This window comes from Bidens hawaiensis, unplaced genomic scaffold (genome assembly GCF_021521415.1).
Source record: "Bidens hawaiensis isolate Kalapana, Puna unplaced genomic scaffold, B.hawaiensis_p1.1 tig00000779_1, whole genome shotgun sequence".
NCBI classification, from domain to species: Eukaryota; Viridiplantae; Streptophyta; class Magnoliopsida; order Asterales; family Asteraceae; genus Bidens; species Bidens hawaiensis.
In genome coordinates, this window is record NW_027491044.1 from 26,695 (window position 1) to 98,783 (window position 72,089).

Sequence of the window (72,089 nt, forward strand, 5' to 3'; positions counted from 1 at the left end):
ATTAACAACCATGCATGCTTTGAAAGAATAAAAGGAGGAGAGAGAAGAGGGAGGAATTTCCCACCCAAATTTCAAATCCACCTTTTATTACTTACATTTTATTTACTTATGATACTTATGTTATAAAACATATCATAAGTAACATGCAATATGTTTATTTAACCAATTTAAATAATATCTCTCAAAACATAAATTATCCATATAATTTATTTAACATACAAATGCAAATATTTAGAAAACCATTTTCCAAATATTATAAGTGTTGATAATCATTACTTAGATCATATCTAATAATAATTATCGTGGTGTTTGTCTAACTTGTTATTGGGTATGACCCGACTTGGATCAATATGTACTAGCCACATCAACTCTAATATGTGTCTTGGGCAGATGGATTCCAACAATCTCCCACTTGCACAAGATGCATAGAAGATTGATGCAAATAGCAAATACCGCTTAACAACGGTTTACTATCCCTAATACGCATGACGAAGTGCCATTCAATAACATCATCCCCTTCAAGTCCGATACTTGAAAAATGATTTAGGTGAAACTATTATTTATCCTTTTGCCACAAATGTCATGTTAAATCCAGAGACACAAAGTGATCATTCTCTGTTGATTTAACTTATCAGGCCTTAGACATTTAACTCTCAACGAATAAGAGGGACAAATCCCCTATTGACTACATACGTCTCTCACAATCACCTCGTACTACACTTGAGCTTAGCCTTATGTACTGACATGTTTCAGAGCAGCGAAGAACTAAGTCAAAGTATAATAGTCGATGAATATCAAGACCCAATATGTATCTCAGGTCAGAGGATACTATGATGTTCGCCTTTACTCAAATTTACTTATGATCACAAATCATAAGGATTCCATGCAGTAAAATTGAGAGCGGGTCAATCCAATATTTATCCCATAAATATCTATGAACCTTGACAGCAAACCCTTTTGCTATATTCATACCTTATGAATATCTACCAATCCAAGTTCATAATAGTCTTACCTTCATATTGTTCCCACAAGTATGATCGACTACGGACATTTAGAATAATCTAATCATTCACTGATTTAAACATGCTAAAATGGAACATAACTCAAAATCATAATTATAAACCATAATCATATGAATGAGCCAAAATAACATTGTTTCGATATCCAAATACAAAATAGATCAAATCCAATCACTAGAATATCGAAGTCCTAAGGCGCAAGTATGACCCTCATGCTTCGGCCTTTCAAGGAGCTTCGTGAGTGGATCCGCAATGTTTTGATCAGTGTGAACCTTGCGAATACATATCTTTCCCTTTTCAACTTCATCCCTTATGTAGTTGAATCTCCGCTCAATGTGCCTAGTCTTTTGATGTGCACAGGGTTCCTTGATTTGAGCAATCGCACCCTCGTTGTCACAAAAGATTTCTAGAGGGTCCTGAATGGTACGGACTACCCCTAAATCGGCAATGAACTTCCTAATCCACGTAGCTTCTTGAGCTACCAAGGAGGCAGCGATGTATTCTGATTCTGTGGTGGACAAGGCTACCACGTCTTGTTTTGCGCTCTTCCAAGAGACAGCACCACCATTTAGAACGAAGACATATCCCGATTGTGATCGAGAATCATCTCGATCAGTTTGGAAACTCGCATCAGTGTAACCCTTTACAACGAGTTCCTCCTCACCAGAGCCATATATTAGAAACATATCCTTAGTCCTTTTAAGGTATTTCAGTATGCTCTTAACCGCCATCCAATGGCTAGTTCCCGGATTTTGTTGGTACCTACTTGTCATGCTCAAAGCGCATGACACATCCGGTCTGGTGCAAATCATGGCATACATGATGGATCCTATAGCAGACGCATATGGGATTCCATTCATTTTGTCTTGCTCATCCTTTGAGCTTGGACATTGAGAAGCACTCAAAATTGTTCCTCTTTGAATAGGTACCAAACCTTTCTTAGAGTTTTCCATCTTGAACCTTTTCAAGATCTTGTCAATGTATGCACTTTGATTCAAACCTATCAACCGCCTTGATCTATCCCTATAGATCCTTATTCCCAGAATACAGGCGGCCTCACCAAGATCCTTGATGGAAAAACAGCTTCCAAGCCAGGCTTTTACACCTTCCAAGGTTGGAATGTCATTTCCAAATAGTAATATGTCATCGACATATAATACCAGAAAGGTAATGATGCTCCCACTAGCTTTCTTATACACACACGCTTCATCAGCGTTTTTTGATGAATCCAAATGTCTTAACTTCATCATCAAAACGGTGATTCCAACTTCTAGATGCTTGTTTCAATCCATAGATTGATTTCTTCAACTTGCATACTTTGTTAGGATGATGTGGATCGACAAAACCTTCAGGCTGAACCATATAGACATCTTCATTAAGATGCCCATTTAGAAAAGCAGTTTTGACATCCATTTGCCATATCTCAAAGTCATAATATGCGGCTATATCCTTATAGACTTTAACATCGCCACGGGCGAGAAAGTTTCATCATAATTAACCCCTTGAGTTTGAGTGAAACCCTTTGCTACAAGTCTAGCTTTATAAGTATCCAAGTTTCCATGCATATCAGTTTTCTTCTTGAAAACCCACTTACTTCCAACCAGTTTGGAATTTAGAGGTGGAGCAACCAGGTCCCATACTTGGTTGTCATGCATGGATTGCATCTCAACGTTCATGGCTTCCAGCCATTTATCACAATCAGATTGTGACATTGCATCTCGGTATGTGGTTGGTTCATCGGAATCCACCACATAGCATCCATCCATGAAAAATCCATATCTTTCAGGTGGGGTGCTAATTCTACCAGATTTGCGAACATTTTGTGTGTTTTGATCAACGATTTGATCATCATCAACAACCTCTTGTTGATTACTAGTATCAACCAAACGTGTATCGGCTTGTGGTTCTCGATCCTCCTCGAGTTCCATAGTTCTATTAGTTCCTTCCATAAGGAACCTTCTTTCCAAGAACTTAGCCTTGTGAGCTATAAACACTTTATGCTCATTTGGATTGTAGAAGTAATATCCCATTGAATCTTCAGGATATCCTACAAAGATACACTTAGTGGAACGCCTTTCAAGTTTATAAGGGGTGTAGATCTTAACATAAGCCTCACATCCCCATACCTTTAAATATGATAATGATGGAACCTTTCCATGCCATATTTCAAAAGGTGTCCTTTCCACTTTCTTGGTTGGTGCCATATTTAAAATACGGGCAGCAGAGATTAGTGCGAAACCCTAAAATGATAGAGGTGATGTGCTTCTAGCCATCATGGATCGAACCATATCCAATAGAGTTCGATTTCTCCTTTCAGACACACCATAATGTTGTGGTGTTCCGTGTGGAGTAAGTTGTGAGACAATCCCACAACTCCTTAGATGATCTAGAAACGCATCATTGAGGTATTCACCTCCTCTATCGGATCGAAGTACTTTGATTGTTTTGTTGAGTTGATTTTGTACTTCATTTTGGAAGACTTTGAACATTTCAAAGGCTCCATTTTTGTGTCTTAACAAGAACACATACCCATAGCGACTATAATCGTCGGTAAAGGTAATTAAGTATCTTTCACCATTCCTTGTCATTGTCCTAAAAGGACCACATACATCCAAATGTATGATATCTAATAAGTCTTTCGCCCTTTCATTAGTTCCACTAAAGGGCTCCTTGGTCATCTTTCCCAATAAACAAGATTCACATTCATCAAATGAATCATCACTTGATTTCAAAAGACCATTCTTTTGAAGTGTATGAATGCGATCCTTGTTTATGTGACCAAGGCGACAATGCCAAAGAAAAGTTTTACTCAAATCCAATTTGAGTCTTTTGGTGCTTGCTTGGTACAACGAGTTATCAATGGATATATTATCATGAACCAATTCATAAATGCCATTAAACGACATTGCTTTAAAATAAAGACATCATTCATGAAAACATAAAACCCATTGTCTACAAACTTGAAATCATAACCACATTGTTTTAAAAGAGAAACGGAGATAATGTTCCTAGTCAAACTAGGAGCATACATAATGTTTTTCAAAATAACTTCCAAACCATTTGGAAGCTTCAAAACGTAATCTCCTCGGGCTTGGACGTCAACCTTTGCTCCATTGCCCATGAAGAGACTTATATCTCCTTTCTTGAAATCATTTCTTCTTTTGAACCCCTACAATGAATTGCATATATGAGTTCAACATCCGGTATCCAATACCCATGTGTTAGAAGAAATAATATTAAGATCAATATGGATCATGAAAGTTGTACCTGAGGTTTACCCCGCATCTCTATTAGCTTTCAACTCTTTGAGATAGGTTGGACAATTTCAGATCCAATGACCCATCTCCCCACAACCAAAGCACGGATCCTCAGCGCTAACCTTTAGCTTCTTTCGTTTGGGTTCCGCCTTTGCCTTTCCCTTGAATCCCTTATTGACTTGCCCCTTACCTTTGCCTTTGGTTCTGGGTGATGCCTCTTCTTCAAGCCACCCTCATTGATCGTAAGAACGGGTAAAACCTTTTTACCCATGCCGGCTTCGGCTGTCTTAAGCATTGCGTGAAGCTCACCAATGCTTTTGTCCCATCCGTTCATGTTGTAGTTCATGACGAATGTCTCAAACCTTTTAGTTAGGCCGTTCAAGATCAAATCCGTGGCTAACTCTTTTGAGACGGGACAGTTAAGCCGTTCAAGCCAATCAATGTGGATTTTCATCTTAAGCACATAAGATGATCCGGATTGGGTTTCTTCCATATGACATGCATGAAGTGCTCGAACCGTTTCGAAGCGCTCCACCCTAGCTTGAGTAATGAACATTTCCTTAAGTTGGGTGATCATGTCATACACCCCATGATTCTCGAAATCCTTTTGGATCTCGGGAATCATTGTTCCCAACATGAGGCAAGAAACTTGCACCGAATCTTCGATGTATTTCAGCCAATCCGCATAGGCATCCAAGTTATTGACTTCGGGTTCATCAGGAATAGGATCGTCTAATATATAGGACTTATTTTCTTGCTTGAGAACAATTCTCAAGTTTCGATACCAGTCCATAAAGTTGTTAAAGTTTAGACGATCCTTATCCAAAATGGATCTAAGTGATAGATTATGCACATGAGGGATAATAGCGTTCTGTGGATTGTTTGCGGCCATCTATAAAAGAATTTAACAAAATTCAATTTGGTATTTTCGATATCAATAAATTTTAATCTTTAATACCCTTTAATGTCTCCAAGACAATTAATGATTAAAATCTAGAACCCAAAGTTTCATCCAAATAGTAGTTAGGTGACCTCTATCCCACTATTCGAATTAACAAGGTAGTCAACGTTTGACGATTGCAACCCTTTGCAACTTCTAGTTTTATGGGATCGATTAAACATCATATGTTTAGTTGGCACGTTTAATCCCATCAACACCTTTGAACGCCATGTGCCGGTGACCCTATTCACATGGTTTCAAATCAAGTCGTCCTACTTACACACACGTGTGAGTTTATACATACAAGTGGTTAGGTGACCCTCATCCCACAAGTATTGTAAAACCACCTCAAGATCATAAGTTTTCTTGAATGTGGTTAGGTGACCCTTAATCCCACATCAAGTCTACAAGTGACTTAAGTTTCGTATAAAAGGATGGTGTTTAACTTGTTTAAAAGGGATTATAGTTTTTCAAAATTCTAGATTGGAAAACTATATATAATGTACCTTCCATTTGCATGCATTCAAATGTATGGTACCTTTGAAAACCAATTTTCAAATTCCTTTAAATAAAAACCATTTTATTATGAAATATTAATAGTTAATAAAACCAATTTTATCACTTAATAATTTCAAAGGAATCACTTTTATGCTAGTTGTCGATTTTAATTGTTAACATCCAAACATGATAAAACAATAAAATTAAAACAACCATACAAGCATAAAATATTATCACATATCCATAACCATAACCACCTAAAGAGACAACACTTGTCGACCGAAACAAGTGTGTCAAAAGGTCTCTCCTAAGGGACGAGAATGACAAAAGGCATGTGTCGGTGAACTCCCACTTGATCCCGCATCCATATGCTTCAAGTGTCCACCTTGTGTTTTGACTCTTCCACTTTATTTGGGCTTCCTCTTGGGCTCCAACTTCAGCTCCTAGCTTCCATGGGCCTCCAAGTTTGGGCTTTGGCCATTGGGCTAAAATCCCATCTTGGACCATGAAGTCCATTAAGGCCCAAAACCAAAACAGTAACTTTGTTGCTTCTTCTTTTACAAAAAATATATCCTAATACATTTTTCTCTAGTAAAAGAAATACAACTAATCTACTTATTATTACAAACCAAAATGAAATGAATAAATAGATTAAAAACCCAAATAATGAATATTACAACCATATTGAATAAACCGAATAAATCACAACAACAAACACACATCCAAAGGTCATGGCTAGGTTATGAACATCCAAATGCACATCCAAATATGCAAGGTCTTAGAAGACCAAAATGGTTCCCCTCTTACCCATAAAACTTTCGGCCAAGATAAACAAAACCGAAAGTTTCGGGTTTTGTCCAAACAAAATAATTACTCATCCATATGACTTAATTCTTCAAGATTATCACATGCATGTAAAGTATAATCTTGAGGAACCAAGGGGTAACCATAAGCTAAAAAACTTTCGGCCATATGGTGAACCACACCATAAAACCCGAAAATTTTTAGATCTATGAAGCATGTATCCGTATAAGCGGCTCTTGATGCCATTGTTGGGTTTTAGCAAGATTATCAAAGTCCAAAATAACCATTTATTAAGGAAAACACAGCGGAAATAAAGTATTTAAATCTTGTTAACCATTACACATAAACCCGTTTATGTAAAACCCAATGCCCGGATCCATATACGAATATGCATGCTATCAAAACACAACCATAGAGTGTTAACATATATACCTTCAAGTCTACGGATTCGAAGGAGATGAATGAGGTTGAACGGCTAGAATCCAAAGGAGGAATCCTCAAACTTGTATACCCGACAAGCTCCAACAAACACCTAGGTTGCTAGGATCCAAAATACTTGCAAGAACACCCTTGTTGTTGTTCTTCTTCTTCTTCTTCTTCTTTTTCTCGGTTCCGAACGGAGAGAAAAGAGAGAGAGCAATGTGTGTGTGAGAGAGTATGGTTGTTTTTCTCCAAGAAAAGTGATCTACCAATTAACAACCATGCATGCTTTGAAAGAATAAAAGGAGGAGAGAGAAGAGGGAGGAATTTTCCCACCTAAATTTCAAATCCACCTTTTATTACTTACATTTTATTTACTTATGATACTTATGTTATAAAACATATCATAAGTAACATGCAATATGTTTATTTAACCAATTTAAATAACATCTCTCAAAACATAAATTATCCATATAATTTATTTAACACACAAATACAAATATTTAGAAATCCATTTTCCAAATATTATAAGTGTTGATAATCATTACTTAGATCATATCTAATAATAATTATCGTGGTGTTTGTCTAACTTGTTATTGGGTATGACCCGACTTGGATCAATATGTACTAGCCACATCAACTCTAATATGTGTCTTGGGCAGATCGATTCCAACAAATAACCGCTACATAGATCCTCGCCATGGCAATTAATGCTCATTATTGTCTATTATTATCACGTTATCCTTCTTGTAATTATAAATAGAAGTTATCAAGATCGCATAAGACACGAACACACACCCATACACATTTACTTGAACTCATAGTAGCGATCAAACACTTCCAACACTTGTAATAACCCTTTTCATTTAATATAATTGTGGTAAGGGATAGTTTTTCCCTCCCGATGTTTTTTGCCGGAGTTCCTTTCAGGATAACGAGCTTTTTCCTCGCTAAATCGTTGTGTCAAGTGCAATTTTACTTATTGTTTTGATTACATTCTCAAGCATCCTACCTCACATACAAAGTTTGGTTACACTTGATTATCCTTGTGTATTTTTTTTACCAACGCAGTAAGTATGATACTTGTTATAAAGAGGCAGATGATTATTTCCACGTTATGATGCCACATAGGACATTTATCGACAATATGGCACGCCCACTCAGCATAAGATTAAATTAAAGGAGTTAACTATCCATTAATAGCAGACTATAAAAAACAAGTGGCATTTACAGATATCCCCTTCTTAAATTCTCTTATTACATATTTATCCAACTCTTAAAACTCAATTACATATTTCCCCTTTCTAAATTACACATATTACATATTTCCTCATTTTATTAAAATTACTCTCTTAATTTACTATCTTACCCTTATTATAAATTCTGATTAATGATTATTTCCTTTTTATTTTTTGAAATCAAATACATAGCCACACATACCGAAAATCATAAACACAATTACACAATCAAACCCACTTGCAGACCGACCCCTCTTGCCGGAACACCTCAACACCAAACCCTAAATTGGAAACGCCTAGCCGAAAGAGAACACCGGGTAACATACACCAAAGGGTGATTCAAAGCCACAGCACCGGCGGCGGTTTGTTTCAGTTGGGTCTCCACCTCCGGCAGAAAAGAGCGGCGGTTGATGGTCGGGAACCAGTGGTGGTGTACAGGAAACGAGAAGTGGCTGCACTACACAGGGGCGGCGATGATGACTTATGGTGGTGTTTGATTTGAAAGTGAGTAACAATGGTGGAATAGGAAAGAATAGAAAGATGATCTATTGTATATGTATATTTAGTATCAGAATTGTAAAATTTATAAGATGGATGGAACAGATATGAATTTGAAAATGGTTTCATGGTAGCAATAGATGAACTTGAAATAGATCTGTTTAGAAAGGTAGGAGAATTTTATAAAAGGGTAAAAAGATAATTTTATCAGAAAAGGGGAATTATAAAAGGGTAAAGAGATAATTTTATCAGAAAAGGGAAGAGATGGGTAAATATGTAATAAGCGTTCTTAGTAGGTGGATATATGTAAAAATTCCAAAAAACAAATAGGATTTAAGTTTGAACAGTCAAAAACCAAGTGATTGGTTGGAACTGTTATTTAGCAAAATTCACCATGTAGCATGCGCAAAAGATTGTCAAAGGACCTTAGTGAGGAAAAAGTTATTTTCTATTGGTTTTCTATGGCATTTAAAGTATGCTATAACACAATATTTGTTAAATTTTTCGAAATAATATAATTAGGTTTGGTCTTATACTCCAGCTTTCCTTGTTACCTAAGGTCGAGTTCAAATCATTAGAGCTTCACAATAATTGGGCTGGTACACTAATAAGTAGCCATTTCTACTTTTAAATTATAATAAAAATACAAAAAAAATGATCATAGTAAAATCACGGCAATAGGAAGACTATTAGCAGATTCTGGGAAGGGAGTGATGTACGCAAACTTTACCTCTATCCAAATGACAAAGATGTTATTTCCATAGAGACACCAACTCCAAATTAACTTATAAGAAAACTAAAGACAACAGAAAGAATAAATAACCATTTTGTTCCACAATCTCATGCGATTTCAATGTCATCTAACCCAAACAGAAGTTTAAACATCATACCACGTAGGTCAAACTCAAGTCAACAGTCATTAATGAAGTCATTTGAGCTTAGATTTCTTGGAGCTTTTAAGAGGTTTTGCTATGGGACGAGGAGGCGATTTTTTGACGGCTTTTTGGAAATTGTACTTGACGGAAGAGAAGGCACAAAGGACTGCTACGAGCATGGTTGGGTACACGTAAACTGATCGTGTGGGGTCCGTATTTACCGGCTTTCCAAGAAGCCCTTCCTTCACCAGTCCCCATACAACTAGAAGAGTCCCGAACATGCTCATTCTTTGTGGCTTTAGTAAGCCGAAAAATGCCCCTGCTACTGTGAAGTAACTTCCTGCAAGAACCTGCAATTTTTTAATAGAATTAATGAATTAGTTTTACTTATGAATGAGCCGATACAGGTTACATTTGATCTCCAGCAAGTCAAATAAAATATAATAGCTTAAAAGAAAGCGGGCCAAAGTTGCTCAAAGTGTAACTATTTTTAATGCATAATACCTCATCCGTGCCATGTTGTTCAAATTATAAGACTGTTATTGAGGTTATAAAACTTTAGTTATCTCATCCGACACATTGATTATTTACATAAAATAAAAAATTTTGGACAAAAAACAAGTTAATTTGATATAATATTTCTAACATAATCCACACAACTAAATTTTGAATTTAGAAAATCAGGCCCCAAACACGAACACAAAGACGCGATATTAAATAAGCATGTGGCCACGTGTGACTCTTTTATTATGATAAACCGAAACTAAAATACCAAACAGTTACTATAACCCTAACCATCTATTTATACTAAACCAAGATCTTGGAAAACAAGAAACACTATACCAATTAATAAAAAATAAACCAAGTAAAACCCAATATGTTAATCCTAAAATAAAACTTCTAAAAGAAAACTCTAGAAAGAAATAAACAAGCCCAAAACAAATTACTGAGCTAACTTAACCAATTTAATAAAAGACTAAACAGCCCTTCATTTAATCTACATACCCAAGACACCAAAAGACTGTTATGCCCTTGATCCGATTATCACTCAAAACACTTGCCCCTTCTAAAAGATTTAAGCCCAACAACTAACAATTTATATAACATGAAGGGCCCACTTTGACATGTATTTAAAAATTACTAGTTTATCCAACCGGTTGGATCCACCCAGGGTGCCACCTTTTGCTAGAAATGAAAACGACTGCTCATGAGCTCCTCAAGATCGGCTAGTGAAAAGCTTGAAATGAGCCGAGCGGAAACAAGCTCGAGCTAAATTGAAGCCTTTTAATGAACGAGCTTGAGCAACTTTACATACCAAGCTTGACTAGGCTCCGTGAGTCTAAATTAGCTTATTATTTGTATAAACATTAATGTTTTTTTTATTGTGCATAATTACATATTATCATATATAAAATATAATAAATATAACAAAAAGAAAAGTTAAAATGCAAAGGGAGACAAAAATGAGAAGTGATAGAAGGATTTGTGGCCACACAAAAACATCCCTCAAAAAAATTCAAAAAATAAAAAAATCATAACTCAAAATAAAAAAAAAGACGAAAAAATTAAAAAATCTAAAATGTTTCCCCGTCATTACCGTTCCAGAAAAAAACGACGAAAAGACATAATGACGAAAATAAACAAAAAACACAATGATAACGAAAAAAAAGACACAATAGATCGCAAAATATAACACAATATTGAGTAACATAACACAATATAAAGAAAAAAAGACACAATGTCATAGAAAAGTCACAATTAATGCGAAAATAAATAAAAAGACACAATCATCTTTTTTCCTCAACATTGTATTTTATTCTGGAGAACGAGGAAGACGGTAGAAACATTTTTGTGTTTTTACTTTTTTCGTTTATTTATTAAATTTTGAGTTACAATTTTTTTAATTAATTGTTTTTTATTTTTTAAGAATTTTTTTTTGTGGCTACAAATTCTTCTCATTTTTGTCCCCCTTTGTAGAATAACCTGACCCTATAACTAAATAATATATATTTTGTTATATATAGGATAAGGATCACTTCATAACTTAAATAATAATTTAAAAATATTAAGAACTCTTTAACAACAAACATTTTATTTATAGCATTTTATTTATTTACTATATACATATACATTCAATATTATTTTACAGTAGTTTTATCAATTATGTATAAAACTCTAAATATAAAAAATAATTACATGTACAAAATAGTGAAAATTTAATAGATAATAAACGAGCCAAGCTCAAGCTTAAAATTATTAATGAGCTGAGTTCGAGCTTAGGTGACATCAAAGTAACTCATTTGCACCCCTACCTTTGGCTTGGAAAAGAACATAAACTAAGAACCTAAAGGCTGCAAAAACACACCTCCAAACGTTGCAGATCGGGCATTGCGGTGGCTCCTTTTATATCAGTGAGGTTGTACTTGTCTAGTATATTATTCCAGCTTGGAACACTCATATTGTAGATTAAATCATTGAAAACCGCGCCCGGGTAAAGAAGGGCCTTAATTGCAGCTATAGGAAAGATATCGCTTGCAACCAACTGGCTGGATGTAACTTGGATAGGCGATGTACACATACCAGATCTACAAGGTATCCTGAATTAATTTACAAAAGAATAATCAGTATAATGGAAAAAATAAAATAAATAAAAAGGTGACCTTTTAATGCTTGATTGCTTTATGTGAGGAGATTAAGCAGAAACTATTGATACATGTATGAGAATTCTAATTTTGGTAATATGTTAGTTAGATTGTAATCACTTATTTGAATTACAGTTATCAATATTCAATTGATACAGTTAGTCAAAAAGATGGGAAAGAGCCTCATGATATTAAGAAATACTAAATTGATCAATGGAAACAAGTTAATACAAGTCAACCAACCCGTGTATACATCAACTAATTGCTTCCAAGAGATGCACGATATAGTGTTAAGTAGAGGGGTAAGATCTAAAATGATAGCCGAGAATGTGAATAGATGAAATATTTTAGTGGCGTTAGACAAAAAAAATCAAGAAAATAAGTGAGTGAGTCAAGACTAAAGATAAAAGGGAGGGGACTTATAAGTTGTTCAATAGAAATAACAAGAATAATATTGGAGTGTTGAACGTCCTCAGAAGATTTACGCATAGGGCCATGTTAATGTGATTCTTTTTTCCTATTTTGTGGGGCCAGACTATATATTCGGGAGGAGTACGAGTAGCACTCAAAACACATGTCCCAAGTATACATTCCTCTTTTCTTATTTGAGGAATTTAAATGGCCATGCAAAAGTTAAAGTCGAGCCCCCGTGATTCTCCTTGAAGCACCTTACTCTTGATTGGTATGTGAAGGAGTTTTTATACATGATAAAAGTAGACAAACCTTTAGGTTTTGATCTAGTTCTTATTGAAACGGCCCTGAGGCTTCCTGTGTATAAATTGTAGTCACTATGCAGATTGCTTTAGTGTGTACAATTTCCCTTACCAGTTTTCGTCGACATATTGGAGAGTACCATTTTTTTATCATGTGTTTTTAGATTTCATGTTATTAGTTTGGTTTTTCATTTTTGAATAAATTTTTTGTTTCAATTTTTCTCTTTTCTTTCTGGTATGCTTATTTTTCTGGTTTGTTTCTTTATTCCTTTTTTTTTCTTGAGCTCCTTTTCATTGTGCTTAATCATATAACACATGGTGCCTTGCTTATGTGAAGCTCGAGCCTAGTGCCTCGCTCTTAAGTATCAAGCCCCTGTTTTGTCTTAGTTTCCAACCATCTTCAAAAGAGCATAAAAAACTTCATGATGAAATTACAATAATTGTTAAGAAATAAGACTATATGTTTTTAGCAACGCTGCTAAACATAGAAACTTCATTATAAACAACTTTAGTAATATGCTATTAAATGTGAATAAGTGACACTATGGTTGGCAAAAATACAGATCCTTTGTAACTATGCAGATGAAAATGCTTAGGAACGGAAGCGTTGAGGAGCATGATAAGATTAAACTGGATGAAATATAAGGAAACATGACGGTTTTGTGTGATTCTATGTGTGAAAATCCTTGCAATCACCTAATGGTTTTGGTTTGATTTCACGGTATCACATACATATAGTCCCTTTGAAAGCTGAAACCGCGAATATCAACTTCATGACTATCAAAATCACGTTTATTTAATTTAGGGCGGGTAAGAACATAACAGAAGTGTAGTACCAAGTTGTGGAAAATATCTAATCCTAGTTGAATGCTGATGAATCATTCATTCATGTATATAAATAATAAGCGTTAAACCTAGAAACAGCAGGTTGATCTAAGTCTCCAATGGATTATTATTTATAATAAGCGGAAGAGAAGAAAAGAAAAGAAAGATTTGATAAGAATAAAGTAAAAAATGAAATAATTGTTGAAATGGAATAAACATACATAGAGAGAGAGAGAGTGATGATAAGAAATGGAATACCTGAAAAAGGGAATTTGAAGGATGATGAGAAGGAAGAAGAGACGAGATGCGTGAATCGGAAGATCCGCCAACGCCAACTTCACCATTCTATGAGAGACAACAACAAGATCGCAATCGACTAGTTCCAGATATACATATACCTGTGGAATTTATTTAAAAATGTAAACGTAAGAAACAATACCAATCTACATAAACAATGACATATAATAACAAAGAAAAGAACCTAAAAATTACAACAAAATAATAACAGCATATACCAACAAATACTTATAACAGCAAAAGAAAACATCTAATAATAACAACAAAATATAAATAAGCAAATACTTATAACGTTTCATAATCGAAAATTAGCAAATACCTATAAAAATAAACATAATCATAACAACAAATTGGTTCTCACCGTTTTCATGTTAAGAATAAAATGTATTTGATCATGCTTCATGAATATAATACTTCACATTTCAAGCATTAAGCCTTTAACATAGCAATCAAGTACTTCGGTCTTGTCATCATGGTTAAAAAGTGTATTTGGCCGTATTTCACTAAAAAACTTTTGGACATACTATTTACTGGATTGAGTTGGGTGATTTGACCGATTTTATCCGCTTAGGACTGATTTTGGCAGATGCCGAATTGGGCGTTTTGGATTGATTTTATCCGACTAGGTTTGATTTTCACCGACTAGCGTCTAGGCCGATTTTTACGACATTTAGGGGGTGTAGCAAAATTAGTAGAAAGTTTAGGGGGGGGGGGGGTGGTTAGAGTGTACGTTTTGGAAAATTATAGATTAGATGTCGTCGAAACTAAAACCTTTGTATTTGCAGAAATACAAATAGTTTTCATGGCGTCTCTCCGGTGGTTTTGTATGCCATTTCAACCTAGGACTACTTCCAACTACCACCACCGTATCCTCCACCTTACACCGCCGTTCTCTCTAAACCTCCTCCGCACTCGTTCTTCTGTCATTACCTGTGCTCGCCGTCGCAATAATAATAACAAAAACAACAGCAAGGTATTATTATTATTCTTCTCAATTGAACATTCATTCTAGTTATTAATTATTATTAACAACACCTCGAATTCAAATGTACGGAACGGAAAACTCACGCTCTAGGTTAAAATAAAATAATCTCATTATTATTAATCCTGCTAGCAGTGTTGTACAACTCTCTAGCCGGGAACGATTAATAGGGATTAATCTGATGGATTTTTCATATGTAATTTTTCAAAATTCTGCAAAATGTTATGTATAATTTTTCACACTTATTAATCCATCCGATTGGATTACTAAGCATGATTTTTCAAATACTTCAAAGATGTTGATCAAAACTTGACTGATTTTAAACTATTTGGGCCAATTGATGCTTTGACCGATGACCGAATTTTAGGACCAGTTACGTGAAATGGCATGAGTTCATCACTGATTTCTGATTAATCGATGCCTGATATAGATTTTTATGACATTGCCTGCTAGACTACGGTAACTTCAAATTTGTTTTCTTAATCATTTTGCTGGTTTAAAGTGGTCTACTTCTTTTTTTAATTTGCACACTAGAATATTTATTGCTGATTTCAATTGTGTTTCTGCAGAAAGGTTTGGGTAGAAATAGTGTTGGAAAGGATGAAGATATTGAAGAGGATGCATTTGAAGCACTATTTAAACAGTTAGAGGAAGATCTTAAAAATGACGGTTTATCATTTGATGATGACGATGATGAGATAACCGAGGAAGATCTTATAAAACTTGAGCGCGAGTTGGAGGAAGCACTTGCTGCTGATGATGAGCTTTCGGGATTGTTCGATGATACCGAGGAAGATAAAGCTGAGGTGGCGGTTAAAGGAAACAATGTGATGAATAGAAAAGGAACAACAGTTAATGAAGTAATTGAGAAAGAATTTGAAATCAATAATTTAGAACAAGAAGAAGAGAAGAACAAAGATGAAGAAGAAAGTGAAGATGAAGATGAAGAAGAAGAAGAAGAAGATGATGATGATGATGATGATGATGATGATGATGAGGGACCATTGGAACTCAAAAGGTGGCAGCTTCGGAGGCTCGCTTATGCACTTAAAGACGGACGTCGTAAGACTAATGTAAGCGTATTCATATGCAAGTTTTTTTTCTTTATATTTATTGTTCGATCGATCACTTTGTTACTGAAATTGAGTCACCTAATAGGTATATTGTTAGCTATGTATTGGTTGGTTTATTACATTCAAGTATGCCTTTCTTGTTCAGTTGTCAATAGCGGCTATAGCGGTCGCTATAGCGCGCTATGTAAAGAAGCGGTAGTTTCCCGCTATATGCTATTTAGCGATTAAAAAGCGTGTAAATAGCGATAATTTTTATTTTTTTTTTCAATTTTGAGTTTGGGTTCTGACCTGGGGATTAGATGTGTAGAAACGAGCATGAAATTATCAAGATTAATTTATTTCAGTTCTTTGGATCTTCTAGAATCTGATTATCTATTAACATGCGGCAATGCTGCATCTATCTCAGGGGAGATTTGCATCTAACTGAGTAGTAATTTTGTTTTTAATTTGATACTAACTGCCATCCCTACCAAAGGGGGTATTTTCTTTGTAATTTAATTATGCACCCTAAATAATTGGAAATTCCAATAAAAAATTCGTAGTTCAATTTTGAGAAAATAAAAAGGGTTGGCTTTTTTTATTAGTTCTTATTTTTATTTTTTGATTGTTTGTGCTTTTCATTAATTCTAATCTTATTTCTCATAATATTTATTTTTGGTATTAAGTAGATGAGGTTAAATGATAATACTTTTATACTTTTGCTACTTTGTTATTAGCATAATGCTGAATCCTAGAAAATTACGCTATTAGAATAATGTTGTTTTATACATTACAATCTGATGCTAATATGTTGTATGATGTGAATGCGAAAAGGCAAATTTGTTCTAAACATTTATACACTATAATCTTCTGTTGAATACTTGAATATTAGGTCATTAGCATAATACTAAATTGCTGATAAGTATATGTATTTTGTTAGGCATGTTTTGGTGTTTCTTTTATCGCTAAACACGAAACAGCGGTCGTTATTTACCGCTATTCGCTACGTAGCATATAGGTAGCTTGTCGCTATTTATCGCTATTCGCTATTGACAACTATGCTTGTTCTGGTATATTGTTTGAGTCAGGACTTAGGAGTTAGGACTGTAAACAAAATCGAATGATCAGTGAACTTGAACTGTCTGGTGCGAACTTTGTTTATGTTCGTTTATAACTTTATATAATAAACAAACGCACATGAACAAAACTTTTGTTCATTTAGTTAAACGAATGAACACGAACGCATGTCATGTTCGTTCATTTATGTCCGTGAACGTTCACTTACGTTTGTTTGTATACGCTCATTTATGTTCTATAGTTTAAGTTTGTTTATGTATTCATTTAAATTGTTAGGCTTATTATAATTTAGTCTAGTTTTATCAAATTAAAATATCGCTCATTACAATTTGGTCTAGTTTTATTAGTTTTTAGACCTAGCAGATTGATATTCGTTTGTTTACATTTTGTGAATTGTTCGTTTATACAATTAACAACCAAACTTAAACAAGAAAACCCTGTCCGTGTTCAATTGTCTGTTTGATTAAAGTTAACCAAACAAACATGAACTTGCACCGGGTAGTTGGAGGAATTGACTTCACAACTCTTTCCATGCATATCAACGTTATATCTAATTTAAGACATAAGATCATTTACATTTGTGCGATACTAAGTACAGCACGTTAATCATGAAGCATCAGACATAATTAAACTGCAATGTTTTATTATCTTGTTTTTTGGATTGATGGTTTAATTATTTGTAATTTGTTGATCACTTTATTTACTCATTAGTTATCAATTATCATAACTCTAATGACACACTTATTAATCTTGTTAATGCAGATCAAGAATCTGGCTGCAGACTTATGCCTTGATAGAGCTATTGTTCTTGATTTACTCCGTGACCCGCCTCCGGATCTTCTTATGCTGAGTGCTTCATTACCTGATAAACCCGAATCAAGGATATTGGAGCCTGTAATCAAACCCGAGGATGCTGTTTTGTTGGCTAGTGAAAGAAAAACTATTAATGTCAAGCCCACTACAAAAGTACCAGTTCATCAAATGCAAAGTAGCTGGTCTGCTCAGAAGAGATTGAAGAAAGTGCATGTCGAAACACTTGAGAGAGTTTATAGATGGTCGAAACGTCCCACTGTGAGTGAAATTTCTCAACCGTTATTATTTTATGAGAAAATTGCATTAATGGTCCCTGTAGTCTAACCAATTTCCAAGTTTTCTCCTCAAATTACAATATAGAATGTCTTGATTACATTGTACATCTGGCCTAAATTTTGGTTTTAGAAAATGCAAGGCATGTCGAGAAGATAGGGTTCCGAGTCGAAGCGCAATGCTTTTCTTAAGCAGGATATATATATATATATATATAGATGAGGGTTCAAATAAAAAAAATTGTTTTGTGAGAATTATTTTACGCGCAAAAACTTTTTACAATAATTCTTAACATACAAAAACGTACGCGAATTATTGTACGTTCAACTCTCTCTCTATATATATGTATATGTATATATGTGTGTGGGGGGGTAAGGTTAATGTAAAAAACAATAGTTTTGTTAGAAGCATAAGAATAGATGTACACCATTGGATCCTATATAAAAGTTGTGTAGTTTCCTATTTACATGTTATAGTGTCCTATTTAGATCAATCAATCATACCTAGTTAAGTCCCACCAACAGTCAAGCTATAAGTAGGGTCTGGGGAGGGTGGGATGTAGGCACACCGTACCTCTATCTAACGGGATAAAGAGGTGGCTTCCAGAGAGACCCTCAGCTCTGTAATACATATGTATAAATAGTGTCCTATTTAGATGGTGTACTTTATTTTAAAGGTTTCTTACACTTCTCACAAAACAATTGCTCTTTATTTAAACCCTTTTCTCTCTGTGTGTGTGCACGCGTATATATATATAGGATTGATTTCTTTTAAGAATCACTTTGAGTTTTAAGAACTCGAAAGAACTCAACGTAACAAATTTTTTTTTCGCATTTTTTTTACACGTGTAATACGTAAGTGTAAGTGATGTACAAAAAATTACGGTATTTTTTTACACACCGAATCGACTTTTTACACATGTGTAACTAACGTTTAAACTTGTGTAATTATCAAAAATACTTATTCTCTCTCCTGCTTCATTTTTTAATTGAATTTAATCTCAGCCACATATTTCATATCATTTAATTAAATATTGTTGGGTTCGTAGGCCTTGTTGGCCCGGTTTATTATATGAAGTCAAAAGAGGAGACGGGTGTGGGCGGTCGGGCTCAAGCCCGGCCCGGTTTAGATTTCTTGCATAATAATTTACTAACCCTAGTTCAGTCTCTATATAAACAACATTATGTACTTGTAATATTGGTCACTCAATAAAGATATACCTAGTTGACACCCGTGGACGTAGGTCAGTTTAGACCGAACCACGTTAAATCCTCGTGTTCGTTTACTGCTTTCGTGTGTGTGTTCAGTTTCGTGTGTGCGTTTAATCCTAACAAGTGGTATCAGAGCTTAGGTTCAGATCACGCGAAGAACACGTTGAACCAGCCGAGTCGCCGCCAAACCATCCAGCCGCCGCCACCCTACTGCGCTAGGGTTCCGCCGCCGCCTACGGTTTTCCGATCGCCGTTAGGGTTTCCGCCGTCGTTTCGCCGCTACTAAACCCAGCCCGCGCGATCTGCGTTTTTTTGTTGGTTCCGTTTGAAAGCTGTAAGCATCGTATTGTTCGATTCCAGGTTGTCTCTTTTGTTTCCGCTAGTGGCGTTTGAACAGAGAAGAAAAGAAGGGTTTGTATTATTATTTTTCTCTTGAGATTCATGCCAGACTAGAAAAAGACAAGGAAAAACAATATTATTTTGTTGACAAGGGAGTTCAATGGCCACCAACTTTATCCAGATTGTTTAATTTTTTGAGAGGGTCTAGCTTGTTTATTTTGTTGGGCCCGAGATCCATTTAAGCAAGGGTCGAGATTCTATTTTGCAAAGTACGAGTCAAGAATAGTTGAATCAAGATCCTATTTTTCGTTGAAGAACAGTTTTAAGTCAGAAGAAGCGTTAAAGAAACGGAGAACCAGTGCCAACCGCGTTTGTCAGGTTTTATCGTTTCAGTTTAAAGTTTCAGTTTCTGATTTTCAGTTCGATATTCCGCTGCGTATAAATAGGTTGATTTTTTAACAGAGTTCAGTAGAATAATCGTTAAGTTCAGGCTCGTGTTGCTGTGTCTGTCTCTGTTTTATCCAGTTTTTCGTTTTAGTCATTGCCATGGCAGAAGACGGAAAGGTTTCGATACAGAAGTTCGGTTGGTGGAAGATGCAGATTGAGGCACTACTTTGTCAGAAAGACTTGGATGTAGTGCTTGAGGATGAAAAACCAGAAAAGATGTCAGAAGCAGATTGGAATAAGTTAGACAAGAAAGCTAGGGCTTGTATTCCTTTGTCGTTGTCGGAAGATGTGGCGTTTAACATCATGAAAGAAACCACAGCACGTGGTATGATGGAGGCGCTATCCAACATGTATGAGAAGCCTTCGGCAGCGAATAAGGTCTATCTTATCCGAGAGCTAGTGACAACAAGAATGAAAGAGGGTGGGTCAGTTACAACTCATATCAATAATCTTAATTCGATCTTGTCCCGCTTAGTGTCAGTTGACATTAAGTTTGATGATGAAGTTCAAGGCCTCTTGTTATTATCCTCTTTGCCCGACAGTTGGTCGCAAACAGTGACTGCAGTTTGTAGTTCGTCTACAAATATTACTTTCGATGGGATTCGAGATCTGATTCTAGGAGAAGATTCAAGACGCAAAAGTTCAGGTGAATCATCAGGCAATATGCTAGTCACAGAATGTAGAGGTAGGGGAAAACAGCGAGGCAGTGGGAGCAGGAAGAGGAGTCAGTCTAAGACTCGTAAGGATATTGAATGTTGGGGTTGTAAAGAGAAAGGACACTTCAGGAATCAGTGTCCGAATGGTAAGAAAGAGGTGAACGTTACAGAAGACGACACAGATGACGGGGTCAGTAGTGGTGAGGCTTTGGTTTGTAGTGTTGAGAGTAGCGTTGATGCTTGGGTGATGGATTCTGGTGCATCGTTTCATGCCACTCACTGTAGTGAAACGATAAAGAATCTTAAATTTGGGGATTTTGGAAAGGTTCGACTAGCGAATGATGATATTTTAGAGGTTACGGGTATGGGAGACGTTGATTTGATAACTTCAGCCGGTACTTCTTGGACTTTGAAAGACGTGAGGGTTATTCCAAGTTTGAAGAAACGTTTGATTTCAGTTGGGCAGTTGGATGACCAAGGGCACGATGTTAAGTTCGGGAATGGGCAGTGGAAAGTAGTCAAAGGGAATCTTGTGGTTGCTCGTGGCAAGAAAATGGGTTCGTTGTATATGGTCGATATGTCACCGAAAGGAGTGGATCCAGTTTTGGTGAAAGACAAAATCCGGTTCACAGAATCTCGTGGGCAGAAGAAGGTTCTTTTTGCAAGTAACAAACCCAGAGCCAAAGTGAAGATTCAGGATGAACGAGCTAGGAAGGTTAAATCAGTTGGGGGACATCGTGACAGTGGGAGCACAAGTCGTGTTTCAGTTACAGTTCCAGGTCGACAGTGGATTAAGAAAACCAGTATTCCAGCTGTAAAAGTCTCTCCAATGAATTACTTGCTGAATATGGAGAGTGTTTGTTCTCAGGTTATCTCGGGATCCGGTAGTTCGTTACAGTGGGAGCCGGTAGGGACAGAGAACGGGTCAGGGGCAGTTTCAGCCATGACTGACGTGTTGGAGCTCCGGGGAGCTTCAACGGGCCTTCAGGTTAATTGATGAGAAGGCGGTGGCAACTAGAAGAAGTTTAATGTTCAGATTACAGAAGTACAATCAGAAGTGCGGACGAGAGTACTCAAGGCCTCCGAGTGGGAGATTGTTGGGTTCGTAGGCCTTGTTGGCCCGGTTTATTATATGAAGTCAAAAGAGGAGACGGGTGTGGGCGGTCGGGCCCAAGCTCGGCCCGGTTTAGATTTCTTGCATAATAATTTACTAACCCTAGTTCAGTCTCTATATAAACAACATTATGTACTTGTAATATTGGTCACTCAATAAAGATATACCTAGTTGCCACCCGTGGACGTAGGTCAGTTTAGACCGAACCACGTTAAATCCTCGTGTTCGTTTACTGCTTTCGTGTGTGTGTTCAGTTTCGTGTGTGCGTTTAACCCTAACAAATATGTGGTTCAAAATTGAGTTCTTAAAGTTCTTAAAACTCACCATGGTTCTCAAAATAACCCTCCCCTATATATATATATATATATATATATATATATATATATATATACATATATAGTCTTAAGTTCAGGCCTGAAGTCATGTTAGTGCGCGAAATGCGAGAAGTCATTTCAACCAATCAAAAGTTTTCTTTTGCTTTTTTCTTTTAATTAAATATAGCGGTATAATGGTAAAGATGTTTTATTATTATTTTCGGCAACTATTGAATTTTTGGAAGTTTCATTTTGTTATTAGTTTTATTATATCATTTATTTGTTAAATAATATTAAAAACATTAAAATTCGTTTTATCCAATCCCATATATGTTATCAGACCTTTAATTTAATTTTTTTTAATATAAAAAATAACCATGATTATTGTTTATCTTCTCATCCTGACATTCAAATTTAGATCAATGATAGAAATCATCATACACTATGTATTCAAATAACCAGTCCCCTTAAAAAAACAATCAATCATATAAATTATGTGAACAACGCAATTATTGCGATGTTGATTCAGTGAACACTCTAATTAAAGCCTACATTTTTTTATAACAACAATATTTGCAGTATATCATTCACAATACTTTTGAGAGTCAACAATTATCAAACTTTCACACGATTACAATATCACCAATACAACTGTAATTAAAACACAACTAAATCCAAAACATAGTTATTGAAAAGACAATTTCATTCCAACCAAAAACTAAACCACGAGTTATCATATCAAAGCACCTTCATGCTACTCGACTCAATAACCATGGTCTCCACATGTTTAAAATCAAAACATATCAAATAATAATCATCAATTAATTTGACCCGGAAGAATATCATATCTTAGGGCCTTAGGTTCAATCTTATTTTATCATCTGTCCTCACGCAACTAATATTGTATCCAACAATACCATCCGTTAATTTACGTGCAACTCTCTCAAACCCCACACCTTTTTTTGGTTGTATAAAAGAAATTAGCAACGTCAAAAAAACTGTAACGATTCCAGCAAATTCAGGTATACCCTAGCCGGAATATACTATTTACATGTTATTTAATACTGAATATATGAATTATAATGTGTTTATACGAGTATATAAGATTCACAGTACGAATTATACTCGAATATACAGCTAGTCGTATTGAAATTACGATTAATCGATGAACGGTTATTGAAACCCGAACGAATCGGGGATTACATTATAGACGAAATATATAATGTTTAGTGATGTGTACGAAGTATTAAAGCTTCGGGATAAGTGAATTATAGCACAGAAAAATGATTTCGATTTATTAGTACGTCGGTACGATAAACGAAACCTTTAACATCAAACCAAGCAAGAGACGATCGATCAAGCCGAAAAAGATACACAATTACCGACAATATGATGTGTTAAGTCAATAAATGTCATGGTTTAAGTTTTTAAAGTTTTTAAATCGGTTTTATATAAATTTAAATTTTAAGCCGAAAAAACGACTGTTTTGGCCTCGTTTTGAGCGGGATTAAACGTTTAACCGAAAAACGAACTGAACTAGATTATCCACAACATTATCCGGATTACACAATCCGAATGTGTGGCCAAGGTTTGAGATGTGGGCCCCACCCCACACCATACTAGGACCGATCGGTCCATAGTCACACACACACACACACTTCATTTTCTTTTTTCTAACATCCTAACTCCACAATTCTCTCAACACTCCTCAACATTCATCCAACCTCCTTTGATTTATACCAAGAAACCGAGGTAAAGATCGGATTATAGTCGTGTTCATCGTCTTTTCTCGAGTCATTTACAAGAAAATGAGGTTTCAAGTGAAAAATGGGTGAAAACCCGAGATGAAACCGATTCTTGCATGATCAAGTGATGTATACAAGTTATACAAGGGATCTTGGTCCAAGAAAGGAGTTAAAAGAGTCAAAAACGAATTTTTACGGTTAAAATCCTTGTTTTGATGTTTTAACCGAAACTATGAAAGAAATGGCTTGATTGTGGGTATAACTTGCTTGGTTTGGTGTTGTTGTGCTTGTAGGTGTTGTATCTAGTTGTTAGCAAAGGCTAGAAAGCAAGATCTTTGCGATCTAAAGCTAGAAACACAAGGTAGTTCGGTTTTTCGTATGATTTGTAAGATTTGGACAGATTGTGGTAGACTTAGAGTTGAGTCATGAAATTTCACAGAGATGATCTACACATGAAAATATGAGATATGTGAAATTTTGGTAATTTTTGGATAAAGGATGAATATTTGGTGAATTTAATGCTCGGTTTTGGCTAAAAATGGTGAAAAATAGCTAAACATCATGAAAAATTCTGGAAAAATTCAGATAAGCTTTTTATAACATATAAAAGTCACACACAAAATTTCAGGTCCATTGGAGAAGTCTAAGTAGGCTTTTCGGTAAAACGAGTTCTAGGGTTTTCTAGCTCGGTTTTGGTGAAAATGGCATGAAAAATGAGTTTTTGGTTCTGTAAAAATTACTGGGAACTATGTGGATGGCAGGAGTCATCCCAGAAAAATTTGGGATTTTTCTAAGGTCGTTTGGTATTTTCGACATATTTGGTGTTTAAATGATGTTTAAAAATAGATAAATAAATGTTAAATATAAAAATTAATTCTGGAAATATTTTTATAAAATTCCTTACTGTCAAAAACTGATTTGTGCAAAATTTCAAGATCCGAGACTAAGCGGATATTTATTTGTGCTAAATGGAACTTAAAAACAAACTTTTAAAGCTTAAAACGCGTAAACCGGCAAAGTTCGCCTAAGCGAGCTGACTGGTGTATAAAAACCTTAAAAATGGACTATTTTCATGAAACTAAGTTAGTTAAGTAAAAATAAATCATCCGAAAATAATTCGGATGATTTGGGTAATTTTACCCGATTTACTCGTTTCCGGTATATTAAAGACGGAAACGGGCCCCGCGGCCAAACGGGGTGTCTAAACCGAGCTCTAATTTCACCACTTTAATTAAAATATTAATAACAACTATTTTCGGGTCGTATGTGGCCAAACTCATTTTTGAAAACATAAAGACGAATAACCGTGCTAGGCACGCAAAACGAGAAAACAAACTAATGGTAGTTTTGACTAAAGAACTCTAAGTGATATCACAATCTAAGTCTTGAGAAGTGTTTCGGGGTTAACATTGTCCCCGGATCGTGTACGGTACTGGGTTAACAGTGTCCCCAGACGTACCGGTTAACACGAATTTAAGTTATATTAATAGAAATTGTGTAGTAACGACTTAGGGATCGTATTACAGATCCGGACAGGTAGCCGTGCACAGTATTACATCTTTGCTCACAAAAAGGTGAGTTTTCACGAGCCCCTTTTTACTGAACTGTTTTAAATATTTTCCCGGGGCGGAAAGCATGTTTTTATCAAAGTGTTTAAGTACATGCTGATCGCATGGAAATGAATGTGTTTATATAATGTTTATTGTACGGGAATCGTACGGTAATGTATTAAGATGGTAATTGTCTGAGTTGCTAATATTGTAAGGCCCGAAGCAGTGTTCTGGGTTAACAGTGTCCCCAGAGGTTATTAAATATGTTTCTGGGTTAACAGTGTCCCCAGAGGTTATTATATGTAATTCTGGGTTAACAGTGTCCCCAGAGGTTATTAAATGGTGTTCTGGGTTAACAGTGTCCCCAGAGGTTATTAAACGTGTTTCTGGGTTAACAGTGTCCCCAGGGGTTATTTGATATATTTCGGGGTTAACAGAGTTTTCACTTGTGAGCTCAGCATAATTACATCGCTTATTTATGATTATCTTAATGATTTGATATGGTTTATTTAAATTAGTGAAACTCACCAACTATTTGTAGTTGACCCGTTTTGTTTACATGCTTTCTAGGTACACCCAAATTGGAATGAGTGATACGTGCTTGATGATGTGTGCTATTTTGTGGAAAATTAAGGATCTATATTTTGCGGAAGATTAAGGATCTATATTTTGCATTAAATATGTTAATGTACTATCGGTAAAACTTATGTGATAACGCCTAGATGGTAACGAAACTCGGAACAATGTAATTCGTTTAAATTAATGTAGTGGTGTTTTCTTTATAAGCAATGCTGTTGATATCAGACGTGTCGGTTGCATCCCGTGTACGTTTCCGCTGCGGTTACGGGGTGTTACAGAACTTGGTATCAGAGCCATTGGTTATAAAGATTTAGGATGTCTTTAAAAGATACCTAAAATATGACCAGTAGCTCAAGTATTATAGGATCTGAATATCAACTAATAATATATAGTGACGGGATCTGGATGAACTTGAATGGACAAGTGAGTTATTATGGTCCGGAACATAATAACAGACTTGTCCGCACGAGGGAATTCAGGGGAAGTCACTGGGTACATTAATAGGTAAAAATGGCAACATATGTGTAAAGTATATAATATTATTTATACGTGCTAATGTGTATGTATATATATATGTACATATCTTGTGGGTACATGTATTGAGAAATGGGACCCGGATAAGGAACCGGGGGATGAAATAATAAAAGTACCGAGGATGTTGAAATTTCTAGAGCATCGGTTGATAATGAGTCTGACTTATCGGGTCATAATTATGATAGTACCAAGTTAGATCTCCCGTTTGACATTAACCAGAAATATCTAGTAACCGTCACTCCCAACCAAAATTGATGAATCCCTTACCCTACCAACACCGGTACCGTATATCCTAATAACCCCAGATGTTCACCCGAACCGTCAACCCTCACGTACGGACGGATCCGTACCTGAACCCATTCTTATTCCATTAAGGTAAATAAATACATAAAATAATAGTAATAATAAATTTGATAATAAATCAGCAAATAAAAATAATATATAGAAATATATATGTATTTCTCACTCTTAAACATATGAGTCATACCACCTCCAGATCGAGAATTACCGATTTCAACGAACCTAGAACGCCTGAGGACATTGACTGAGCAAGTGATAGAGATTTCCCATAATAGTAATTAATAATATTTGAAGGCAACCCATGTTGCGCGATTACCTTGAACCTTGCAACTCCCTATGTTATCCTTATATCCGTTAGATGCCTACGCCCATGTATGCTCGAATAGAATGATTACCCATACACAAAGAGGTGTTGGAATCATGATAGCATAATTGGTTATTCGTTCGTAGGTGGTATACCGCGTATACCGGAAATACGAATAGACACGGATATTATAACTCCGTGGTACGTAATCGTTTGGTGCTCACGGTGAGCATGTATCGGTTATGCTGACATGCAGAATGATATTGAAATCAAATATATTAAACATTAACCTTGTTGAGAAAGATCTATATGTCCGTTGGTGACAAGGATTATGAAACATATTTGAACGTTAACCGACTTCAGGTTAAGTCCATGTGAGATCATATTTGTGGGACATATATATACTAGATACTGGTATGTGTAATATGTATGATAATATTTGGTGTGTATTTATACCTGTTGTTATGATTGAGCTGGTAACGAGTTAAACGGTGAGATTAATATTGATTACTGCGTACGGGATGAGTACGGCAGAATGACATAAAAAGAGTAACTCCAATGATGGAGATTGATATGATTCAGTTGATTGCTCAAAGATAGCAGATGATGATACCGAATGTCGTATAACAGATCACTGCTAGTGTTGATACAAATGTGATCGCAAGATTGTAGATCGAGCAATCACATGAATATGAATATTTCAATTCTTGGTGGTATTACTAAAAGTGATAATGTTCCACCGAATACTATTATGACTACAAGTATTAGTTATAAACTAAACATGAATAGTAGTCGTAATGAATTAGATCCGGTATGAAGGATATGTCTGTTGATTGTGTTAAGGAAATTATTAATAGGGTACTGATGGTAAAGGGAGGAGTAGATTAACGAGTAGATAGAAAAGATCGAAATGGTTAAGGATATTGGTAAGAGACTAGAACACTGTGTAGTGAAATATGCTACAGATATGTTGGTAGATTATGTTGTATCGTGATGGAACACGATGGACCAAAATTATTGTTAGAAAATTATTGCTCAGAGGACATGGTCGGAATTTAAAATTCTTGTGCTAGAGCACTAATGGTAGTTTTGACTAAAGAACTCTAAGTGATATCACAATCTAAGTCCTGAGAAGTGTTTCGGGGTTAACATTGTCCCCGGATCGTGTACGGTACTGGGTTAACAGTGTCCCCAGATGTACCGGTTAACACGAATTTAAGTTATATTAATAGAAATTGTGTAGTAACGACTTAGGGATCGTATTACAGATCCGGACAGGTAGCCGTGCACAGTATTACATCTTTGCTCACAAAAAGGTGAGTTTTCACGAGCTCCTTTTTACTGAACTGTTTTAAATATTTTCCCGGGGCGGAAAGCATGTTTTTATCAAAGTGTTTAAGTACATGCTGATCGCATGGAAATGAATGTGTTTATATAATGTTTATTGTACGGGAATCGTACGGTAATGTTTTAAGACGGTAATTGTCTGAGTTGCTAATATTGTAAGGCCCGAAGCAGTGTTCTGGGTTAACAGTGTCCCCAGAGGTTATTAAATATGTTTCTGGGTTAACAGTGTCCCCAAAGGTTATTATATGTAATTCTGGGTTAACAGTGTCCCCAGAGGTTATTAAATGGTGTTCTGGGTTAACAGTGTCCCCAGAGGTTATTAAACGTGTTTCTGGGTTAACAGTATCCCCAGGGGTTATTTGATATATTTCGGGGTTAACAGAGTTTTCACTTGTGAGCTCAGCATAATTACATCGCTTATTTATGATTATCTTAATGATTTGATATGGTTTATTTAAATTAGTGAAACTCACCAACTATTCGTAGTTGACCCGTTTTCTTTACATGCTTTCTAGGTACACCCAAATTGGAATGAGTGATACGTGCTTGATGATGTGTGCTATTTTGTGGAAGATTAAGGATCTATATTTTGCATTAAATATGTTAATGTACTATCGGTAAAACTTATGTGATAACGCCTAGATGGTAACGAAACTCGGAACAATGTAATTCGTTTAAATTAATGTAGTGGTGTTTTCTTTATAAGCAATGCTGTTGATATCAGACGTGTCTGTTGCATCCCGTGTACGTTTCCGCTGCGGTTACGGGGTGTTACAAAAACGATACATATAACATACACAACCTACACCGCAGAACCTCATCATCATCATCATACTCAGTATATCCACCAATAGCAAAGCTATGGTAAGGTCTGAGGAGGGTAAGATGTAGACAACCTTACTTCTACCCCTACCCCATAGGGATAGAGAGGCTGCTTCCGGTGAGACCCCCGGCTCGATAGTAGTTTTGCATCAAGCCTTGGACATAAGACACATAACACACAGTCATCGGGACACTGGCTGATTGGTGTATGTACCCTTATCTTTCGGGTATCAACGCCACCACATGATGCCTGATTAACCTTCCGCCACTTTTAACGTTATTTTCACGAGATTAGTAAAATAACGTCAAAATTAGTGCAATTTACTTTTACCCACCAAGGGTTCACACATATATACATCATATGCGCGCACCGCAAGCTGGGCGTCTACACCACAGAACGTACAAAAACATAATCATTCTAGACAACCTACACCGCAAAACCTACAATACATGCACATCCTAAACAACCTACACTGCATAACTTACGATAGCATACACATCCTAAACAGCCTACACTACACACAACATACATCTTTTTCTAGCATCCTACACCGCATACATGCATTACCTATTCTTTTGACATCCTACAATGCACATAACATACATTACTATCTTCTTTTGGCATCATCCATTGCACGTAACATTCATTACCGTATTCTTTTGGCACCCTACACTGCATATAACATACATTACCATCCTCTTTTGGCATCCTACACTGCAGATAACATACATTACCATATTCTTTTGATATCCTAATACAATAACATACACATCCTATAAAACATACACATCCAGCATACATTACACAAAACATAACCATACATATCATACAATGTCATTTCATGTCATACAATGTCATTTCATGTCATACAATAACAGTACACAAACACACAGATCCTACAATGGCAAACATTATTTGTACACAATCATACTGTACATAATAATAAAAAAAAAAGTCATTTATACCTTATAATAAAAATTCAGAAAAATTCTAATCAACTGACAAACTTCTCTTTCTTTGAGCTCGCTAATTTTACCAGTAGGCTATACGCCTATACCCTACACACAACAAACACATTGCCAAAAAAAAAAGAAAAAAAATCCTACATTCACTATAATTACATAACCTACACATCAATTGGATCCTTCCCCACTTCAAAATTATAATGTCAGTAGTAACATAAAACTTTAATTTTGGTTACCTGTATGCACATTACACGCTAGGGGTGTGCATGGGTCGGCTTGGGACGGTTTTGAGCCAAACCCAAAACCATAACCGATATGGCGGTTAATGGATATCCATAATCATAACTGATCCATTATGGCGGTTCGGTTTTGAAGGTTATAACGAGTCGGTTTTGGTCGGTTAACCGTAACCAAAACAATGTATCTACGGCTAAAATTTGTTACCAAATATTACCAGAAAATGACATTACATATTCCAACAAAGTATATAATCCATAATACTAATACCATATATTTAAAAAAAACGGCAACATAAAATCCAACAATGAAATTCCAAGTTAACTCAATAACAAACGTTGAACAACCATCAAAATGGTGTATTCCGATCATATTTTCAGTGGAAGTTAGCCTCAAACATATTGTTGGTTAAATAAATGGGTCGGTTCGGTTATGGCGGGTTTTGAATTATCTTTAACCAAAACCGGATGTAGATATTGAGACCTAAATTAAACTATTGAAATTAGATGAATCGATAGAAAACATATAACTAACCTTCACAGCTGTCACCAACTATACACGGACTCTGAACACAAATTAGGGGTTGATCAAGAAACGAGCCTTTTATAGAAAAATAGATTAATCAACAAACTCAATGGTGATTTTACGAATCCACGTTCAATATATGAATGGTTGTGTTGGTTATGTTCTTTTTGAGAGTTTTTGGTAACCTATTGGAAGGGATCATCGTTGATAATAACAATGTTTCTTTATTTAACATACTAAGCAAATTACAAGAATGCCCTTTTTGATTAAAAGTAACTAAAAATAGTTACCAATATTTACAAAATGCCATAACCAATGTAGGTCATTGATAAATCTTAATCTAGGGTTATTAATCACTTCTCGCACTAAAATGATTTCTCTTCTAAACCATCCTATATATAGGATGAGTATCATTACATAACTGAAAAATTATTTAAGAACTTGAAGGAACCACATTGAAAACTAGCGTTTTTTATAAAAAGTATTTGTATGTTAATGTTATTTGAGTGTAGTTTTATCATTTTTATATCTATATTTACGATTAATTTTAAAAATTAGTTTTTATACACACACACACACATATATATATATATAGAATTATTATCATTTAAGAATTGGTATTTTTTGTGAGAACTTGAAGAACTCATCTGAACCATTTATGATATGATCAATGGCTTAAAACTGTAATGATAAATCTATAATATATATAAACGAAAACATAAAAATCCTATGTGTCGCGATGTGGTCGCTCCCCTTTTTTTAGAGTCACTAGATTTCCTTGATTTTTAAATGGAGGTTTCTCATGCATTTGACCCGAATTTATGGGTATGGGTCTAATCAAACCCAGAGATTTTTCAAACGGATTATAACATCTCATTAAATTATAAACTAATTTCACCAAATATTTGATATAAAAATCCTATAAAGTAGGGATATACTAAAAATTAATATCTGATTTATTTAAAAAAAGATATATATTATTTATAATTAAAAAACCAATTTTATAGTAAAAAAATAAACGGGTCTTGGGTCTCATCAAACCCGTATACTTTTTAAACCGGATTATAACTTCTCATTTATTTATGAAACAATTTATCATCAAACAATAAGTATATTATTAACATTCATACAGTAAAAAAATAAAAATTCAAAAAATAAATAAATATTAGAAACAAATAATATAAAACAACCTCCTTAAATAAACGAAACATTTTAAAGCTCAAGCCACCATATTGTTTTATTTGTAAATGAAGATTTCTCATGCATTTGACCCAAATTCACGGTATGGGTCTCACCATACCCAGATAACCTTAAACGGGTTATAACATCTCACCATTTTAAAAATAAATCTCACCAAATATTTGATATGTAAATCCCATAAAATAGGATATACTAAATATTAATATCCAACTTTTTAAGAAAAATATATTATTTATAATAAGAAATAATTTTATAGTAAAAAAATAAGCGGATCATAAGTCTCACCAAACCCATAGCTTTTATACAAGTTATAACATGTCATTTATTTGTGAAACTATTTCATCATCAAACTCTAAGTATATTATTAACTTTTTTAATAAATAAAATTAAAATGTAAAAAAATATGAATATTAGACACGAAAAAGAAACACAACCCCCGTAATACGGCGAATAAAAACTAGTATGTAAATAAATTGAAGATTGAGGAGATTAAACTAAAATGATTTGGGTAGTATTGTAATTATAAACTAGCCATTTTCATAACCTCCCCTATAATCTCTCACCATCTCTCTCGTAAATCAACTCTATTATGTATTCGGAATTTCTTCTTCTCCACTAAAATACATATGACGAACAATCTATGGAAGCAATCTCTTTTTATTGAAGCAAAACAAAGGTCAAAAGCTAAAAACGGATGTGTTTCATTGAACAAAAATCTATTCATTTTTATATAGTTTAAAAAGTGCACATGTGTAACAATCTTTTTCTTTTACATACACGTGTTTTAAACATATATTTTTGTTTACTATATGTACAAATAGTAGATTTACACATATGTAAAACATTTCATAACATATAGTCATATACAACTACTTTGGAAATTGGAATATCAGTATGAAGCTTCGTACAATTGAATGACCAGTTAGTAAACAAGACGGATAGTATATGGGTATTTAATAAACTTAATATACAATAAAATTAAAATAGATAATTAGTATGAATATTATATATATGTAAGAAACGTGCACCTTTTAAAGATCTGATAATAAACTTTAAGACTTATATTTACGTAATTAATATTTAAAGGATCCTAACTCTATTACTCAAAATCATTTCGTTAGCATATATGTAAATACGTGAAATTTTAAAGTGAATGAAAATATGTAATTGATGTTATCATTATACCTTTTCTATTTAGTTTTTAATTTTTAAGATTGAAAAATAATGATTGGTCTAGATTGGTTCCTAGAGTTATTATAAAAAATAGAGTTTTGTATAGATACCAACCCTGTATATGTATATACTAGTTTTTATCCCCCGTAATACGGGTCGTTTTATATTTTATTTGTGTTTAGTATTTATCTATTTTTTGAATTTTTATTTTTTTTATTGTATGAAAGTTAATAATATACTTATGGTTTGATATTAAATTGTTTCACAAATAAATGAGATGTTATAACCCGGTTTAAAAGCTATATGAGTTTGATGGGACCCAAGACCCGTTTATTTTTTTTACTATTAAATTGATTTTTTAACTATAAATAATGTATATCTTTTTTAAATAAATCATATATTAATTTTTAGTATATCCCTACTTTTTAGGATTTTTATATCAAATATTTGGTAAGATTAGTTTTAATTTAATGAGATGTTATAACTCGTTTAAGAAATATCTGGGTTTGATAAGACCCATATCCGTGAATTCGGGTCAAATGAATGAGAAGACTCAATTTAAAAATCAAGCAAATCATAAAAATCCTACGCGTCACGATGTGGTCGCTCCCCCTTTTTTGGAGTCACCAGATTTGCTTGATTTTTAAATAGAGCCTTCTCATGCATTTGACCCGAATTCACGAGTATGGGTCTTATCAAACCCAGATATTTCTTAAACGGGTTATAAATCTCATTAAATTAAAAACTAATCTCACCAAATATTTGATACAAAAATTCTAAAAAGTAGGAATATACAAAAAATTGATAGCTGGTTTATTTAAAAAAGATATATGTTATTTATAATTTAAAAACCAATTTTATAGTAAAAAAATAAACGGGTGTTGGGTCTCATCAAACTCATATAGCTTTTAAACCGGGTTATAACATCTCATTTATTTGTGAAACAATTTATCATTAAATCATATATATATTATTAACTTTCATACAAAAAAAGATAAAAATAAATAAATATTAGAAACAAATAATATAAAACAACCCCCGTAAATAAACAAAACATTTAAAGCTCTATGGTTGTTTCTTACATTTACTCAAGCCACCATATTGTTTTATTTGTAAATGAAGATTTCTCATGCATTTTACCTGGATTCACGAAATGGGTCTCACCATACCCAGATAACCTTAAACGGGTTATAACATCTCACTATTTTAAAAATAAATCTCACCAGGTATTTGATATGCAAATCCTATAAAATAGGGATATACTAAATATTAATATATATATGAAAAAGAAACACAACCCCCGTAATACAGGGGATAAAAACTAGTTATATATATATATATATATATATATATATATATGTATATAGGGTTGGTGTCTATACAAAACTCTCTCTCTCTCTATATATATATACCCTATATTAGGGGTGTGCATGGGTCGGTTTGGGGCGGTTTTTGGCCAAACCCATAACCATAACCGATATGTCGGTTAATAGAAAGTAATAATCATAACCGATCCGTTATGGCGGTTTCGGTTTATCGGTTTTGATGATTGTTGCGGGTTGGTTATGGGTCGATTAACCGTGATCGAGAAAAATATAATTAGACCTACAATTGGTACCTAATATGAAAAAAATACACAATCAAATAAAATATATAATCCATAATGAACAAGAATAAAAGAACGATGAACAACAATGAAATCTATGGTGATATCAAGTGAACATATCGTCTTCAACCGTTTCGTTCAACTAAATGGGTCGCCTATTGTGAAAAGGTAACTGCCTCAAACGTACGATTGTGACAACTGAATAATCGTTGAACTGAATTGGGAATTAGTATATGTCTATTTTTTTTCTTTTAACTTCAGTTATGGGATATATGTACCTAAATATATTGAACAACTGAAAGGTACCTCGAACGGAAATTTGAGACAAAGATTTTGGAAGATTTGGAATTAATTCGGTGAACACTAACAACCAATATTATTAATAATATTGGCCTAAATCTAAAAAAGGTATAGAGTTAGCTATTTTATTTTAGTTTATTTTTTGAACGACAATAGATATAAAAATATAGGTTAAGATCTATATAACTAAAGAGTTAATCCCATTTGCACTAATTCCAATTTCTAAATCCCTGTTTCTCGATTAACAGTCGTATAAATAGGGCTGTTCGGTTATGGCCGGTTTGAAATGATCTTTAACCAAAACCGACCCAAATTTGGCGGTTTTCAAAAACTCATTAAACTAACCCACTGGATATGTCGGTTATCGGTTAAAATAGGTTCGGTTATGGTTCGGTTAACCGTTATTGCGGTTAATTTGCTCACCCCTACTCTATATATATATAGGGGTGGGTTATTGTACAATAATCAGTTATCGTACATTAGGTACGCGAGTTTTATAAACGTCGATTTAACACGGTGGCATAATCGTAAATAACCTAAATCTAATTCTACAATCTAATTCATCAATTGATTCATCAGACGTCCATCCATATCAATATAATTCCATCGTCGCTCCATATCAAACTAATCTACAGATTGACATCAAACTAAATTGAGTTATCTAAACCTAAAAAATGTTCGTTACCTGCGAATAAACTTCAAACACAATCGGCCAATTTTTTTTACAATTAAACAAACGGTTGTTGTTTGTTCTTCAATGTTTCGCCTAATCATACATATTTGAGCCTTCAATTTTACAGTTGCAACTTAATTTGGATGTTAAACAAAACTGAAGACACTGTACATTTAAACGTTCTGACAAAAAACGAACACCTTTAAAAGTTCAAGTTTAAAAGTTCTGTACCAAAACTTTAGAAGTTCTAACAAAAAGGTTTAGAAGTTCTAACAAAAACATCAATCGATTATGGAATTGCAGAAATAATGCCCTCAATCGAGCTCTGATTAGGGTTCAAAATTTTATGTTTAAACGTTCTGAACACAAAACTGAAGACCTTTAAACATTCTGGCCAAAAAGAACATCTTTAAACGTTCTAGTACGTTCACAGATGTTCTGGGTGTTAAAAAAATAAACATCTTTAAACGTTCTAATACATTCTAAGAAGTTTTGGGTGTTCAAAAAAGTTTAGAATTTCTGATAAAGTTTAAGTTTAAAAGTTCTAAGAAGTTATGGGTGTTCAAAAAAGTTTAGAAGTTTTGGGTGTTTAAAACTTCTAAAACTAACAAAAAAAAATTAAGCTGTAAACATGAAATTGAACACTGAAATCACTTCATATAATTTCAATCATCAAAAAAAAGTCAATCGACCATTAATTTTATCATTGATTCGATCATATGAACAAAATATGGAACGTCTGCGACTGGGTTTACTCAAAACTCAAAATTGATTATGTAAGGCCCCGTCACCGGTAACCCTACTTTAGCGTCGGATTTACTCATAAACACAGTTCTAAATATCAGAGTTTATTAAAAACTTTACGCGGAATATAAAACTTTCATAAAACATTACATATCAATTCATAATCATGTCTTAAAACATTCCTCTTGTCTTTCAAAATCAAAACATAACTTATAAAACATATCAGATCTTCAGATGCCAGGCTTTAGTCTTCTGCCATGTGTCCTCCACTCAAGCCAACTGTCTCATCCTACTCACCTGCGTGCATACTAAAAGTCAGCTACGCTGAGTGAGTTCTAGTTAATCATACAATACCTTATTACATACATACGTACTTAACCTCATAACTTTCTTCCATACACACATAAGTACTCATACCTTCATTCTTACTTACTTACTTTCTTTCTTACTTACATACTTTCTTTACATTCATAATCATTCGTTTTAAAGAGCCTTTCGCCCTATAACCTCACAGATATTATAAGGGTCTGGTCCCTATCATCACAGATATTATAAGGGTCTGGTCCCTAACATCACAGATATTATGAGGGTCTGGTCCCTATCCTCACAGATATTGTAAGGGTCTGGTCCCTAACATCACAGATATTATAAGGGTCTGGTCCCTAACATCACAGATATTATAAGGGTCTGGTCCCTAACATCACAGATATTATAAGGGTCTGGTCCCTTGGTTTTCGAATATTAGTAGGGTTCGATTCCCTCTTCGTTACCATACAACCATACATCATACCTCGAGTATTATTAGGGCTCGGTACCCTTTTCGAAACCATACAACCATACAACCGTCATTTCCTTCTTTTATTAACTTTATTACGTTCATACACATAAACATACATATCATACTTACCATATTATAACGTTACAACCTGACAGTACGTGCAATATCCGAAGATCGTTCACGTACCATCAAGCAATCATTCATACATATCACATATATCACATATGGCATACACTTATCACTTAGGATAAATGTATTAACAACACATCAAGTATGCACACAGCCCCGAAAACATAACAAGGAATGGGGCTAGAAACTCACCTGGATTCTGCTTCTTTTTCTGGTAGCTGTAAATCCCTTCTCTATCTGAGCTCGGCTGACTGTACAAGTTACACGTATCAATACTCGTCTGATCTAATCTGGTGGCCTAGTATTAGCTTACTTTAACTTATCGCTTTATAATTTATTTTCTAATCAAACTTGGCTTTAGGCGAAGTTAACCCTCGGGCGAACTTAGCTTCAGGCGAAGTTAAACCTTAGGCGAACTTGGCTTCAGGCGAAGTTAAACCTTAGGCGAACTTGGCTTCAGGCGAAGTTAAACCTTAGACGAACTTGGCTTCAGGCGAAGTTATCCTTAGGCGAACTTGGCTTCAGGCGAAGTTAAACCTTAGGCGAACTTGGCTTCAGGCGAAGTTATCCTTAGGCGAACTTGGCCGTAGGCGAAGTTATCCTTAGGCGAAGTTACGCTTGAAGGCGAAGTTCATCAGGCGAACTTAATCTTGCAGGCGAAGTTATCGCGCTGCAGATCTGTTTGCCCATAACTCCTTCGTTTCTTAGCCAAATAACTCGATTTTGGTACCCACGGAATCGTATGATCGGCGCCTACAAATCCCAACCATCAAATCGGCCTAAAATCGACGTTTTAGGGGTCCGATTTGGGCAGTTTGGGTTTCGGGTCCGGTTAACCCATCCAATCCTAACCATTTACAGTAATATTAGCTTTGTTGGATTTGTTCTTACCTTACCAACTCAGATCTATCAACAAAATCTCGGGTCTCGGCTCCGAATCTTGATCGGTTAGAATGTGTGTGTATGTGTGTTAGGAGTTTTAGGGTGTAGGGTGAGAATGAAGATATTTTGGGTTTAGGGGATATTTATATCCCTTAAATCCTATTCTCATTTAACCCATCTCAAATAATCCAAGTCCACAACCCGCATCCATTACCCAACACTAGCCCGATTCATACAAACTCCTATTCTGTTATTTATCTCCTGATAACCCGAGTAAACTTTCCCTCTATTATTAAGTAATATAATTAATATTGTCACACCCGGCCCTAAACGGCGGAAACAGCCGGGCGCGCGCGAGTGGGAATTGATAGTCAAGCACGGGTCATTGCAAACATTTTAGAAAAATAAAATTTCCGTTGCGCATGAAATGTCTAGTACAAAATACATTACATTTAGAATTACATAAAAACATCCAAGTATGAAAATCATTGAAGATTTCCGCGCCATATCCCTTCACACGACGGGAACAACTGCGCGTGTGGAAGGGATAGAACTAAAATCTTCCAAAAAGCTAATTTTATGGATGTTCTGCGTGAAGTGCTCTATGTGTGACTCCTTGCGCTACTTACCTATCACCTGAAAGACACGTAAAAACATTTGAATCAGTATAAACTGAGTGAGTTCACAAGTTTTGGTGACTTGATAGATCGTATTGCATCATAATCTTGATAAAGCCATATTGAAACATATTTCTTATAACATTGTTTAAACATATGCTAGACAAAACCGTATTGAAACATAGTTTTGATAACATATTCTTGATAAAGCCGTCCCGCGGGTCACGCGCAGATATTCCTGAAAACCGTGGCGCTGCCACTATAATAATTTAGATATACCGTCCCGCGGGTCTCGCAGAGACATTCTTGAAAACCGTGGCGCTGCCACTATAATAATTTAGATATACCGTCCCGCGGGTCTCGCAGAGACATTCTTGAAAACCGTGGCGCTGCCACTATAATAATTTAGATATACCGTCCCGCGGGTCTCGCACGGATGTTGTGCCGGAAAACAAGGCGCTCGTCTTTGTAAGAGGTGCGACCTCTACGAGCGAGCTCAATCCCATAGTACTACCCCGTGACATACTAGGCACCCGTCTTTGCAAGGGGTGCGACCCCTACGAGTGGGTTGATCAAACACAGTAGTCCCTACCCTTAGAGTTCCAATGGTAAAGTGATCACTTACTCGTATCGCACTCACATCGAAAACCATAGATAACCGTTTGCATTGCTCGAAAATATTCCATGTAGAAACATAATTTAACACATAATCGTTTTCATTACTTATAAGAGTACCATGATAAAGCATAATTTAAGTACGTGTCCCTCGCCCCGAAAACAGTTTAAAAACAGTGAAAATAGTAAAAATAGGGGCTGTGAGACTCACCTGTGATTCTTGTTAAGAGATTAATCGGGGTTTCGGGTTTCTTGGTGTTAGCCTCGAAATTGGGAGTCTAAAATATGATTAAATCACAAGAAATATGTATATTAAGATCAAGAATTCGAAGAATATAAAGGTTGGTCAGAAAAGTAAAGTTTCGGCTTACCTAGCGAAGGAAACGGAGATGGAAACGGATGCTTGGGAGAGAATTACAGATTTTAAGAGAGTTTGGAGTGTTTTTGTGTGATGTTTTTATTACAAGGATTGATACATATATAGGCAAATTCAAGGGAACACAATCCCTTGATTTAGGGGATTAAAATCTTATCATATCTAGGTGTAATGATGACAAAGTATGGGATTTATTATTATTTATTTAGGGATGGGGGTGATAGTCCTAAGGAGTGGTTAAAAAGATTCTGATTGATTTTGACAGGACATGCAGGACAGTGGTTGGTGGGAGTAGGTACGGCTGACAGCTGACATTTCGTGTTATAGTTTACTTTTCCTGGTACTGTTGTCAGTGTGCAGTCAAAAGGTAAAAATATCTGAAACACGCTACTGGTCCCTTCGGGGCAGGGGAAATCCCCTTACACTTGAGAAATAGACTAAGTGTTTTGTGCGTGTAGCCTTGCGCGTATAGCTTTCTGCGTGTAAGCTGTTTCTTTGCTGCGGGTAGGTGCGTAACCTTCTCGCAGTCAGGGACGTTGAGTTTCATTTGTAGATTCTCCATGAGGTCTTGGTATTTCAACATAGTGATCAGTTATGTTGAAGTCAATTCCATCCTGGAGCTTCAGACAAACTGGCTCTCAATGTTCCCGCCATGCGGGGAGGTTAGCCCCCTTTCCGCACGCGCATAAATGATTTGGGATGCACCCGCCTTAGCATCAGGCGGGGCGTCCACCCATGACAAAAAGTTAAAGTTATGAAAACATAAAGCCAAAACATCCGCGCATGGCGCATATAACATATGCACGCGCTGATTCTAACATGGCGCGCTCGCGCAGGGCGCATATAACATATTTGCCTAATAATTAATTTGATTACTTGGTTTATGGGATTGGGAAATTACCGGGTGTCACAAATATCATTTTGGAAATTTCGGGATGTTACAAGTCTTCCCTCCTTAAAGAGGTTTCGGCTAACTTATTCCCTATAAAAGGAAAACTCCTTATATTTACACGCTTTATTGAATCGCCTTCGTTTTCTATGTTACCCTTCTTACTTCCGGTTTTGCAGTCATCGAATGGTGGTCATGTGTTTTAGCTATTTAAGGTAGCTTGTCCATGAGGCCCTCGATGTACCAAGTCTCGTTTCGATCTTTAAGAGGCTTTGTCTTATATCATATTAATGCTAAAGCCTAAGTCGACACTCTATCACAACACGTCAATTTATCATGACTAACATGCATTCAGACAATTTGTACCATAATTAATAAACACCAGTCTAAATTTCAACATAAAACAACACGCATCGAGTCATCAATAAGTTACACATAGATTTAATACTTATGGCTAGCATCTAGCCCTCTTGAATGTCTTCTCTAAGCATACGGAGGAATCTGTTAAACCTCAAGCACTCTTTTCTCCTTCATGTCCTCCCTTTGGCTTCTTGCAATCCCTTGCTAGGTGCCCACGTCCTCCACAGTTGTGACACATATGGTAATCATCACATTCCCAAGAGGAATGTCCTGCTCTTCCACACCTGTAGCAAACACCTAATCCCTTTCTGCACTCTCCGGGGTGTCTCTTCCCACATTTTTTCACAAGCAGTGAACCCCTCTTGCCTTGCCTTCTTTTTGCGTGGGTCCACCTCATTGGCTCCCTCTGGTTCTGGGGTTGGGTTCTTTTTCTTCTTTTCTCCCACCGTTCTTGCTCCCCCACAATCCCTAGCTAAGTGACCCGACTTACCACACTTATAACACTTCTGGTCCTCGGTGCAATCACGAGTTATGTGTCCCTTCTTCCCACATCGGTAGCACTGATTTGGACCAGCCTTGCATTCTCCTAGGTGCATCTTCCCGCACACTTTGCATGTTTCCCTTCCCGCGACCTTTGGTATCTTCTTCCCCGCATACTCCACGACATCTACAGATCCTTTGGTTCCTTTCGCTCCTCCCTTATCATCATCACCCTTCTTCCCGTTTCCTCCTGCCTCCTCAGTGGCCCTTGCATGGTTTTCGGCAGACTTGTCAGTACGAAATTTCTTCTCTGCAGCAGCTACAGCGTAAGAAATGGCAAATTGAGTAACAGGATCCAGCTGATACCCTTCATTGCTGCTTGGTCCTTGCAAAGTTTCACTTTTATCCTTTTTCGTGGTAGTAACTAGTTCTTCAGAAGGTTCTCGGACAACGCGTATTCCAAGAGGACGTCCAGTGTGACCTCCCTTACCAACAAACCTTTTTGCTCCAGCCATTAGTATTCTAAAAGGGAAAACACAAACATCCTCACTCAAGGAACTATATAGTACAAGGATAGCAAGGCTAACAGGTAATAACAGTGGCCAGCTGTAACTAGCTGATCACGTTGCTTTCCGTGTCCTATTCACTTCCCTTAATGAGTCTCTTTGTGCTAGTTCTACTTAAGCAATTAGTCAAATCAAACAATCAATTATTCATATCCCTGTCGTTCACATATCTTTCCTTTCTCCTTAACATATATCATTTAATCATACACTTTACCTTTACTAATCTTGCTTGAGCGACACATGGCATTCTTGAACTGGCATCTTCTTTCTTTTCTTACTTAAATCCCATTCTCTGTTCAAGTCTAAGCGTGTAGGATGCTTAAATCTCTCGAACTTTGCTCTGATACCAACTTGTAAGGCCCCGTCACCGGTAACCCTACTTTAGCGTCGGATTTACTCATAAACACAGTTCTAAATATCAGAGTTTATTAAAAACTTTACACGGAATATAAAACTTTCATAAAACATTACATATCAATTCATAATCATGTCTTAAAACATTCCTCTTGTCTTTCAAAATCAAAACATAACTTATAAAACATATCAGATCTTCAGATGCCAGGCTTTAGTCTTCTGCCATGTGTCCTCCACTCAAGCCAACTGTCTCATCCTACTCACCTGCGTGCATACTAAAAGTCAGCTACGCTGAGTGAGTTCTAGTTAATCATACAATACCATACAATACCTTATTACATACATACGTACTTAACCTCATAACTTTCTTCCATACACACATAAGTACTCATACCTTCATTCTTACTTACTTACTTTCTTTCTTACTTACATACTTTCTTTACATTCATAATCATTCGTTTTAAAGAGCCTTTCGCCCTATAACCTCACAGATATTATAAGGGTTTGGTCCCTATCATCACAGATATTATAAGGGTCTGGTCCCTAACATCACAGATATTATGAGGGTCTGGTCCCTATCCTCACAGATATTGTAAGGGTCTGGTCCCTAACATCACAGATATTATAAGGGTCTGGTCCCTAACATCACAGATATTATAAGGGTCTGGTCCCTTGGTTTTCGAATATTAGTAGGGTTCGATTCCCTCTTCGTTACCATACAACCATACATCATACCTCGAGTATTATTAGGGCTCGGTACCCTTTTCGTAACCATACAACCATACAACCGTCATTTCCTTCTTTTATTAACTTTATTACGTTCATACACATAAACATACATATCATACTTACCATATTTATAACGTTACAACCTGACAGTACGTGCAATATCCGAAGATCGTTCACGTACCATCAAGCAATCATTCATACATATCACATATATCACATATGGCATACACTTATCACTTAGGATAAATGTATTAACAACACATCAAGTATGCACACAGCCCCGAAAACATAACAAGGAATGGGGCTAGAAACTCACCTGGATTCTGCTTCTTTTTCTGGTAGCTGTAAATCCCTTCTCTATCTGAGCTCGGCTGACTGTACAAGTTATACGTATCAATACTCGTCTGATCTAATCTGGTGGCCTAGTATTAGCTTACTTTAACTTATCGCTTTATAATTTATTTTCTAATCAAACTTGGCTTTAGGCGAAGTTAACCCTCGGGCGAACTTAGCTTCAGGCGAAGTTAAACCTTAGGCGAACTTGGCTTCAGGCGAAGTTAAACCTTAGGCGAACTTGGCTTCAGGCGAAGTTAAACCTTAGACGAACTTGGCTTCAGGCGAAGTTATCCTTAGGCGAACTTGGCTTCAGGCGAAGTTAAACCTTAGGCGAACTTGGCTTCAGGCGAAGTTATCCTTAGGCGAACTTGGCCGTAGGCGAAGTTATCCTTAGGCGAAGTTACGCTTGAAGGCGAAGTTCATCAGGCGAACTTAATCTTGCAGGCGAAGTTATCGCGCTGCAGATCTGTTTGCCCATAACTCCTTCGTTTCTTAGCCAAATAACTCGATTTTGGTACCCACGGAATCGTATGATCGGCGCCTACAAATCCCAACCATCAAATCGGCCTAAAATCGACGTTTTAGGGGTCCGATTTGGGCAGTTTGAGTTTCGGGTCCGGTTAACCCATCCAATCCTAACCATTTACAGTAATATTAGCTTTGTTGGATTTGTTCTTACCTTACCAACTCAGATCTATCAACAAAATCTCGGGTCTCGGCTCCGAATCTTGATCGGTTAGAATGTGTGTGTATGTGTGTTAGGAGTTTTAGGGTGTAGGGTGAGAATGAAGATATTTTGGGTTTAGGGGATATTTATATCCCTTAAATCCCATTCTCATTTAACCCATCTCAAATAATCCAAGTCCACAACCCGCATCCATTACCCAACACTAGCCCGATTCATACCAACTCCTATTCTGTTATTTATCTCCTGATAACCCGAGTAAACTTTCCCTCTATTATTAAGTAATATAATTAATATCATTTTGGAAATTTCGGGATGTTACAGATTAATTGAAACTTCAAAATGATGATTAATTGGACCAATTTCAAAGTTTAATTGATCAATTAGTTCAACAATTTCAATTTCAATTGGTCAATTTTATCAACTGACTTGTGAAAAAGGCGTGACGAGGAAGATGGTGTTCACGATGGTACCGTCGACGGTCGCGAAGGTGGATGCAATCATTGGACGGTGACGGTGAAGGTGTACGGAATCGATGGATCAGTGGATCAGAGTTGATGGAGCAGAGGATCAGAGCAGTGCGTGATTTTTGAAAATCGATGGTGTAGAAACTCGCGTACCTATTGTATGATCAGGGATTATTGTATTGGATCCTTTATATATATATATATATATATATATATATATATAGAAAATGATCCAAACAAAAAACAATTGTTTTGTGAGAAGTGTGAGAAGGCTTTAAAATAAAGCACACCACCTTAATAAGACCATATACCATGTAAATAGGAAACTATACAGTTTTTAGAAACTACTAATCTCAACCACTAGATTCTAGATCCAAGTGCCTAATATTTTGTCACAAAAATAGATAACATATATATATACACACACACACACACACTAGTTTTTATCCGCCGTATTACGGGGGCTGTTTTACATTATTCGTTTTTAATATTTATAAACTTTTATGGAGTTTAATTTTATTTATTGTAAGGAAATTTATAACTAAGATGTTAAAAAGGTTTATTGCATGAGAAGCCTCCATTTATTTATTGCTTAAAGTTTGATGATAAAAAGGTTTCACAAATAACTAAGATGTAATAATCCGGTTTAAAAGTTATCTTGTTTTGGTGAGATCTAAAACCCGCTTATTTTTTGACTATAAAATTGCTTCTTAATTATAAATAATATCTTTTTTTTAAAAAAAAAATATACCATATAATAATGCAGTATATCCTATTTTATTGGATTTTCACATCAATAACATGGTGAGCATAATTTTTAATTTAATGAGATGTTATAACCCGTTTAAAGAATATCTGCGTTTGGTAAGACTCATACCCGTGAATTCGAGTCAAATGCATGAGAAACCTTCATTTAAATATCAAGCAAATCTAGTGACTCCAAAAAAAGGGGGAGCGACCACATTGCGACACGTAGGTTTTTATGGTTTCGTTTATATGTATTATAGATATATATATATATATAGTGAGCTCATTGGGGAACTCCAAAAAAGTGGGGAACTAGCATGTGAAAAGATAATATAAAACTCGATTTCAATTGTAAAAAAATAGTTTTTGCATAAACTTCTTTGCAGTTTTTGCTTATAAATACATGTAGAAGACATTCCAATAAAAAATATTATTTTGTAAAAAAGAATATTTATTTACTTTTTTTAATTAATTTTAACAAATAATGAAAACGGTACATGTGTTTATATGTAAAAGCTCAAAAAAAGATTATGTAAAAACGTGTTTTTTCATGCAAAAATGAATTTTTTTTTACATGTGAAAGACATGGTTACTCAATTCCCCCACTTTTTTGTGGGTTTCTTTTGAATATATATATATATAGAGAGAGAGAGAGAGAGAGAGTAGGGTTAATGTAAAAAACAATAGTTTTGTAAGAAGCATACGAATAGATGTACACCCTTGGATCTAAGATCTAGTGGTTAAAATTTGTACTTTCTAAAAGTTGTATAGTTTCCTATTTACATGTTATAGTGTCATATTTCGGTGGTGTACTTTATTTAAAAGTCTTCTCACACTTCTCACAAAACAATTGTTTTTTATTTGAACCATTTTTTAAAAATAATCATATCCATTGGATCATGTTAATCAATTATTGAGATTTAAAATTTCCAATAACTGGCATAGTTTACAAGAATTGCTTTCATCATTATAACCTACATAGTTTTCTAGAATTTTTCTTTTATCATAATTTGTAATGCCAAATGTCAAAAATATGTTGGTTCTTACCATCCCTAGGAAACTCCTATTCTTATTTGAACTATTTTCTATATATATATATATATATATATATATATATATGATCAGGATCATGAGAGAACCTTTTTGAAATTGAGAATTATGAGAACCATTTTGGACCACAAAAAACTCAAAAATAAAAAAAAATCATAAAATAAAAAAAAACACAAAAATAAAAAAAGTAAAAAAACCAAAATTATTATTTTATCATCCCGGTTTCTTAAAAAAAATAAAAACTCGGTTTAGCTAAATTATATACACATATGTATAATATTTACATATATGTACATTTACATGTTTTTTATACATATGTGTATAATCTAAGATAAATGATATTGTACATATGTGTATATTACGTAACTAAAGATTATATAAAATTATACATATGTGTATAATACGACGTTTTTTTTTTAATTTTTTTAATGAAACTGGAATGAAATATAAGAATTTTGATTTTTTTACTTTTTTTAAATTTTTATTATTTTTTGTTTTATGATTTTTTTAAATATTTTTTTAAAGGTGTTTTTAGTGGTCTAAAATGGTTCTCAAAGTTCTTAATTTTAAATGGTTCTCTAAGGATCCTTACCCTATATATTTATATTAAGTTTTTATATTTCTCATAGATTTTTGACATTACCTACCCAAAATTTAACTATAAACAAGCTCTATATTAGCGGGTGAGATTGGTACTTTATAAAAGTTGTATAGTTTCTTATTTACATTTTATAGTGTCATATTTCGGTGGTGTACTTTATTTAAAAGTCTTCTCACACTTCTCACAAAACAATTGTTTTTTATTTGAACCATTTTCTAAAAATAAATCATATCCATTGGATCATGTTAATCAATTGTTGAGATTTAAAATGTCCAATAACCAATAGTTTCCAAGAATTACTCTTTCATTATTATAACTTATATAGTTTTCTAGAATTTTTCTTTTATCATGATTTGTAATGTTTTGTAATGTCAAATGTCAAAATCTTTTTGGTTCTTACCATTTTTAGGAAACTCCTATTATTATTTGAACTATTTTCTATTTATATATATATATATTAAGTTTTTATATTTCTCATAGATTTTTGACATTACACTACCCAAAATTTAACTATAAACAAGCTTTAATATATAAATAACTTATATATGCAATCTAAAAAACTATATGTACAGTATCCTGAATTCCTGATGCACAAAACCTTTCGATGTACCAGAGGTGCACCTCCAAACCTCCCCTCGAGCTCTATATAGGTTTTTTTTTCTAACTATAGAAACCATTCAAGTTTCAATATTGTTCCATTGTGTTTTTTTAATATTTAATTTTTTTAAATTAAATGATTTGTGTGGACCATATATGAAAATTGGTTATTATTCAGTGATTATCTTTTTCAAGTTTAACATGAAGTAAGAGGTAATTGTGAAAAGAAGTCACTAAATAATAATCAATTTTCATAATTGTTTTGTGTTGGTAATTCAACTAAAATAACTTTGTAAAATTTCACAACAAAGGATCTAGAGTGAAATTTTTCTCTAAACCATTTCTTGAGTTATGTATTTCAACTGTTTCGTATAGGTAATTCAACTTAAATAATTATGTAAAATTTCACATCAATGGACCTATAGTGATTTTTTTCTCTAAACCATTTCCTGAGTCATGTATTTCAACTGACACAGGGTGAAGGTGGTAGTAAACTGCAATGTGCGTAGCATTAGCTTATGTTATTATTGCAACACCCTTCTTTAATAAATCAAGTTTTAATGATAGTCTGTATTATGTTGTAAACGAATGCAGAATGCCATGATAAGCAATATTGTGCATGTGACAAAACTACCTCGCAAGAAAGTTCTAAAATGGTTTGTAGATAAATGTGGTGAAGATGGTGTTCCTGATCATCGCCCACCATATCAACGGTTTGCTTTTAAAACTATCCTTACATTATAAACCCAATGTGCGTCTTAAAATTAATTATAACTCTGAATAAAACTTAAGAACGTGAAAGTTGAAACGTTATGCATGCTTTCATGGTCATTGCTTTAGACTTCTAGTTCATACAACCAAACATATTTTTGTCTAAAGTTGTATGTTCTAAGTAGAGGTGGAAAAGTAGGTGAACTGAGCTCGAAGGCGTATTTTATATAGTTTATGTAAATAGCTTATGCGTCAAATTAGATTACAAAAAGTGTATTTTTCAGTAGTATTTTACTCTAAAATAAAATAATTCCCAAAGTTTTATGCATTAAAAATACAATTTGGTCTACTTTTACCCGTCCGACCCATTTGGGTTACTTTTGATCTTGTGCATCTTCAAGTAAAATTCTTAATAATTTGTTTTTAGTAATCATAATAAATGACCATGGCTTAACGTTTGAAAGTCCAAATATTTTGAAACGGGTTTTAGTTTATTATTGAAATTTCTTTGGGCTATTAGCACTTGAACACAAAATGGATTGACCAATAGTATCGGTCAAACAGTTTTGGCTGTTTGCCCAGCTTGACTCATTTGGTCCGTTTTAAAAATACCAAAGGGGAGACCAAACTATTAACATGCCTACTGCGTTCTTGTTAAAAGAAGTAGCAAATTGGATGGGTTAAAGGGGTAATTTTTTTAAATGGGCCAGGTCAATTCAGGGGATATGCATTTCTAGATTGGTATTGATAATAGTGTTGACATGATACAACAAAATGTATCTTTGCAATGCATACAGGGACATGGGATCAGACAACGAGTCAGAGATTAGCCATGACAAGGCTACCGAGGTTAAAAAGGTCGTTGAGGATGCAAAAAGAAGGTAATGGTGAATACCACAGTTTTGGTCACTGTCGAGTTTAGGAAGGCTTGGTATAAAACAACTGAGTCTGGTGTTTATGTTTGTAGCTTATTATTGCCTTTACCGACAACACGTCGTGGAGGGGATCGTGAAAGGTTCCCAACACTGATAAATGGTTAGGAAACATACCTTATGTGACGGGTTAAAATATGTTTAATATGTAGTTTTGTGCAAAACTAATTTTAATTTTTAATTATTCTCATTATATATTTGATACAACTTATGTTTGATGTCGTTCGATGGTGTTGGAGATGCTAATGTGTGTCTGACTGTAAATTTAAACACTAATGTAAGTCTCGAATCTAGATCACTACAATTATGATATCAATATAACAAGTATAGGTGCGGAATACCGATACTTGGTAACATAAGATTGCTTCAAAACACACATATATTAAGATACGTCGGGTGCTTAAGCACTTACAATACACAATACTAAACAATAAGTGAGTGAACAACAGTTACCTATACAAGACATCTACTATATATAGGAAACCCAAAACACCTAAGCCCATTCGCACCCAAAAGCCCGCCGAGAACTCTAAGGAGTTCTCGGCCTACATGTTAGCCCAAGCCCAAGCACAAGTGAAACACAAAACAACTTAGACTAAATACAAACCAAATAAACTAGGCCCAACAATCTCTCCCTTGGTTTGTGGCTTTGTCTTTTATTCATGCTCCAGGTAGTCAATGTCAGCATCTTTCAATGCACCTGCCCAAAACTTGCATCTTATAATAGAAGCTACCAGACCGGTGAATTCTTTAGCAGCCATTTCAAAAATCGGATCAGCAATTATCTGGAAAGTACTGAGCGTCTTGATGTCCCTTTCTCCCAACTTTAATAAGTCTCTTGGATCAACAAATCTGTACTGACCCTTTCCTTTCGCCAGCTTGATGACAACTGTAGCAGTGACACTATCATACATCCAAAATCTCATGTTGTCCAACGTGCCATCTAGAATCGCGTCTCGCAAAGGAATATGAGTGGCCTTGTCCGTGGTAGGCCACATAACATTTACCATTGTTTTGCCGATCTTTGGATCTTGTACTCCCTTTGCCTTCTTCAGAAAAGATTCAGCAGTCTTCATATTTGGGAAGCCTCTGTCGACTTCCCTTCTCAAAAAGTTCCAGAAGTCAATACTAGAGATGAGATCGGAACCGTACCGGTACCGACCGGTCCCGGTCCTGAAAATCCTGGTCCCGAAAATCACGGATTCTTGGTACCGGCAATTAAATGAGAGAGTTTAGGATTAGCCTGCAACCGAGCATACTGGTAGACTGCTAACATGACGTCAGGACGACTTGCTGTCAGGTACATCAGATACCCGATCATCGATCTATAGTATGTTTGATCTACGAGACTCCCATCAGGATCAGATGACAGCAGTTTTCTTTCCGCCATGGGAGTGTTGGCACTCTTTGAATCTTGAAAATCGAACTTTGCCAGTATATCCTCAACGTACTTCCCTTGATGTAGTAAGATTCCTTCTGAGCTTTGGCGAACCTGTAGCCCCAGAAACGTTGTCTTTCTTCCAAAGAACTCATCTCAAACCTCTTCTTCATTACACCCTCAAATTATGTGCACAACTCAGCGCTGGTGGATCCAAAGATGATGTCATCAACATAGATCTTAACGAGAATCAAATCTTTTCCGACAGTTTTCCAGAACAAGGTTTGATCGATGGTTCCACGCTTGTAGCCATGATCAAGAAGATGCGTGGTCAATGTAGCATACCACGCTCGAGGAGCCTGATGTAACCCGTATAATGCCTTGTCTAACTTGTAGACGTGATTTGGCTTCTTAGAATCAACAAAACCCGGTGGCTGATCAACATAAATATCCTCCTTGACTTCACCGTACAGAAACACGGTCTTAACATCAATCTGATACACTGTAAACCCCATGAATGATATGCCAGAAAAATTCTAATAGCCTCAAGTCTAGCCACTGGGGCATAGACTTCAGTATAATCTAACCCCTCGACCTAACGAAAACCTCAAACTACCAATCGTGTCTTATTGCGAAAAATAACCCTGGTGTTATCTTGCTTGTTTCTGAAAACCCATCTTGTATCAAGAGCTTTCTTTCCTTCCGGCAGTTTAACCATCTCCAGACCTTCAACTTATCAAACTGATTCAATTCTTCATGCATAGCATCAACCCAACTAGGTTCCTGAAGAGCCATTTCAACATTTTTAGGCTCAATTTGAGAGATAATACAGGAAAACATGCAACTGTTTATGTGTCATGTCTGACTTCTGGTGGACACTCCCGCTTCAATGGGACCTATGACATTTTCAATCGGATGATTCTTTTGGATTCTTGACGGAATTAGGTGATCGGAAACACCATTGTTAGGTTGAATATTTGACACGTTCTCACTAAAATCAGCAAGGGGATTTTTCCAGCCAGATGTCACCGTACTATGAGAGTACGAAGTACCAGAACATATTCATCAGGGATGGTATCGGGAAACAGTGTACTCCCAAATATCTGACGGATGGAACTCTCCCCCTCAACAGCAGCCGTATCTTCAGACGTGTTTGTCAAAAATTCTGTTTCTGAGGTATCCTTGGGCTTAGTGCCAGTTGCAGATGAATCAATTAACTAAACGACATCATCATCAATGAGTGGAGAAATGTGGGACACTCTCTGTGAGTTATCCCTAGCAGCTTCCACAATGGGACCACATAGAGGTTCATGGCTGATGACTGGAAACACATTGAATGGTTTAAAAAATTCGTTGTAGTCAAATAGCCAATTGGGACCGACACGAGCATCAGTCTCATTTACTTCTAACCAACGAACCTCATAGGACTCTAAAATCTGTTTGGTGGACTTGTTGTAGACCCTGTAGGCTGTATTTCCCGCATACCCAACAAAGTAACACTCATCGGCTGCGGCCCCAAATTTTGGAGTAGTTTCGAGATTCAGTAAAGTGCAAGGACATCCAAAAGCTCTGAAATGTGCAACAATGGGTTGATGACTGTAAACAATCTCATATGGGGTCTTCATCTTGGATTTGTTGATCATCACCCGATTCTGAACATACCAAGTCGTGTTAACAGCTTCTGCCCAAAAGAACAGTGGCAGTTTAGAGTTACACAGCATTGTTCTTGCAGCTTCGATAAGAGTTCTGTTTCTTCTTTCAGCCACTCCATATTGTTGAGGCGTCCGTGGGGGTGCTGTACTGACGGAGCACCCCCTTTTCTGAACAGAAATGATTCAAAGTTGCATTCTTGAACTCCGTTCCATTGTCACAACGGATTCCCTTTAGCTTTAGATTCAGTTGATTCTCCATGAGCACAATAAACTTCTTGATTAGATCTGCAGTTTCACTCTTATTTGACAAGAAAAATACCCATGTAAAACGTGAGTAATCATCAGTAATAACAAGGCAATAAGAGTTGCGAGACAAACTCAAAACATGAACAGGCCCGAAAAGGCCCATATGAAGTAATTGAAAAACTGACGATATGGTATTAATCAACTATGGCTTGTGAGATTTTCGATGATGTTTACCCAAAGCACAAGCCACACATTTTTCAACAGTTACAAAATCCTTGATTGGTAAACCACGCACTAAATTATTTTTTCCAAGACAATTCAGATATTTAGTATTAGCATGACCAAGCCGACGATGCCAAAGCATTGCGTTATGTCCTGACACTTTTGAAAACAAGCAGGTTATTTCGTCAGGAACATTTTTATTCATGTCGATCACATAATTATTATCTTTTCGTTTTGATCGAACAAGAATCCAGTCTTAGGGTATGATTATACCAGGTTTCAGAATTAAAGACTCCTTTTTAGTAAAATGAGTTGAAAAGTCTTTGTCACAAATTTGTGACACGCTCAGAAGACTGTGCTTCAATTCTGGAACAAAATTAACATTCTCAAACTTTAAAACACAGTTACTTACAGTACCCTTTTGAGTGATCTTTCCTTTCTCTCCTCCCGCAAAAGACACATACCCACCGTTGAATGTTTGAATGTCTAATGTCCCCTGTCATGTGCCTGGAACAGTCACTATCAACATACCAAGGTCTGATGATATTTCTCTATAGTTGTCCCTGCACAAAGCGCATAATTAGTTAGCTTTAGGTACCCGGTCCATGCTTACACTGGGTGACCTTGATTCATCTACTGTTGTCACGGATTGCCATGACATGTCCTTATGATCGTCAAAAATGGAATTTGTAGAAACTTTTGCCGGAGATTTAGGCAACCATTTATGTTTGTATGATTTGGAGTTGTAGGTACGAATGGTTGTCGTAACATCCGATATTTTAGATATAGATGGAGACCGCTTTTTCTCCTATTTTGGTCTAGTCTTAGTGTTCATATTAGAATTTGAACTTGGAACACCTTTTATGACCTTTCTATTTGACATATTAGGTTTGGTCTGATGAGGACTAAACCTGCCAGATTTGTTTCTATTCCAATCATCGTCAAAGGAACTAGCTTGATAGTGCCTGAATCTTTGCATGTACGCGTTATTAGGCATGTATGGCATATTCCTCTGATAGAATCCATAGTAAGGAACGTATGGACGATGTGGACAATTTCTAGCAATATGACCAGGAGTGCCACAATTAAAACAAGTTTGACGTTTTATGAAGAAGTCATTTTGGGCAACTCCTTGTCTGGACTGGTTGTGTGGACCAGTCTGCTTAAATTTGCGAGAACTCTTGTTCTCAATTTTAAACTTATCACCTTGTTTGTCATTAGAGCATCCCTCTTTGACAAACTTAGGTGCAACGTATTTTTTTGATGTTTTTGAATTTTTAGTTTTATTAGAAACCACATTATCAGAGTTCAAAGTTTCAACCAAATAAACCACACAAGAATCCTTGCTCTTTAAAACATAGCCCACACAAACAGTGAACAACAGAATTCAAAACAGGAAGTTTTAAAGAAATATCAGAAATAAAGTTATTATCAAAATCAAAACTAGGGTCATCATCCTCATCAGTCCACTCCTTCACAATTACTTTTTCTGCACATGAAGTAGATACGTTAGAATTGTTCATATTTGAAGTGGACGGACCATCATTCGCTGCGAAAGCTGGTCCCATCACCTTTGTCTTGTTTACCATATTTCATGTCCTTTATCTTTTCTTCATGTTCTTTGGTAACAGGGGTAGGAACATAATTGTGGTTGTAGGGTGGGGGAACTTGACTGAATCCTATTCCCTCACCTTCATTTTCTTTCCACCACAATTGGTTTTCAATCATTGAGTTAACTACTTTACTGGAACCATCGAATTTTTTAAAATCAAGTTCAACATTTTCAAACTTACTAGTTAGATTTAAGATTTCTAACTTAGAAGCTTCCAGTTTAGCAGTTAACTCAGCAATTTCTTGTTTGGCATCAAGGTGGTGACAGCTTCTTATGCTAAAATCATATTTAAGCTTAGAGATATCTTTCTTTTGTGCTTCAATTTTGTCAAGAAAACCTTTTTCATTTTTCTTAAGCTTGAAATTTTCCGATTTTATTCTTTCCATATCTCTACTCAGACTATCATTATGAAGCTTAAACATTTCTATTTTTTCAACACAATTTAAAGAACATGGTTGAAAAAGTACCTCAGATGAGTCTGGAGAAGTAAACGCCATATACGCAAACTGAAGCTCCTTGACCTTTTCCTCAGCAGCATTGTCTTCTCTAGTGTCTTCAACATAGGCAAAATTTGCAGTCTGATTTCTAATGTTAAGTGCAGCCATCTGACCTTCCCAAGAAAACTGTTGAGCAACCATACTTCTTTCATCATTACCTGAACTACCTCCAGCCTCACCACGAGCATTTCCAACTGGAACCAATGCCCTTTCCGTATTTCCATCCTTAGCTGGGTTAGTACATTCACGAGCAAAATGACCCGGCTCGTGACAATTGTAGCACCTGAGAGTGTCTTTGTTAAAACCCACCTTTTGATTATAAGGCATTTTCCAATTATTTCTACCCGTCCTCTTAGTAAACTTCTTTGCACGGAAAACTGCCATGGCAATTTGCCACGAGATGTCCATTTCTTCAACATCATCTGGATGAATTTGATCTAGTTCAGCAGCAACCATAGGTTGAACCAAATCTCCAGCCAAAAAGGCATGATAACAATTCATGAATCCCTCCATTAGAGCTATATTCTCTTGAGTCTCCTTTGGTATGGTGGGGATCTAGCTAAAGTTCTGACTGGGAGAGTGGGTGGTTTTACCAGTGTCATTTGAAGACTGTCCAGACTTAGTAAAGAACACTGGAGCTGGTTTGGGTGAGTTGCATGATGATGATTGACCTAGGGTGGATGAGAACATCTGGAAGTTTCCCTGAGGTGTTTGTTGAGTGGGCTTGAATAGTGAGAAACTATCTTGAGACATAAGAGCATTGTTGGAAGCAACATTGTATCCAGCAGCACTATAAGAACTAGCATGATTTATTGCCCGCTGTTTATCATCCATATCACGTGCTTTAATAGTGGCTATCATTTCAGTCATACCCATCCTGTTGAGATCCTTAGTCTTTTTGATAACCGCAACATTCATGTCCCAACTTTTCGGTAAGGAGTTCACCAACTTGTTACTTATCTCTGAAGTTTGCAGATAAATTCCGGCTGTTCTCATTTCAGTCACAAGAGATATGAATCTTTGAAGTTGGGATTCCAATGTCTCTCCCAAAACATGATTAAACATATTGAACTTTTGTCGCAGCAGTTCTTGGCCACTTTTCTTCATATTTTCATTTCCTTCATAAACTTCTATCAGTGCAGCCCACAACTCTTTAGCAGATTGAAGTTCTCTAAACTGAAGGGCAATCTCAAGTGAGAGTGCCATAGTTAGAGTGGAAAGAGCTCTCTCATCTTCCTCAACTTTAGCAAAGTCATCATCATTATACTGAGATACTGGTTTCACAAGAACCTCGTCAGAACCATCCCTTTGATAGGTGATCCTTTGAGGTCCCCTCACGTAGTGTTCAAAACGAAATTTCCATTCACTGAACCCCTCATGGGACAATAGACGGGGTATACGAGTAGCAATGCCCATGATGGAATCAAGTTCTTGATGAAGTGACGAATTGGTTGAATTGCTACCATTAGTTAACTGGGCCATTTTAATTTGATTAGAGAATGTTTTTAAGTCCAATTAAAATTAAGTCCAATTTAAGAGTCCAAGTCCAAGTATAACAGGCCTAAAACAGCTAACTAGGCTGAGAACAGAATCAAACTGGTTGACCGAGAACTCAGACTTTGACCAAGTGTTGACCGAGAACACCAAGCGTTGACCAAGAACACTGAAGATGACCAATCTTTGACCGAGAACCACGAGATTGACCAAGACTTGACCGAGTACTGTTGAAGGCCGAGAACTACTTGACCGAAAACAACCAGTGGCCGAAAACAAAGAGTGACAGAGATCAAAAACAACCGAGATCTCAATTTCTTCGCCGAGAACTCTGTTTTTAAGCCAAGAACACCGAGAAAGAGTTTGACCAATGGATTTTGGCAACAATTTAATCCCTAATTTAGTGGGATTCAAACTGTTTCCAAAGATAAGTCAATCTTTGGCCAAAATATCTCCTTTTGTTCTTCTCCGATCATACACTCGCCGGAAAAACACAATGACCACCGTAAAAGCTATTTTCGAATCGTTGATATCACAATAACGAGCCTGAATAAGATCTAAGGCTCTGATACCAATTGTAAGTCCCGAACCTGGATCACTACAATTATGATATCAATATAACAAGTATAGGTGCGGAATACCGATACTTGGTGATTCAAGAACACGAATGAACACAAGTAAGTAACACAAAATTGCTTCAAAACACACGTATATTAAGATACGTCGGGTGCTTAAGCACTTACAATACACAATACTAAAAAATAAGTGAGTGAACAACCGTTACCTATACAAGACGTCTACTATATATAGGAAACCCAAAACACCTAAGCCCATACGCACACAAAAGCCTGCCGAGAACTCTGAACTCTAAGGAGTTCTCGGCTTACATGTTAGCCCAAGCCCAAGTACAAGTGAAACACAAAACAACTTAGACTAAGTACAAACCAAATAAACTAGGCCCAACAACTAATCTTGCTATGAGACTTCTAGGCATATATCTCTTCAACATATATTAACATGTATTAACTCCATAACTTTTGAAATGCTTACTGAATATGATGTGACAGTATAATATCTATATAACAATGGAGGTAACCAAAGGTTTTGTAGCCTGGTGATACCTAGGTGTGATGAAAATATGCATTTGCATGGCCATGAGGGTTTGAATCTCATGGTGGCAGGGCGGATTCAGTATTGAGCCAAGGGGAGCGCATGCAACCCTTCAAATTCGTTTTTCTTCTATAAACTTCTACTATATTAGGTTCAAAGATCTCAAGTGCCTCATCCATGTTTTTTTAGTGCCCCAAACCCAACTTTCCGAGTCAACATTTCAAACGTAAATGTAGTTTTTCTTTCACAGAATAACAATTAAGCTTAGTTTGTTAAATTGTCTAACTACTTAATCAATTAGTTATTAATATAGTGATATATTTTGTTAGTTAATCGGACCATTATAAAAATTAGACCAAAATATGATAGTATTCAGAGTATCTTTCCTTTTTTATATTTCTACACTATTTAACTTTAATTTTTTTATTTATACATAAGAGCGCTTTGTGTCGTAACCATTATGCAAATGTTTTTATCTACTGTGATATGTATTTTGTTATTGTGTTTGGGGAAATTTATTGTTTACATTTCTATACGTAGTTTAGTTAATGTAATTTCATTTGACTTGAACCATTTTGGTTTTACCTATTTTAGTTTAACTTGACCTGTTCTATGTTGATCGGTTTTTGCACCGACTGGCAAAATTTTCCGAATCCGCCACTGCATGGTGGACATACGATGAAGATTTAGGAGTAGAGTCATTGGGTGTGTGAGTTGGTCGTTGTAGTTTTGTTATAAAATGGTGGTGGTAGGCTTGGATTGCATCAATTCTCGTTAGCACTCAAGGCGTATTTGTGGGGACAATATCAATTTATTAGGCTTCTGTATGTAATTCGCACTTGTTTTGTTCCGGGAACCTAAAGTATCTTTTGGTCATCATTATTTTATGTTAGGAAGCGTGTGATCGATCCTAGGATACATGTTTGATGGTTAGTGTGAGTAGCCACATGCCAAATGTTAGCTACCCGTGCGGCTCTTGCTACTTCACATTGTACCATTTGTTCATTGTTGCATTATTCATTAGTGCTACTAGGTTAGGAACCTGTGTATTACACTGGTTGGACAATAAAAACGGTATAATTGATAAATCTTTTTAAATATGTTATATGATTAAACTTACGTATTACATATAACAATGAAAAATGAAAAGTTCATAAATCACTAAAATTACAAATAAGTTGCAAGTTTTATATATACAAATAAATTGCTACAGTTTTACTGAAACATTAACAAACCATATGTTGTATAGCAACAAAGCATATACAAATCATATAAATTTTTTTTATTTGAACTAATTGCTAGTTTCCTTAACCATTGATGAGGCCATATGATGCCCAATTATTTGTTCTACTATTACATGCAATTCATAACAAAAAATAACCAAACTAACCATGATTTAATACCCAACACTTGTCTCATTCATTCAGTTTGATTTGTACATTCATAAGTAGTCATTCATAAGTAGTCAAATAGATCGAAAGAGAGAGAGAGAGAGAGAGAGAAAAAGGAAAGAAAGATTGGCTAAATTCTTTTCAGCTTGATTTCAAAATAATAAGGCTTTTGTATTCATATGTGATACCTATATTGCTAATCGAAATATTGGACAAGGAGTGTTCCGGTTCCAACCGGTCCATACGAAATTAGTCACTTTGACCTTCTACCCAACCCGCTTATGTTTTTGATCTTGTAAATAAGTTTTCTTGGTCAATATAACCTAGAATAATCTAATCAATTGGTTTCTACCCAACTCGTTAATGTTTCGATCATGTTTTTATCATGGTAACATCCAAATAGGTAATTGACAAAGGGGATCTATTGCACACAACTTGGAACAAAATATAAACCAAGAGTCAATATACTTCAGGTTTGTGAGAAAAGTAAATAAGTCATTTGGGCAATCATAATCAATAAAAGGGGTGATGCAATGAATATGACTTTATAATATGAATCAATCTCCTTAGTTGTAATCCACGATAAGGATATATAAAGAATGGATGGGATAATGATAAGGCTAGATAAGGAATGTTTTAAATCTTAATTAAATTTTAGTTTTAAATTAATAAATTTCATTAGAAATTATATGTTAATATATGAGAGTGCCACTTGGCAAACTATTAGGCTAACTAAGGAATTTGTGGTTCAACCAACATTTTTGTTTATTATAATAGTAGATGAGTATATTAATATGTAGATATCCTTTATTTTTAGTTTTTTTTCTGTGTTATATTTTCTGTTCAAGCTTTCTAATAGGTTGAGCTTTAACTTCAACCTTCTGATTTGATTGTCTACTACAATATCATGCTATATGATGTTATTTGTAGTTATTCTAACTAGTTGATGTGCCCGCGCTTCGCGTTGTGGACATGTAACTGCTATTTGTTGGTTTTGTTTGTAAGCGCAATGTGTACAAATCTCCAAACAACAATTTTGAGAATCTTTCTTTCATAATCTCGATCTCTGTCATAAACCTCAAATCAAACATCATAATAGAAAACACCAAACAACTTAATATATTATGCTATATATTATAGCAAATGGTATTCCTACAATAATTTTTGTGAGGTTCATTTATGGGCTGCCATGTGTAGCCATTAATTTCTTTTTTTTTCTAATTTTCAGAAATTACTTTGTGTATTTATAAAGTTCAGTCGTTAAAATATGCGTGCTGCTAAGGTTGCTTTGTTTCCACCTTATAGTTTCATGTTTGAACCGCACAATAGATCTAATGTTAGTTCCTTTTGTTATAAACATATAATGATCTGCTACTACACTATCATGTGTTGCGTATCCAGAAATTTTTTTTTACTAGTTCGATGTTGAAATTTCTACGGGTACAATGTCAAAATACACTAGTATATAACACTAAAACAAAAATTTGTACAGGTTCGGCCGAACCCATTCCCCTAAAACTGCCTACGCCTATGGCTATCATGATTTCTAGGTTTAACCCTTTAGTATTTAAATAATCTATTTTTGGCCCCTGATGATTAGATTGCCAAAAGGACTTTCGTTTATCCAAAACTAATGTTTTTAGATCCGGACCAGGCATTGACCCAGACGTGTACAAATTTTGGTCGGACCGGACCGAAACGTTGAACCCGTCATTGGCCCGAATGATGTCATAAATGATTTTTTTATATGTATACATAATATATTATATGAAATAACTAAATTTCATGACGATAACCTAAAAGGATATTAAAATAACCTAAAAAGAACTTATAATAATATTAGTAGTTTATTAGTTTAATAAAACAATAAAAATTCAATAGTTGTTTGTTCCAAGTATTAAGCCATATATCATTGTTAGAACTATCATATGTTAGCCAACAATTGTTTTTAGTAATAGTCCGTATTAGAAAATTTTCTATGGCCTAGTTTTGTAGCCCACAGGCCTCAATAAACACAACTAAGTTGTCCTAAGAATAAGATGACTACTGCCTTCTTTCTTAGACCTGGTAGTTGTTGCAGCCACCGCCATCGGAGCTTCCATTCCAGCCATTGTTCTTCGCTACGACAGCTACCCACGTCCCATTGTTCTTTTATTCGAGATCTGGTTGCAGTCGTTGTTCTTTGCGGTTTTTTATTTTAAGTATTCTATTATTTTTTTTTATTTTTTCTCTCAAAAAACACATTTTCTGGGTCAACCGGTGATTCACCGGTCCGGCCCGACCGCAAACCGTAAAAACCGGCCGGTTATTTAGAAAACAGGCTAAATACCATGAACCTGACCGGTGTGTGCAGCGGGTCCTGGTCGGACCGGTCTGGTTCGGGTTTCAAAACACTTTCCAAAGCATAGTTCTTTTGATAAACAATAAACTATTAATAAACGGATAGTCTATAGGATCCTGGTTTGTTCAAATACTCATTGACGTTCCATAGCATAATATGATTAATGATTCTAAGATTATATGTAACTGTTAAAAGATAGAAACTAAGCAAAAACTTAAGTATACATAAACAAAGATAAAAAGGAAGAAAATTAAACACTGACGCAACGCGTCGGAAATCCCTTAGTTGATATTAACAATTGTTGACTTGTAATCTGGTGTTTGGATGTGGGATTTGAAAGTGATTATTTGATATTTGATCACTCATTTATCAGGTTTGCAATCCCAAAATGAACATTTGTCAAACACATAAAAAAGCCCAAATGAAACAAAAATTAACAATTGTTTCACTTGTAACATGGATGTCATTTTATCAAACACCTAGAGGGCATCACATCAAATACAAAATTTAACTAATAAACTTGGATTTTTACATTTTGCTGATATTGAATCTGAAAGTAGAATAATCAGAACATAAATTCACAAATGGCCACCATAAAATCCAACCTAGTCATACAAAAACATAAAGCAAATTATAATTAATTTAAAGAAATAATTCATATTGATTCAGAAGACAATCACTAACAAAAACATCATAATACAAAAAGGCCCTAATTCCCAATCACAAACCCTTAAAATTGTAACAAAAGAGAAACAAATTTGAACCTAATTAAGCAAACATATACAAAGAAGTTAACAATGAAAGAAAGAAGCAATAGAAGTATTTAACCAACAAACTGTTACCTAATGCAGCCAATTACCCACAAAAGTTGTTGGGTAGTAAATAATAAAGAGGGTTAGGAGTTAAATGTGTAAAAGTAAGAGGTGGTTAAATGTAACATTTGTAATACTCCATTTCGTTAAATAGACAAACAATATACATAATGAGTAGTGAATGATTTATGAGTTAAATGTGTAAAAGTAAGAGGTGGTTAAATGTAACATTTGTAATACTACATTTCATTAAATAGACGAACAACATACGTAATGAGTAGTGAATGATTTAGAGAGTTTCTCTCTCTCTAATCTGTGTTCTTCTTCTTCTTCTTATTCTTCTCCTATCTTTCACTCTTAATCCTTTGATTACCGTTTTGTATCGTAACAAGTGGTATCAGAGCTGCTCCATTCTTGGACGCTCTTGTTCTTGAGCCCTAATTCACTCAATTTCCCCAAATTTGTGTGGATTCTCTGAAATTTATCATTGTTCCGATCAATTTCATCTCAACTACAATCAAATCCTGGTGATAAACATCAGTTCATGGCAAGTTTAGTTTCAAGAAACAATTAGTCAATCCGTGGCCTTTAATTAAATCCACGGTGGTGAATGGCATAGGATATTAACATAAGCAAATCAATATACCAACCAGATTGATTAACATAAAAATTCGTAGGCAATTGAGATCTACATCAACAATTGAATTAGGGCAACAACTTATTCTTGAAAGTAGCAATCCGAAGTCAGATATTCTTGAGGAATTTCAGCAACAATTTCTACAGCAACAATCAGATTAGTCATTAGCATTAGCAGGTTTTTAAGTCAACAATCAAAATAGGGCAGCAACGAGTTCTTTGCAGCAATATTTGAAGGCAGCAATCAAGGTAAATATGGTGTTCTTGTGTTCGTGTGGGGGTTTGATATGGGAGAAAAAGGTTCATGTTTGTGCGACTCGTAGGTGTTCTTGCGGTTGGTTATAATACGAAGGCAGGGGCCATTGTTGTGGTACATACCAGATTATTCAAAACCACCAACTGATTGGGAATTTAAAGTGGTTATAGATGTGTTGATGAATGGATGGGATCATCGACATGAGGAAAACGAAGTCCTCGCTTATTCGAAACCAAATATATAGAAACAAGAATTCCCGAACACAAGAATAATATAATTATATTATTTAATATGGGTGGGAAAGTTTACTCGGGTTAGTGGAGAAATAATAAAAATAAGGTAGGAGTTATTATGAGTCGGGCTTATGTTGTGTTAATTAATATGGGTAATGGACTTGGATTAGAAAGGAAAGAAGATAGACCATGGGCTCAAGCCCATGACCCATAATATAAATATTTTAATTATGCCTTAATCCATTCATTCTCATCCATTCCATACACCACCCAAAACACACACTTAGCTCTCTCTCATCCTACTCTCTCTCTCTAGCGAAAACCAAGAAGAAGAATCGATTCCCGACCCGATGTAATGATAGTACGATATTGTATGGATCCAAAACCGTTAGATCTAGTCGCGAAACGACGAGCCGACACCTTAAACCATTAAATTCACGATATCCGGATGGAATCGGGTATAAATCGACCAAAAGATGAGCTTAGGAATCACCCTAGCTCAGATCTGGATTGAACGGGACGAAAAACAGTGAAACAGTGGTGAAACAAGCTAGATCTCGCTTTTCCGGCGAGATCCCGTTTTTCCGAAAAATGTGGCGCCGGAACAATGGGGATGTCAGAAAATGTTTCTGACCTAACCCTAGTTCGTTAGCGGAGACTTAACGAATTATGAGGCAATTCGTTATTCCCTTCGTTAAGGGAAGACAACGAAATGGAATCTGTTCGTTATGTAATTCGCTAAGCAATTCGTTAAGGATAAATAACGAATTATTGGTAATTCGTTATGTTGATTCGTTAAGGAAGAGAAACGAACTAGCTTCAATTCGTTAAGTAGTTCGTGATGATCATTCGTTAAAGTCAGTTCGTTATGGAAAGCCAGTTCGCTATGTTAAGATGACGAATCAAGTGATTCGATACTCATCCAATTCGTTACGATAAGATAACGAATAAGATGATTCGTTATTCACCCTCTGTTCAGATAGCGAATCAGGCTGTGCTCTTAGTAACGAATTAGACTATAAAGTAATGACAGAATGGTCCCTGGACTTAAGATAGAATGGTTTAATTACGTATTAGCCCTTGGACTTTATTAATTTATGAAAGATACCTTTAAAGGTTAATGAGTAACGAGTAACTAACCGGGTAAAGATTCAATGAAGTAAAACCGGCTTAGACGCTTAGGATTAATTAAGCAAACTATGAGAATGGCCAGAGTAGTATTTAATATTGCATTTATTAAACAGTTAGTCGTGCACAACTGAAGAAAGGGGTAACCACTAACGGTGATCGAAACCGAAATCAGGTGAGTTCTAGCCCCATTCCTTGTTATGTTTTTGGGGCTGTGTGCATACTCGATGTGATTGTTTAATAAATTTATACTAAGAGACAACTGTGTGCTATATACGGATGATTTCTTGTCAGTACGTGAACGATCTTCGGATATTGCGTGTACTACCAGGTTATAATAACAGATATGAATGATATACGTATGATATATACATGAACGATCTTCGGATATTGCATGTACTTTTAGGTTATGATTATAGATATGAATGATATATATAATGTATGAATGATATATGTATGATATGAGTGAATATAAGGGAGGGCTAGGTTTAGGCAGAAAGGGACTGAGCCCTAATAATACTCAAGGCAGAAAGGGACTGAGCCCAAATAATATGCAAGGCAGAAAGGGACTGAGCCCTAATAATATGCAAGGCAGAAAGGGACTTAGCCCTAATAATACGCAAGGCGGAAAGGGACCGAGCCCTAATAATACTCGAGACAGTAGGGTGTAATGCTCTTTAAAACATAAAAGTATGTAAAGTAAGACAGTATATAAGTATGTACGTATAAAAGAGAGATAAGCAGATTAAGAATATAATATGTATCCTCGGATGCATATGTTTAAGAATATACATGTATTGTAAGTTATCTGATTAACTAGAACTCACACAGCGTAGCTGACTTTTAGTATGCACGCAGGTGGCTATGTCTAATGAGCTAGCATGAGGAGGGCACAAGGCATGGATTGAACGGTAGGCATATGAAGATGGAAGAAATGATGTTTTAAATATGATGTTTATTTTTATGGTTCCAAAGAAAAGATTTAATGTTTTTGTAACGAATGATATAAGTTAACGTTTCCGCGAAAATTTTAATTAACTCTGATTTGTCAGAACTGTGTTAATGAGTAAATCCAACGTTAAAGTAGGGCTACCGGGTTTGGGTCCTTACATCATCCATGGATGACATCTAGAACTTACGACATACAGGTTCATTTCAAGACTACTGTAACTCATTTGATTTTCTCCTTACTAGAGGAGTTCTAAGTAAGGGTTATGCTATAATTCTATACGTGGAGGGTCTGAAACCTGAAATTAGGTGGTGGATTAAGTTGTTGAGACCAAAAACACTAGAGGAGGCATATGAAAAGGCAACGAACCAAATTGATTTTCTTGATATTTTGAATAAAAATAAGGATTTGGATGTACCCAACAAGGATCATATTGATTCTTCTAAAGACGCACATATAGATGACACTTTGAATCAAGATATGAGTATCGAAATGGAAGTGGTTGATCAGCATATAATCTCGAAGGAACCTGTTGTGGATCAACAAAAAATAAATAGAAAGTCTGTTTCAATATAGGTTCCAATTGATGTGTTAGGAAATAAATATGATGCAGGAACAGTTTCGAACAGCCTACATAATGCAAGGTGTGAATTCGATAGGTTGAAGGATATTGTGAGCACTAGTGATCATGTTAGTCACACTTTTATAAAAGAAAATGTGGTTCCAGAATCTAATGACGAAAAGGATAATGAAAATGATATTAGTGGGCTTGAAAACGAAATAGATTCTCAAAAGCAAGTTTGGACGAGTCAAGAAGGAATTAATAAATTCAATCTAAGTGATGCCTTCAATATATTTTCAAATGAATTGAAATATGAAAGTTTTCAAAAAGTTTTTCACAGCTTTGGTACATTGAAAATATTTGTAACTTCCCTACATTCAATGCATGTGGTCATGATTATATTCTTACTTGGCTCAGCAAAATGAGCGTTAAATACAATAAGTAATTCTTGAAAGATGACTAGTTAAGTGGAAACAAAAGAATGAGTTACAAGAACTGCAGCTGCAAGAATCTCAAACAAAACCGCAGATTAATTCAAAAATGAAAAATATGACTAGGAAAATTATAGAATTTTTATTATCTGCTCGGATGATAAAATCTAAAGAGTTGTCTCTCATTATAATCATGAAGGGGATGGCGGGAAGATATGTACATGCAGCTGCACATGTACACAAGCTTGGAAACCTTCCATGGCGGAAAGCAATTATAGTTGATAAAACACTTACCGCCAAAATAGTAAAATTTTGGGCAAGTGGGATTAGGATGGCTGGAACGCATCACCAAAGTCCAAATGAATATAAAATGTCAAATGTTTGGAAGTCAAAAGTTGATTATCAAAAGTCAAGAATTAACGTGAAAGTTAAAAGATGGGGAACAAGTTGTAAAAGTCAGCGGATACATTGGGAAATCTACATATTAGTGTATCAAAAGTCCAAATACAGGAAACATTTATTTGATTTGGTTAACAAGCTAGATTGGCTTTTAAATATTTGGCGAAAAAATAATATTCGAGTGGCGAAGCTTGATGGCAAATGGATGGCAGATTCAGATTTTATTACATACTCAAAAGAGGAAAAGTTTCATGATCCTTAACAAAAGCAAAAGAACAGATGACAAACATCTACAATGAAGAAAAGAAAAACCTTAAAAAGTAGCAACATGATTGTTGAAAACTTGAAATTCAAAACAAAGATGAGGTGACTCATTGTAAGAAGAAAACACAGAAAGAGACACGTAAGTGTCACGTGGCAACTTTGTGAGATATCTGTCGCTTTCAAATTAATATATACATACACACACTATGTTATTGACCCGTGGGCGTCACGGGTGGAAAAATATAAATCATGTAACATACACACGTAATACGAAAATGGAAAACATAATTTCATATATACTTGTGGAGACGAGAACATGATATATAATTGTTAATAATGCCAGTAACAAAATAAAATATTATTAAACATAACTTTCAATGAAAATAACATCCATTTTACAATTATCAGATAGATAATTAGAATTTAAAAAATTACTAAATAGTTCCTTATAAATCACATTTGTAGTTTTATTTGAAACTTTACCTTCCTTGTCTTATATAAGCATTTTAACACCGTCTCTATTATTCACTCGTAATAAAGCCACATATAGTTGACCATGTGTAAACACCGGTTCTCGCAGGTATATGCCAACTCTTGCTAGTGATTGGCCTTGACTTTTGTTAATGGTCATTGCAAAATAAATTGCAACAGGAAACTGTCTTCGTTTCAATTTAAATGACAGTTTCTTATCTGAAGGAGTTAGGCCACTACGAGTTATATAAGTGCGAAAGCCAATGTTAGTACCTGAAATAACCTTTACTTCGATAAACGCCACCCCAAGTTAATTACTTTCAATCTCATTCCATTGCATAAACCGTTCTTTTGATCAATATTCCTTGGTAACATTATTGACACACCGACTTTTAGAACCAATCTATGATTAGGCATACCAGACATCTTTAAACCATTTAGAAAATCCGGTGAGTGTAATGCTGGATCAAAACCAGGACCATCACTATCAGACTTGTCTATACTATCATAACTGAGATATTCAACTTCTTTTCCGGGAAACAAAGACAAAAGTCTGTCATTAATGTCTTTGACAACCTCATTTAAAGGAGCAAGTATGGCCCTTTCTTGAAAATATAAAATATCATTAAAATTTTCCAATAATGCTGGATAAAAATCAATCAGATCAGAAATAGGATCGGATGGATCACCAATCAAAAGATCATCTGGTATATCTACAATGGCGTCGTTGTATTTATAAATAATGAAATGCAAATGTTATATTTATAAATAAATGATATATTTACATGAAGTATAGACATCATAACTTATTTGAATCGAACACAAAAACATACAAAGACTAATAAAGAAAAATGAAAATTAAATATTTTGTAACTTTTATCATGAGTACAATAATAAGCAAACAAAGAAATTAGTGTCCAGATCAACAAAACAATTTTATAATTTTGATTTAACAAAACTTTTATCTCAATGTTGATTCAAAAGACGAAATTTATCTAAGAAATTTATTACACATCAATAACTGTAATGTTTATTACTCTAAGATAGTACACGTGTTTATTTAAACATCAATTTAAATATTTGTTGCACATCAATGTTAAAATATGAACAGTATCTAAGACATTTCTTTTTATAAGTATATTTTAAAATTATATTACAAAACAATCTGTTATGACAATCTAAAATCTAAATTTAGTCTTTCATAATACTATAATTAATTGATATTCAAAATAAAGTCTTAATCAATATTCAATAACATATTAATTTTCATTCAAGTATAGTTGTCATATAGTTGATTCCTAATATATATTATTTAGGAAATTAGGCAAAGCTTTCTCATCCATTTTTTTATAACTCCTTTTGTGAATAAATTATATTAAATAATTATTAAATACTTATAATAATAATAATCTAATATTGTTTTAATAGATTGTGCTCTTTAGTTTTTATGTTTTTTTCAAGTGTATCCGTTTAACCCGTTTTCTTTGTAGCTGTACTTTTTTATCCGCTTATTTTTTTTACTATAAAATTGTTTCTTAATTATAAATAATATTTTTTTAAATCATATATTAATTTTTAGTATATTTTTATAGGATTTTCACATAAATAATTTGGTGAGAATAATTTTTATTTAATGAGATGTTATAACCCGTTTAAGGAGTATCTGGATTTGGTAAGACTCATACCCGTGAATTCGGGTCAAATGCAAGAAAAGCCTCAATTTAAAAATCAAGCAAATCTGGTGACTCCAAAAAAAGGGGGGAGCGACCAAATCGCGACACATAGGATTTTTATGTATTCGTTTATATATATTATTGATTTTATTCAAACGAATATTAGTTAAAAGTTAGAAATAATTTATATTTCTAGTGTTACACACGGCCGGTGGAACGTATTTAAAAACATTATATATATATATATATATATATATATATGTAACATCATATAAATATAATGAAATGCAAATGTTGTATTTATAAACTAATGATAATTTTACATGAATTATAAGATATCATAACTTATTTGAATCAAATATAAAGACTAACAAACATAAATGAAAAATTAAAATATTTTATAACTTATATCATGAATAGAATAATAAGCAAACAAAGGTAATTAGTCTCCAAATCAACAAAACAATTTTACAATGTTGATTCAAAAGATGAACTTTATCTAAGACATTTATTACATATCAATAACAGTAATGTTTATTACTCTAAGATAGTACCCGTGTTTAGTTACACATTAATTTAATTATTTGTTGCACATCAATGATTAAAGATGAACAATATCTAACACATTTCTTTTTATTAGTATATTTAAAAATTATGTTATAAAACAAACTGTTATGATAATCTAAAACCTAAATTTAATCTTTCATAATAGTATAATTAATTGATCTTCAAAATAAAGTCTTAATCAATATTCAATAACATATTAATTTTCATTCAAGTATTGTTGTCATATCGTTAATTCCTAATATATATATATATATATATATATATATCATTTAGAAAATTAAGCAAAGATTTCTCATTCATTTTTTTATAACTCCTTTGTGGATAAACTATGTTAAATAATTATTGAATACATATAATAATAATCTAATATTGTTTTAATAGAGTGTGCTTTTTAGTTTTTATGTTTCTTTCAATGTGTATCCGTTTAACACGTTTTCTTTGTAGCTGTATTTTTTTACCCATTTATACATATTGCATCTACTCGGGAGATTAAACTTTTCGCATTATTTTTTACATACTAATTTGGTGGTGATGAAAATTAAAAATTTAATTTTGTTAAAACTTAAACATAGGATTAATTAAAATTTGTTTTTTCATTATGAGAATAATATGAATAAACTAAGAAAACATTCCATGTTCACTAATTGCTATTTTACGAAGTAAAATGTATAAATTAAGGAGAAAACGTGTTTTATTTTTAGCAACCACTATTTGTTAGACAATTATGTTTAACCCATTTATGCATTATTTTTAGGTGTTTTAAAAAATATAAGATTTAATATAAATTAATGTTTGTCAACTTAAGAATTGATTTGAAGTTAAAACTAATATTAGGTCAAAAAAGTATTATCATTTTGAAAAATATAAATAATGATTAAAATACAAATTAAAACATAAATTAGTAGATGATGTATATGAATATGGTTGATGACTATTAAAGAAACTTTATAATTAATTTTATTTAAACGAATATAAGTTGAAAGTTACAAATAATTTTTATTTCTAGTTAGGAAAAAGGTATTGATATATTTTTATACTGTAAGGCCCCGTCACCGGTGCCCTTGTTAGATTTACTCATAAACACAATTCTAGACATCAGAGTTAAATATAACTTTCGAGGAATATTAAATCTTTCATAAAACATCACATAATAATTCGTAACTTGTCTTTCACATTTAAAAACATTAAACATAAAACATAACAATCTTCCTTCAGATGCCAGTCTCTTCCTTCCCATGCCATGTGCCAACGTCAAGCAAGCTGCCTCATTCTACTCACCTGTGTGCATACTAAAAGTTAGCTACGCTGAGTGAGTTCTAGTTAATCAGGTAACATACGGTAGTTTCACATACTTATATATACGCATCCGTAGATACTTAGTATATACTTAACCTGCTTATCTTTCTTTAGCACACTACATACAAGAGCACATACTTTCTTTCTTTATTCCATCCTTTCTTTACTTTCTTTACATCTATTCATACTTTACATACTCATACATTTTAAAGAGCATTGCGCCCTACTGCCTCGAGTATTATTAGGGCTCGGTCCCTTATCTGCCTCAAATATTATCAGGGTCTGGTCTCTTTCTTTCTGGAGTATTATTAGGGCTCGGTCCCTTTTCTGCCTCGAATATTATTAGGGTCCAATCACTTTCTACCTTGAGTATTATTAGGGCTCATTCCCTTTCTTTGGTACCTAGTCGTCCCATATATTCATTCATAACATACATATATCATTCATACATAATATATAACATTCATATATGTAATTATAACCCGACGGCACATGCCATATCTGAAGATAGTTCATGTACCGACAAGCAATCATTCGTATCTTTCACATAAATCATATATGGCATACACTTATCACATAGGATAAGTGTATTAAATAATCACATCGAGTATGCACACAGGCTTGAAAACATAACAAGGAATGGGGCTAGAAACTCACCT

At 34.8% G+C, this 72,089-nt stretch overlaps 2 protein-coding genes across 2 annotated transcripts; one reads left to right on the forward strand and one right to left on the reverse strand.

Moving 5' to 3' along the window:
• Positions 1-9,460: 9,460 nt before the first annotated feature.
• Positions 9,461-14,073, reverse strand: LOC143535132 (uncharacterized). Its single transcript, XM_077029480.1, has 3 exons — positions 13,988-14,073; positions 11,915-12,146; positions 9,461-9,899 (listed from the first exon to the last, which is right to left on the reverse strand). The coding sequence occupies exons 1-3, from the start codon at positions 14,071-14,073 to the stop codon at positions 9,603-9,605; spliced, it is 615 nt and encodes a 204-aa protein (XP_076885595.1). The 3' UTR covers positions 9,461-9,602.
• Positions 14,074-14,828: 755 nt separating this feature from the next.
• LOC143535125 (protein OVEREXPRESSOR OF CATIONIC PEROXIDASE 3-like) lies at positions 14,829-50,037 on the forward strand. Its single transcript, XM_077029469.1, has 5 exons — positions 14,829-14,999; positions 15,578-16,081; positions 17,900-18,208; positions 48,762-48,880; positions 49,676-50,037. The coding sequence occupies exons 1-5, from the start codon at positions 14,829-14,831 to the stop codon at positions 49,761-49,763; spliced, it is 1,191 nt and encodes a 396-aa protein (XP_076885584.1). The 3' UTR covers positions 49,764-50,037.
• Positions 50,038-72,089: the final 22,052 nt, after the last annotated feature.

Bases quoted from the DNA above. Each gene is read 5' to 3' on its own strand.
- LOC143535132 (XM_077029480.1), bottom strand. From the start codon at position 14,073: ATGGTGAAGTTGGCGTTGGCGGATCTTCCGATTCACGCATCTCGTCTC. The intron at 12,147-13,987 runs GTATTCCATTTC...AAATTAATTCAG, and splicing joins CTTCAAATTCCCTTTTTCAG to GATACCTTGTAGATCTGGTA. The intron at 9,900-11,914 runs GTGTGTTTTTGC...AAAAAATTGCAG, and splicing joins CCGATCTGCAACGTTTGGAG to GTTCTTGCAGGAAGTTACTT.
- LOC143535125 (XM_077029469.1), top strand. From the start codon at position 14,829: ATGGCGTCTCTCCGGTGGTTTTGTATGCCATTTCAACCTAGGACTACT. The intron at 16,082-17,899 runs GTAAGCGTATTC...TTGTTAATGCAG, and splicing joins ACGGACGTCGTAAGACTAAT to ATCAAGAATCTGGCTGCAGA. The intron at 18,209-48,761 runs GTGAGTGAAATT...AAACGAATGCAG, and splicing joins GATGGTCGAAACGTCCCACT to AATGCCATGATAAGCAATAT.